Below are 72089 nucleotides of genomic sequence, written 5' to 3'. Positions count from 1 at the left end.
CATAAAGATAAAATATAAAAAATAAATTGTTATAACACATCATGTAAAAAAGGATGATGATACGGAAAAAATCAAATGCCAATAATATTATGGGTCACGATGCAAATGTTCCGGTTTCATCAAGTTCTTATAACATTAACAATATATAATTAGTTGGGACTATATATATATATCTTTTTATCAAAACTGATATCATGAACTGACCAGATAGACTGTAAACCAAAATGATGAAGTCACCAAAAGATAGTAGGTTTCAAGAGCAGGGATGCCGATGACTTACAATGAGGCCAGAACCCGGGTCGAATTGCCGTCAGGATCCTAGGGATCCAGGTAGCCAAAGTTCACACAGTGAATAAAGGTGGACACCTCCCAGTTTCCTGGCTACATTATTTACATTTCAATGATCTGCCAAGCTTGTGTCAGGTGTCTACTCTGTTCCAATCAACACTGTCCAAGAAGTGGGGCCACTTAGCAAAAAGAAACCATGGTTTAAGGTAAACCATTATGTGCGCAAGGAGAAATTAAGGGCATAATTTTGAGTGGGGCATATCCTCTATGAAGTGATTATTATGATACTGAAATTGTAATGGCCCTTGAGGCCTCTGGCTGTCTGGAACACTGGTCCCTTACAGAGTTCCTCTGTCCAAGATAATTTCGGAAGCAATTCCAAATAATTCTGGGAGTACCTTATCCCGTCCACGAACAAAGTCATGGTTACTGTTACCTGTTGGAGTCAACCAAACAAGGACTTTGTGGCCACTAGCTTCCGTAGATTCTATAGAGGTGCCAACCAGAGCAAAAGACTTTGCTTTAGGGGTTCTGTTAAGCCTCCACCACTCACATCACCTTAGTCCTCATCAAGTTGGAGTGGTCCCACCATTATTAATATGAGAACTAGCCAAGCAGGGATTTAACAGCTTTTGGCTCAGGTGATGCTCTGAGATAAAATCCTCTCCACTGGCCTCTCTTTCTAATGCATAGATCTCTGGTTATTCATCCTGGCTAATAATAGTCTTGTGAGATGCAAGGGAACATTTTCCCTCCCTACCTGATTTTTCTCTTAGGAAGAGGGTACAGCAATGGATTTAAAGACAGATGTTGTCATGTTTATATATTCAGTCTTTTATTTATCTCTCTTCATTGTGCTATTATCTTCTAGAACCATTATTATTTCACAACATAGGAAATGGAATGTTTCATAATTTCATATGCTGGATGGATCCACCCTATTTTGTATGATTTTTATCTGTTGATATCTTTCTCCGCCTTCCTTATTATAAATATTGAATGAAATGGTGAATATGAAAGTGCTTCAAATCCATCAAGTTACATAATCATAAATATTTATTATAAGAAGTTCCTGGGAAGATTGCATCTTCCTTTTTTCATATCTAATCACTCAAATTCTCTTCCTAATATTAAATTAAAATATGTCTTTTCCCTACTTTGTTGAGAAGCTATTGATAAAACTTCCCTTGGAAAATTGTGTGGGAATCCTCAGACAGGGCAAGTTCTAAGGAGCAGGATCCTCCACATTCCTAGAAATTCAAGAAAATATTTACATTTGGATCCTACTTCTTTATCTCAAATCATCCTATCAGTGTTCATGCTTCTGTCAATTGCTAACACAGTGGGCCAGAATAAATGTCTTATTATCCGTTTCTTTGAACCAGGTATGGAAAATCACTAACTTAGTCATTCAAGACCATCAGACATGCAGAGCCCAATAAAAAACCTGGAAAGGGAAAACACAAAATCTGATAATTCATAGTTATATTCAATTTCATTAGTAGTACGTGCGATCTTTACTATAATGTTAGCCAAAGCATAACACTCAATGCTGGCTGGCGTGTGTGAGGTTATCATCCACCACCTGTTGGAAAGTAAGTGTATTCAATTTTTTCATAAAGCACTTTACAAATGTGTGCCAAAGGCTTCTAAAATGTTCTCTTTTTTTGAACCGGTAATTACAGTTGAATAACTTTCTTTTAGGGAAAGCTACCCAAAACTCAGGCAAAGATTTATGATAGTGCATTATTTATATAGTAAAAATTTAAGAATGAAATAAAATCTTCAACAATAGAGGAATAATTAAAACAATCATGTTTAGTCCATGCAACGAGATAGTGTTCAAACATTAAAATTATGTTTACAGAACATTTCAATGAGATGTGAGAAATTATCTGGAATAATTGGCCTCCTTACCCCTAGTGGAAGCAATCTCCTGACCCCCTGGAGAAGTGATTTACACCTTTCCAGTAAAAGCAGCTCCCCCCCCACCCCCACCCCAGTGGTGGCAGCCTCTTTACACACACTGGGGAGAATTAACCATGCTTTACCTGAGGGAATGGTGATGGCCACCCGTTACCATGCAAGACAATGCAGATTTTCCATAGGGCCCACCTCCAGTAGTTCTTTTTGCTTCTGGACCATAACTAGATTGAGTTCATATCAGACCACTAAAGGTATGGTACAAAACGTACTCCACGAGGAGGTGTGTTACAATACAAAAGAACTACTTGTGTTTTCTAATTCATTCAGACAAAAATCCAGGGAACATGTGTGGAATTGCATATTAAGGGTATAGAATAGTGGTGGAAGGAACATAAAGTTCGAGGGGCACCTGGGTGGCTGGCTCGGTTAGTTAAGCATTCGACTTCGGCTTAGGTCATGATCTCACAGCTCATGAGTTGGAGCCCTTCGTCGGGCTCTGTGCTGACAGCTCCAAGCCTGGAGCCTGCTTCAGATTAGGTGTCTCCTTCTCTCTCTGTCCCTCCCCTGCTCACACTCTGTCTCTCTGTCTCTGTCTCTCTCTCAAAAATAAACATAAAAAACATGTAAAGTTCGATATGGCCAAATTTAGTGATACATGCTCACTAACTAGAGCTTCTGCATTTAATGTTGAAGTTCGAAAAGTTAGAAAGAGTTCTAACAGTTTATTTGATTTGTTAGCTGAAACATGGCCTGAGAGGTGATCCACAGTGAGCAAATTAGAAATGCTAGATCTGCTCTGGCTTAATGTAGAGAAAGGAATTCAAAGGCTTAGGGAAATAAGAATATTAAGACATATCATTTAAGGGCACTCACCTATGCTGAAAGAGTCTAGAACATACCTTTTACCACTAATGTAAAAAAATTAAGTTGTGAGGAGAGCCTCAGCATTCTTAAAAGGCCCTGTGATCACTCTTCTCTGCAGGTCAGACCTTACAATAGGAATTGCAGTTATTTAATAAAAAACCCAAATGCAACAGGAGTTATCGAATCTCAGGGTGCAGGCACCAAAGACAGCACTCAACTGTTAAACCAAGGTGTGCATGGTTACTGTATTGGAGAGTAGATTCAAAGCTGCAGTCACAATGGTCTGAAACACCCAGACCCATAAAGTTGGCTAGCTGATCATGGTGTTCTTAGATGTGAAATAAGATCTATATAAGCATACAAGTTCTAGGTCAAATAAATGAAAGCCTTACCTGAAAAACAAAACAGAGAGCCATGATACTCATTCAGTTCCAGACTTGAGCCAGCTTATAGACCAATAACTCCTTAAAAAAGGACCATGGCACACTACCAAAAATTTATAGTCTTCCTCCCAGTCTTCTCCAAAGGGACATATGGCTTTGTAGCAGGGTAACTGTGCATTAGAGAAAAGAAAACAATTAGACCTTTGGGAGACTTTTGGACACTAGCTCTGAACTGATACTAATTCCAGGAGACCCAGAAGGTCAATATGGTCCACTATTCAGAGAAGAGGCATATGAATGTCAGGTGATCAATGGAGTTTTAGCTAGTTCATCTCACAGTGGGCCCAGTGGGTTCCTGAATCCCACTGGAGATGGTTATTTCTCCAGTTCTGGAACGCATAATTCAAATGGACACACTCAGTAGCTGGCAGAACCTGCACATTGTTTCCCTGTAATTGGAAAGGCCAAGGGGAAGATATTAGAACTGCCTCTACATGAGAAAATAGTAGATCAAAAGCAATGCTGTAATGCTGATTGCAGTATCGAGGAATTTCAGAGATTAGTAACACCATAAAGAACCTGAAAAATACAGGGTTGGTGATTTTCAACACATAGCCACTCAACCTCCCAGTGAGGCCTGTGAGGACAGGCAAGACCTTGGAAATGACAGTGGATCATAGTAAACTTTACAAGGTAGTGACTCCAATTGCAGCTGTTGTGCCAGATGTGGTTTCACTGTTTGAGCAAAATACCACCTCTCTCAGTATTTGGTATGTTTTTATTAATTTGGCATATGTCTTTTTCTCCATTCCTGTTAATAAGTCTACCAAAAGTGGATAGACCTCTCTGAATGGGCAAAAATCATAAAGATATTTGAGTACTATGAGAATGTGCCCCATAGTGTGACCTCGGCTGAAGAGGATCTTAATCGTCAAGTGGATCGTGTGGCGCATTCTGTGGGTGCCAGTTGGCTTCTTTCCGCAGCTACTAGTGTCATCATCCAAAGGCTCTTGAACAAAGTGGAAGAGATGAAGGTTATGCCTGGGCTCGTCAACATGGACTTCCAATTATCAAGTCTGACCCGGCTATGCCCCTGCTGAGTGCTAATCTGTCACCAGGAGAGACCAACCTGAGTCCCTGATATGGCACCATTCCCTGCGTGGTCAGCCAGCTCTCTGGTGAAGGATTGATTAAACTGGACCACTGCCATCATAGAAAGGACAGCATTTTGTTTTACTGGAATAGACACTTACTCTCTGTTTGGATCTGCCTTCCCTGAAAGCAATGTTTCTGCCAAAATGACCATTTGTGGATTTCCAGAACACCTTATCTGCATTGTGATGTTCCACAAAGCATTACTTCTGATCAAGGAGCTCACTCCACACCAGGAGAATGGTGGCAAGAGGCCCAGGCTCATGTAATTCACTGATCTCATTATATTCCCCACCATCTTGGCTTGACAGAATGGTGGAATGGTGTAAGACTGAGTTAAAGTTAAAGTTGTTAATGGGTCCACCTACACTTGTCCCTCAAGAACAACATTTAATCACAAGAATTCCCATCCTTTCATTAGCTGAGGACAGACCTAACATGAATATTTAAGAGATCAGGCAACATAGAAAGGTATACCTTCTAAGAACTGCTAAATTTATCAATTCCCTTCATAAATCACTATTTACACCAGACATTCTACTTTCTGTGCTGTACTACTCAGAATAGCATTTAGCAATAAATTAGCCTTTGGTAGAAATCTCCTGTGGGCTTTACTTGTTTGAGCTTTTAATTAAATTGCTGAAAGCAAACAATAATTCGCATCATATTTTATGAGACTGTTCACTCCACAAAACAATGAATCTAACTCATGCTTTTAACTGAAAATCACCTCTCTCAACAAAAATGTTTTTGGCCCTCTCTCTCACAAAAAAATAGTACATTCTTTAACAAAACTCCATTATCACAATGAGGATAGAAAAGATGAATATTTTCTTGGAAAATATTGTAAAATAAAGTTTTGCTTTTACCTGAAACCAGGTCTCCATGTTCAATATCGCCAATGCCTTGAATTTTTTTCTTTCTCATTATTTGGCCTTTCCATTTGAATAATAAACAACACAATAATTCAGGGAAAAGTCTCTGAAAAAGTGACTTCAGAATTAAAATGTGAATACCCGTGTAAAACTATGCATGGTTTGGATTGAGCCGACTTAAAAAAATGACTAAAAGTATTACATAATACCAGACATGATCAAAGCATCAAATCTTAATTCGACATGTGAAATTCCTTCAGGATGTAAATCATGTATAGTGTTCAAACATATTAGCCCTTTGTTATTTTGCACTTTCTCTCAAATATTCATGTCAGGTTTGTTCTTAGGTAATGAGAAGATAGAAGTTCGTGTGACTAAATGTTATTTTTGAGGAACAAGTGTAGGTGGGTCCATTAATAGTAATAAGGCACAGAAAAAGCAGCCTACCTTTACCCCTGGTTAGTCCCCAAGGTGGTACTGAAAAATGTTACACAGTTCTTCCTATTTAAGCTATTTCTCACTGATAATATGTCAAGGATTGCTGGAAGTTCGTTATAAAAAAAAAAAAACACTTGAAAGCATTATTAATTTCCAATAAATCTGCAGAATAGAAAAGTGACATTGTGTGTAGTTACTCACTTATTCAACATTATCTACATCAGGCCTACATCAGGCAATAGTATGCATCAACACAATCTATAACAAAGTGACAGAGAAGTACCAAAAATATAGGCTTGAGAAAACTCAAAAAATTCTGAAACTGAAGTAAATTATGCAATATATTTAAGACAAAAATTTAATGAGACATAGGTGTATTAATGATATAGGTACCACTCAAAATAAATAACCATTGTTATTTCTTTTTTTAATACAATTTTATTTTTATTTTATTTAATTAGTTAATATATTTATTTTTGAGAAAGAGAGAGCACACGAGTGAGTGAGGTGCAGGGGGTGGGGAAGGGTTCAGAGCCCAGAGCAGGGCTCAAACTCACCCAGAGTGGGGCTTGAACTCACAGAACCACAAGATCATGACCTGAGCCAAAGTTGGATGCTTAACTGCCTGAGCCACCCAGGTGTCCCAACCATTGTTATTTCTTAAGCAACTAATAATATAATATATTTAAATATATATATAGCCTATTAAAAAAACAGCATCTTGAGAAAAACAAAATAGCACTAAGGGGTTTTAATTCATCCTCCTGATAGATCAAATATATCCAAATTTAGCAGTTGCCTAAATAATATACCCATATATACACAAACATGTGTGTATGTACATGCACATATATGTGTATATATAGTGATGTGCGTGTGTCTGTGTATGCGTATATATACCTATGTATATACATATTCAAACTTTACTCAAATAAATGTAATTGCTCAGTTGGGTATTTTTAAAAATTTTTCTACAGATATTTTTTGTTAGCTACTATGCCAGCAACTTGTAGGCTCTGAAAATGAAGTGTCGAAGAAGACAGATGAGTTCACTGCCCTCATGAAGCTTGAATTCCACTTGGGGCAAAATGATAGTAAGTAGATACGTACATAAATAAGATTAGGAGAATATGCTATTGCGGAAATAAATGCAAGAGATGATAAAACTGTGGAATCCTATGTCAATTGGGAAAGTGTTACCTATTCAAAAATAGTGCTGAGAAAATTTTCCATCTATTTAAACAAAAATTTGTCTGCCTCACATTGTATATGTTTCCTATGAAGTGCTAAGTATAAAAACAAAACTAGAAAAGTTTTAGAAGAAGTACAGAAAAATATTTCCATTGGCATGTTGAAAGGCTAAAAATTATAACATCTAAAAATATATATTTATTTGTCTAAATATATATTTATTTATACTGTCATGAACTTGTGATTTCTGAAGGAAAGCTATACTACAAACATTTTTTTTTCATCAGCAGACAAGGATAATATACTTGCTACATTTAAAAAGACAAATTTTTGGTGTACCTGGGTGGTTCAGTCCATTAAGGGGGCAACTTTGACTCAGGGCATGATCTCACAGTTCGTGAGTTGGAGCCCCTCCTCCAGCTCTCTGGTGTCAGTGCAGAACCCGCCTCGGATCCTCTGTCTCCCTCTCTCTCCGCCCTTACCCCACTTACTCTTTCTCTCAAGTATAAATAAACTTTAAAAAAAAAAGTCTTTCAGAAATAAAAATATAAATTTTAGTGTTGAGAATATATACAGAACTAGCCTGAAACAACAAGAAAAGGTAAAACAGAATATAAGAAAAATAGGCAAATGTTACGATGAACAACTCATGAAATAATAAATATAAATGGCAATACACATTTGAAATAATTTTCAAATGAAATTATAGTAATTTTATTATAAACATCACATAAAAACTTTAAGAAGAAAATTGTTGAGAAGATATGAGATGAAAAAGTGCTCACAGGCTTTGCAAAAAGGGCAGAGGAATTATCAGTCTTGGGACAGCAAAATGCAGTATCTGCATTAAGAATATCTTTTAAAGAAACTCACCTTGAGTTCTTTCACTGAAAGAAATAATAGTTTCCAATAGTTTCTTCCATTCTTTTGCCATTCCACTTGAGAAAAGGTGTCCCATCTTACAAAAATGGATTATGAGGCAGCCTCTTGGCCATACCCAAGTGAGAATATATATCTAGCAGAAGCATACTCTAGGGACAATATTGGCTTCCATTATTCAGAGCACAGTGACCTGACTTCTGAGCACACAAGAGGAGAAAGATAATTATCCCAAAGAAAATTGGTATCTTTTAGGAATGTGCCAAAAATAGCCCATGTTCATTGTGCCTTTCCTTTGTGCTGCCTTACATCCCCTTCCTTCTTACACTTATGATTTCCACAATGTTCTCATCCAAAAATAATGGAGCCATTTTTCACCAGGTTCTTTTCAAAATGAGACAAATCTTATATTGCTACTATAGAGAACTTTATGTCTAGAAGCTGTCCATTTCACTTGTACTTTTGACCCAATTCATTTTTCTGTGTTTTCTCCACTCTATGGGTTAAGTGGTGAGTGCTTGAATAACCACCAACACACTTTAGATACAGTAGAAAGAAAGAAAATTGAGGGACAAAGTTAATTAAAATATGTATAAATATAAATAAAAGAACAAGAAAGGAAATAGAAGTGCTTTGCTGTGCTAACTTTTGTCACATGTTAAGATGTCTGTAGCTTTTTAAATGATGTTCGTCCCTCAACACACATTGCATTATAGTCTTATCTTTGGCCACACCTATATTCATCATTTATTTACACACTCTCATTAGAATGGAGAATAATTTATTTGATGGATCATTAGCAGTATATCTGTTTTCAGGTGATGACTGGATTTGCTGCAACAAGGAGAACATATCTGGAATAGCAGTTTACCGCTCTACTAAGCTTATGTGAATCAAATATCATTCTATTAGATCCCCCGGTGTTCTGATCACAATCAATCAGGAGATTTGAATGACAATAGAGTCATAATTATGTTTAGTGCATCTTTCAAGGCACTAGCTAGAACACTGTTGTCTTATGTTAGAAACTCAGCTCTTTTTAACACCATCTTTCCTGTTTTAGGGTGTTTTTCCTCAGGAAATCTCTTATCTCGATGACTTACTCCTCTATTTAATTCAGAACTCTGCTTAAATGTTACTTTCTCAGAGTGGCTCCCTTGATCATGCTTTCAAACACTGTGTTTTCTTTTCTTTTTTTTAATGTTTACTTATTTTTGAAAGAGAGAGACAGAGTGTGAGCAGGGGAGGGGCAGAGAGAGAGGGAGACACAGAATCTGAAGCAGGCTCCAGGCTCCGAGCTGTCAACACAGAACCCAATGTGGGTCTTGAACTCACAAACCGCGAGATCATGACCCGAGCCGAAGTTGGACGCTTAACCGACTGAGCCACCCAGGCGCCCCCACTGTGTTTTCTATTATTGTTTATTCCATACTCTGCTCTTTTTCCTTTATAATGCTCAGTACTACCTGGCATCATATTGTACATTTATATTTTTTCTCTTTTTCTGTTTTTCCTATTAGAATGTAAGCTCAACAAGAATAAAAAAATTTCTCAAATTCGCAACTGAATTCAAATTGCCAAGAACATGACCTAGCACAGCTGTTTCCAAAATATGGTCCCCAGAACCAACAGTATCAGCATCAAATAAAAATGTACATTATTGGGCCTCACCCAGACCTACTAAATTAGAGACCCTAGTGGTGGGCTCAGCAATTTGTCCTTTAACAAGCCCACTAAGTGATTTTGAAGCACTCTCAAGTTTCAGACAATTAGTTTGAAACTCTGTTGTCATAGCAATGATCTGTGCTCAATAAATACTTTATTTTTAATGTCAATTTCACAAGTCAGGAATTCGTTGAAAGGATCTTCCCTGTTGCTGAAGTTATATATTTCAACTCCATCATCAGTAACTGGGAAAATAATCTCACATGAGTTTTGATCCTATTGGATATCACAAGATATAAATGAGAGCTAAAGTCAGTTTACTTTCCTGAATTCCTGCACTGGCAATGAAACCACAGTGGCACACTGATTGTCCCGGGATTAGTGTTTAGATCCAAGCCCAGCGGTTCTTAAAAGACTTGGCTTTTCTCCTTGCTCAGGACACATGAACATACAAGAATGGCCATAGGTATCGGAGAGAAAGATGAGAATATTGGCAATGTGCCTTTGTATTTTTATACGAATGTCCTTCTTCAGAATCACTCAACTTCTTCTTTAGTGGCTAACTGCATTTGTAGAACTGAATCAAGGATGGGAGCTGGTTTAAGAAATACAAGTCTATTCTGGCAGTTCAGCAAATTCCTCTTTTATCCAACTGTTGTTTTTTTTTTTTTAATTTGTATATTTTTTTACTTTTGTAGAATGTTAATAAGTTTTGCTCCTAGGAGTGCCCTGCTTATTAGCCATAACCAGAGCTTTCTTTATTTCTATGAGTTTTTAGTTCTCAAATAATACAAATTGATTAATTGATGCTGGTTAACTTAAACAAGTTTTCGATTGGAATGATATTTGGTTAATTTCAAAGTTAGCTGGAAAACTAGGGGAAAAATTCAGAAAGTAACTGGGTGTATGCTTTATATAGTTCCATTTTCTTTAATTAGCTTTTTATTAACTTTGAATAACATTCATTCAAAGTACCTAAGGAGAGAGTATCAGATTGCCTTACATTAAGAGAAAAGAATGCTGGACACATTCAATTATAGCACCACTGAGAGAGCAAGATAGGAAAGTGGCAGTTCCCCTGAAGAAATCCCCAGTTCAGGTAGGGAAACAAGAGAAATTTGATGCTCGGTAGCCAAGACAAACAGCAAATATTCACTAACCTTGTTTGTTAGTGTGGATCTCTGGCCCCTAAACCAAATAGTTGAGCATAAAAATAGTGCTGAAGAGTATGAGCCCAGAAACATCTTTTCTTCATGGTGCTTCTGGGCAGAAAGTTCTTTTATTCTTTTAAAAGAAAAGGAAAACAATACTGTGCTGTACGTGAGTGGCTTGTTTTTTTTTTTTTTTTTTTTTTTTTTTGTTTTTCCTTTCAAAGTTTCTCAGAATGCATTAATCTTTACCACTACTCTGGGAAAGAAGAACATATTATTATCCTCATTTTTCAAATGAGAAACACAAGACAGAAAGAGATTAAGTAAGTTGCCAAAGGCTAAAGAAGAAGTAAGCATCACATCTAGGTTAGGATTTGTGAATTTGAGCAACACTCCCCCGTGTACTTTTCCCTCAGTAAGAGAAGGGGGAGAGGTGGGTGGAGGAGGATGGTAAATTATGGAGCTTTTCTTGTGCAAATTATTGCCAACTTGTCATCAAAATTCTGATTTTGCTTCTTGAATACAATGGCAGTAGACGCGGCAAGAAGTGTTTCTGCCAAAGACACCTCAGAATTGTTGGCCCAATTTCCACTGGCAACTAGTGAAAAGCCCCCGGTCTTTTCTGCTGTGTCACAGGGGAGCAGCGCCCTCTTCTGTACAGACTTCCTGCGCAGACATTCTTTCAGGAAGATTTCAGGTTCTCCTTCTATGTGGAGCACCCCCCGACCCCCGCCACTTTTTTGTTTTTAATTTTTTTTTTCAACGTTTATTTATTTTTGGGACAGAGAGAGACAGAGCATGAACGGGGGAGGGGCAGAGAGAGGGAGACACAGAACTGGAAACAGGCTCCAGGCTCTGAGCCATCAGCCCAGAGCCCCACGCGGGGCTCGAACTCACGGACCGCGAGATCATGACCTGGCTGAAGTCGGACGCTCAACCGACTGCGCCACCCAGGCGCCCCTGTTTTTAAATATAGTCCAGCTGTTCTCAAGTACTGTGACACACATCACAGAGAGTTGGAAATTATCTTCCTCATCCTGGTAAATAATTTTGACACATTTCACTTTAACAGTAGTCTAATCCATGGGAGCTAATCGTAAATATGATTGACTGGATCTGGTTGCATCATATTTTGTTCATCAAGAAAGAGTTGTATGACATAGGGAGGCACAGTGTCTCACAAATTCTTGACTTAAAGTTAGGATAAAAATGAGAAACAGTAATTCCCTTACTGACCTCTTTTAAATTTTTTTTAAATTTTTTTTAACGTTTATTTATTTGAGAGACAGAGCATGAACAGGGGAGGGGCAGAGAGGGAGACACAGAATCGGAAGCAGGCTCCAGGCTCCGAGCCATCAGCCCAAAGCCCAAAGCCCAACGCCGGGCTCGAACTCGCGGACCGCGAGATCGTGACCTGAGCTAAAGTCAGACGCTTAACCGACTGAGCCACCCAGGCGCCCCATGACCTCTTATTTAGCTGTACTTTCTATGGTATTCCCATTCTATTTCTGCCTCTTGGTTTCCATGTTTTTTTTTTTTTTAATTTTTTTTTTCAACGTTTATTTATTTTTGGGACAGAGAGAGACAGAGCATGAACGGGGGAGGGGCAGAGAGAGAGGGAGACACAGAATCGGAAACAGGCTCCAGGCTCCGAGCCATCAGCCTAGAGCCTGACGCGGGGCTCGAACTCACGGACCGCGAGATCGTGACCTAGCTGAAATCGGACACTTAACCGACTGCGCCACCCAGGCGCCCCGGTTTCCATGTTTTTAATTTGACTAAGCAAAACTAAAGCTCTGGCAACCACTTTCTTAGATATGGATATTCAAGTCCAATATACTGTATATTGTCACAGCAAGTTAGTATTTATTTAACTATTTAATTATAAGTTATGTTGTAATCTTCTAAATGCAGTGAAAGAAATTTCAAAATATGAATGATACTAAAGAGAACAAATACAATAGCATCCAGATTAATTTCCCATTTTATCTTTGTCTTTAAAAATAGACATAGATAATAGAAATAGGTTGAACCTTGATGGGTAAGAAGGCATTTCTAGTCTTATTAGTTGATTCTTCCAGATGGTCTTGCACATTTTTCCTTCCTCATTTTTTAGAGGATTTACTCTGTTTTATGAAAATGTACTAGTACTTTATCTGCAGAGAATAGTTGCCAGTAATTTTCTCTCTGTTTATATATCATTTCCATGATTGACCAGCCATATGAAATTAGGAAAGCTACTCAGTCTCTCTAAACTGCAGTTTCCTGCTCTGTAGACTCGGGGTGATAATTATGACAATCTCATAATTAATTATGGATTAATGGAGATAATGCGTTAAAGCTCTTGCCAAATTTCTGGCACATAGCAGGTGCCCATTTCATGGCAACTGTTGCTATTAAATCTTATGATCATTCTACAAGTAGTATTATATTTATCATTTCAAAGATGGAGAGGTTTTAGAGAGCTGAAATGATTTTCTTAAGGTTGCAAATATGCTTAATCTGTGTCCCAGCCCACCATTTTATCGATTATGATAGTTTACTTTCTCTTGGAATTTATGGCCCTTTGATCTCCTTTGTTGTGCCTGGATCTAGGCTTCAGTTTCCTTATCCTTTTTCTAATTACCTTAATTGATAATTTTGGTTAGACTTCCTTTTCCAGCTCTGACCTCAAGACCCCTCCAAAATATGGGTCCATTTTTATCCTCCCACACTATCTAAACCCTGACTGTCTTGGCACCTGTCCCTCCTCTGCTGGGACTGCCCTGAGCTCTGTGAGACCAGGAGATACATACAGCTTGCTTTATGACAGCCATCACTTTCCTCTACCAGAAGAGGTTAAAGGATATTAACTATGGGCCAGTTGATTCCAGTGGTTCTCAAACTTTGGTCCACATTGTAACCAGTTGGATGACTTCATAGACACCAATTTCTGGCTTCTACCTACAGAAAATTCTATATGTTAGGATGGATCCCAAGATTTTGCATTTCTAAGTCCACAGATGATGCTGATACAGCTGGTCGGGGAATCATATTTTGAAAACTCTGGGTCTGTGTGTTTCTATAAAAGTCGTAATAGAACATGCATCTCAGAAACATTGGTTTTCTTTCCAAATTAAGAAATAGCTGAATTATTCATTAAACTAACTACGGTTTTCAGTGAGTGCCAATTATGATCAGCATTTGGAAGTATCAAGTACTTATTAATATTTACACTCATAGCAAGCTATGCAACTATTAATTTGAATGTCACTAGCATGATTAGAATACAGTTATTTAAACGTGAAGATAGAAATTGTCTTGTTTTAGGGGCGCCTGGGTGGCTCAGTCAGTTGAGTGTCTGGTGGCTTAGGCTCAGGTCATGATCTCACGGTTTGTGGGTTCGAGTCCCACGTCCGGCTCTGTGCTGACAGCTTAGAGCCTGGAGCCTGCTTCAGATTCTGTGTCTCCCTCTCTCTCTGCTCCACTCCTGTTCATGCTCTCTCTTTCTCCTTCAAAAATAGATAAAAACATTTGAAAAAAATAAAAATAAATAAAAAAAGAAATTTTCTTGTCTTAGAAAGCACCTTTGTATTGAGAAGTTCAGGATATTCTACACTTAGAATTTGCTTCCTCTGGTGTGGATATAAAAAATTAATTTATCTATAATATTTGCAAATCTCACATGGTTATGTTTGAAGGTTTATTTCAGAGAATGTTACTATGTGATCTTAGAATATTTATATTAGTTTGAATATACCCTCTTTTAATAAAGTTTCTGTTGGGAATAGGCCTATGAAGGAGTTATTTGTGTATAAAGACAACTTAATTTTCAAGCATATTTGGTAAATTCTATGCTTTGGCAATCAAGATTTTATGTTTGTGAGAATATATGTACATATTTTGAATATTATGCATTTTCTTGTTTTTCTTTTATGTTTGTTTATTTATTTTGGGAGAGAGAGAGAACAAACTGTGAGATCATGACCTAAGCCAAGATCAAGAGTCAGACACTTAACCAACTGCACCACCCAGGCGCCCCAGAATATTATCCATTTTCAAAGAAACACAATATAATGGAGTATTTTATCAGTAACACAGTGAATATAATTTAAACTTTTTGTCCTTTTCAGATCCTATGCTTTATTATGAACAGCCATTACAATTGTCCTAGTCACAAACAAAAGCATAGTTAATACAGATTGATAAATACTAAGATATTAAGTAAAATATCTTTGATTATCCATTGTTTTAATTTTTTCTGAATATTTATATCTCTCATTTCAGCATTTACCTAAATTCAGACCTCTGGGATTATAGGGGCCAAATGTTTTGCTCCCAAGCTACCATTAGCACCATATTAATATGCATGATCCAGATATTGAATAATGGATGTTATATTTGAGCTCATTTCATACTACAGTTTTTTCTCTGCATAATTCTTGAAAGGAGTGCTCTGACATTTTTCCACCAGATTAAATGTTTTGAACTTCTTTTTCCTATTTTTCTCTATTTGGTTCTAAAACATAAACTTATTTCTCCAATAATTTGTGTACAATATTGCATTGTTAAATTAGAGAAATGAAATGGGATTTAAATTTTAATTAAAGCAAACATATGAGCCAAATGTTATATAGCTTATTAAAGTAATATTTGTGAACTGATTGTGGGATATAGCAGTTAATTACTGCAGCTCACATTATATAAAAATCAAAGTCTAAGCTTTCCATATATTATAATAATGAATTATATTCACCCATTCACTCATTCACTTTCTCGTTCACTCAATAAGAGTTTGACTGTCTTCTATGAGACAAACATACAATGTAATTTCTCCTCTTAAGATTTATATCATAATCTAGGGAGTACCTCAGACTTATTATAAGACTCTTTAACTATGTCATATTTCTTTCTCAAAAGGTTTGTTTTTTTGCCAGACCTTAGGATCTGTGTTTTCATTCACTTATTTTTTCATTTATCCATGCAAATAAATTTCTGCTGAATACCAGCTTTCAGGAAGGCATTATTTTGGCTGAGATGAGAATAATGCATTTGTCAAGAAGGGACATGTAAATTGTGAAGCTATATATGAAAAAAATAGATCAAAAGCTACTTGAATTCACAGGAAGAAGGTGACTTGTGCTGGAATGTTCAGTAGTTAGGTGCAACCTAGATCTTGTTGTTTTCATGGTAGGAACCCCGTGGTATTTGGGTCTTTAAGACATTACTCCATTTGCAGGTGTTCAATTGATCCAGAGATGGGCAGTGCTTTAGAAAAATTGCCTGTGATTCCCAGTGCTCCCAGCACTGAAGTAGAATTGACTCCACAAATGAGGAAAGAAGGTCATAGAGATAAAATTTATAGCCTCCTAATTCTCATTCTGGTGATATTCTCACTAGTACCTGCTGCTCTTTCTTTAAGAGCATTTTCTGCATAGAAGACTTATATGGGTTGCTCAGGGAAATTAAGATCAAGCGAAGATCGTCTTGCTGTAACCCTGAATCCTGAAGAACTGCCTTTAAAATCTCTGTAGTCATACAGGATGGAGCTTTATTTATTAGCTTTGGTTGGAATTTAGTTACTGATATTTGAGCTTTCAGGTATCTTAGGTGAATTTATGACAGTTGGTTTTGTTCAGCTCTGTAATTTTTGTTTAATTTCAAAGGTAGCAATGACAGTGCTCTAGAATTACATCATTTATTTCTGAATATTCACTAAAAATATTTTTTCAGCACTATCCATGTTCCTAAATATAAAACTAAATGATAAGGAGCTGAGTAAATTCACCCTTGCACCAGTATTTTAAATTTCCTTATTTTGGAGAAAATAAGAAATATTATCTAAAGTAACATTAAAATGGAGTGGACTTATCTTCTCCATGCCATTTCCCCCTAGGGAATACTCTTGAGCTACTTCATATTAATATTAAATATAAAGGTTTAACTTAACCCTCTGGTAAACATGACTTACCTGCAGAATTTGAACAACTGCATATCCCAATTTAGAGCTATATGTAATGATTCTTTTCTTTTTTTTCTATTTGCCATGTCTTTTGGTTTAAATCTCACACAGTAGCAGGCATACTTTTCCAAAAATGTATTCACATTTTATAGGCAATCCAAACAATGAAGCTAGTTCAACTTCACTTCTTAAGGAATCAAAATATTCATATTTCTGATATATTTTGATCACCCACTGGACGCATGACTTATACTCACCTTAATTTTTTTTTCTGAGTAAACATTTAATTTCCTGGAAGAACTCCAAAGCTGTGATATAACGTGAACTGAGATAGTTTTGCTAATGTTTTGAATGCATCAGTTTGTCAATGAGCTATATACTCATTTTAATATGATTTTAATATGAATAAAATGTTAATTTATTGATTCCTTACTCAGTGAAGACTCACTATAATTTGTTGGATTTTATTTCATTATAAAATTTTTCAAATCTTTTTGAAAAAAGGTATATACACATTATAATCTTAGATTAATAAAATACTAGTCTTTTTCACCTTTTACAAATAATAAAGGGAGCCCATCAAAACTAGTGCATAATACCAAATGAATAAAATAAAATATCATTTTGGTGGAAAAACTTTTAAACTATGTAGAATAATAAGATCCCATTTTAATACAATGTCGCACAAAATAGGATGCAATAAATACTGTTATCTTTCACATCTTTTATTCTTATTTATTTTTTTTAAGTTTTAATTTAAATTCCAGGTCTATTTAAATTCCAGTTAGTTAGCATACAATGCTATATTAGTTTCAGGTGTACAATATAGTGATTCAACTTCCATACAACATCCGGTGCTCATCACAAGTGCATTCGTTAATCCCTATCACCTTTTTAACCAATTCCCCTACCCAACCCCACTCTGGTAACCATCAGTTTGTGGTCTATAGTTATACAGTATAGAGTCTGTGTCTTCGTTAGACTCACTTTCTTTTTTTTCCCTTGCTCCTTTGTTTTACTTCTTAAGTTCCACATATGAGTGAAATCATATGGTATTTACCTTTCCCTGACTTATTTCACTTAGCATTATACTCTCCAGCTCTATCCATGTTGTTGCAAATGGCAAGATTTCATTATTTTATGGCTGAATAATATTCCATTGTATATACATACCACATCTTCTTTATTCATTCATCTATCAGTGGACCCTCGGGGTGCTTTCACAGTTTAGCTATTGTAAATAATGCTGCAGTAAACATAGGGGTGCATGCATCCAATAAATTACTGTTTTGTGTTCTCTGGGTAAATACCCAGTAGTGCAATTCTTGCATCATAGGGTTTTTCTATTTTTAAATTTTTGAGGAACTTCCGTACTGTTTTCCACGGTGGCTGCACCAGTTTGTATTCCTACCAACCGTGCACAAGTGTTCTTTTTTCTCCACATCCTTGCCAACACTTCTTGTTTCTTGTGTTGTTAATTTTAGCCATTCTGACAGGTGTGACATGATATCTCATTGTAATTTTGATTTGTATTTCCCTGATGGTGAGTGATGTTGAACATCTTTTCATGTGTCTGTTGTACATCTGGATGTCTTTTGAGAAATGCCTGTTCATGTCTTCTATCCATTTTTATTTATTTAGATTACTTGATTTTTGGGTAAAGTTGTGTAAATCCTAAATACATATATATATATATATATATATATATATATATATATATATATAATCAGATATGTCATTTGTAAATATCCTTTCACATTTAGTAAGTTGCCTTTTAGTTTTCTTGATTACTCCCTTCATTGTGCAGCAACATTTTACTTTGATGTTGTGCCCAATAGTTTGTTTTTGCTTTTATGTCCCTTGCCTCCAGAAATACATCTGAAAAAAATGTTGCTACAGCTGATGTCAGAGAGATTACTGCCTGTGCTCTCCTCAAGGATTTTTAGTGTTGCAGGTCTCACATTTTGGTCTTTAATCCATTTTGAGTTTCTTTTTGTGTATGGTGAAAGAAGGCACTCCAGTTTCATTCTTTTGCATGTGGCCAACAAGTTTTCCCAACATCATTTGTTGAAGAAACTATCTTTTTCCCATTTATATTCATTCCTCCTTTGTGGAAGATTAATTAGCCATATAATTGTGACTTTATTTCTGGGTTTTAAGTTCTATTCCATTGATCAGTGTGTCTACTTTTTTTTAAATGTTTATTTATTTTTGAGAGAGAGAGAGAGAGAGACAGAGAAACGGAGAGAGAGACAGAGACAGAGAGTGAATAGGGGAGGGGCAGAGAGAGAGGAAGACACAGAATCTGAAGCAGGCTCCTGGCTCTGAACTGGCAGTACAGAGCCTGCATGGGGCTCAAACCCAGGAACCGCAAGATCATGACCTGAGCTGAAGTCAGATGCTTAACCAACTGACCCACTTAGGTGTCCCAATCTATGTGTCTATTTTTATGCCGGTACTACACTGTTTTGATTACTATCACTTTGTAATATAACTTTTTTTCTTTTCTTTTTTTTTTTTTTTTGTGGGGGCTTTGTAATATAACTTGAAATCTGGAGTTGTAACACTTCAGTTTTGTGTTGTTTTTGTTTTTCAAGATTTCTCTGGCTTTTCAAGGTCTTTTGACTTTGAATTTTTAGGATTGCTAGTTCTACTTCTGTGAAAAATGTTGTTGGAATTTTGAGAAAGATTGAATTAAATGTGTAGATTGCTTTGGACACTGTAGACGTTTTACGAGTATTTATTCTTTTAATCCATGAACCTGTAATGTCTTTCCATTTCTTTGCATTATCTTGAATTTCTTTCATCAGTGTTTATAGTTTTCAGAGTACAGGTCTTTCACCTCTTTGGTTAAGTTTATTCCCAAATATTTTATTGTTTTTGGTGCAACTTTAAATGAGATTGCTTTCTTAATTTCTCTTTCTGCTGCTTCATTGTTGGTGTATGGAAACTCAGTAGATTTCTATACATTGATTTTGCAACCTGTAATTTTATTGAATTTATCAGTTCTAGTAGGGTTTTTTGTTGTTGTTGTTGTTGTTGTTGCTGTTTTTTGTTTTTTTTTTTTATGAAGTCTTTAGGGTTTCTGTATATATTACCATGTTATCTGGATATAGTGAGATTTTTACTTCTTCTTTACCAATTTGTATGTCTGTTATTTCTTTACATTCTCTAATTACTGTGGCTAGGGCTCCAAGTACTATGTTCAATAAAAGTAGTGAGAGGGAACATCCTTGTCTTGTTCCTGATTTTAGGGGAAAAGTACTCAGTTTTTCATCCTTGATTATGATATTGGCTGTGGGTTTTCATATAAGGCTTTTACTTTGTTGAGATATGTTTCCTGTAGGCCCACTCTGCAAGGATGTTTACCATGAATGGATATTGTACTTTGTCTAATGCTTTTTTTCTGCATCTGTTGATGTGATTATATGTTTTTTATCCATTCTTCAAATGATGCGACATATCATGTTGATTGTTTTACAAATATTGATCCATGCTTACATCTTGGTCATAAATCCCACTTGATTGTGGTGTATGATTTTTTTAATACATTATTAGATCTTGTTTGCTAATATTTTACCAAGGTTTTTTGCATCTATATTCATGAGAGATATTGGCCTGTAGTTCTCTTTTTTTGTGTGGTGTCTATCTGGTTTTGGTAACAGAGTGATACTGGCCTCATAGAATGAATCTGGAAGTGTTCCTTCCTTTTGTAGCTTTTGAAATTATTTGAGAAGAATAGGTATTAACTCTTCTTTAAAGTTTGGTAGAATTCACTTGTGAAGCTGTCTGGTTCTGGATTTTTGGTTTTTTTGAGAGTTTTTTGATTAATGATTCAATTTCATTGCTGGTAATTGGTCTGTTCAAATTTTCGGCTTCTTCCTGCTTCAGTTTTGGTAGTTTATATTTTTCTAGGAATTTATCTATTTCTTCTAAGTTGTCCAATTTGTCGTATATTAGTTCTCATAATATTCTGTTACAATTGTTTTTATTTCTGTGCAAATACAATTGCTACCAAATTGCTACAAAAGCAAAATCGTTATTTACAAGGTTCTCAATTCCTGAACAGAGTAGATTTACTTTTGGAAGTGGGTGATGGAAGGATGGCATGGATGGGCCTTTTGGCTTTGAAAAAGTCTTTAGGCAAAAACTCTAGAGAGAAGGTGAGATTGATCCCTAGATATTGTTGTGGGGCCTGGAGTCAGGGGGAGATGGCTAGGGAAGAACCCAGGTATGGTTAAGAATGCTAGGGGCAGAGATATTGATATTTAAACTTAAAATGTTTGCTATTTTGCAAATTTTCTCATGGATCTCAACAGAATTTTGAAATTTTGGTATATTGAAAAATACATTTTTTTCTACTTTGAACAAATTAACCTTCACATATAGTTTAAAATAATTATCTATTATAGAAAAATTGAATATTAAAGTCTTTTTGCTACATCTCTGTTTTCTGATTCTCATTTCCGTGTGAATTCCTCATTATTTATATTATTATTAACATATTGGAACCACATTGACATTTTCCTTACTAAATTAGAAATAAATTGTCTCACATACAATTGAGTACAGGTATACCTAATACACACTAAAGACTGTAACCTGAAGACACTATACTTTGCTTAAAAATATGTGTCACTCAGTAAGTGTTTTTGTCAGCCAACAGAACAAGTAAAAAGACAGTCACAAGGGCGTCATTTGTATTGGAAATCTGGACATTCTACATCTGACAGCAAGTTCTTGCCAAGCAAATTCATAATGCAGAAGATTTGGCAGGTGACCTTATTTTGGAATGGATAACTAATGGCATTAAACCTTGGGATCATGTAACTGAATTGTCTTGTTCTAAGCCCATACCCATCAAACAACCTTCTGAATAAAATGTGGTTTTCCATATTGGTATACATGATCCCTGTGACAGAGAGACTCTATAAGTTGTAAATTAATAAATTGGATTCTGATGTTACTCACCAGACTCAGAGCTCAGTTAATGTGAACCATCTTTAAGGAATGCAGAAACTCCCTGGATGCAGGCTGATCAAGTAAATGCAACAACATGGTGTCTGACTGTGGATGCCTATATAGGAAGCCAATAGGACCATTCCAGGCTATATTCCTATATGTTCTTGGTAATTGCAGACCTTTCTTTTTCTCAAATTACAATATCTCTTTTGTCCTATCTGCTATCAGTCCATGTTTAATGAACGTTTTAGTAAAATAATCAACATATATAATCTTGAACTAGTAAAATCATATAGCATCATTCTTTTAGCCCTCTATTAATTTACCCTTTAATAATAATTACAATTATACTCATTCTTCTTTCTCTAAAATGAGATGATCACTATTTTAATTATTTTGTATAATTTTAAATGTTGAATACTTTGTTTTTTTATGAAGAAAATTCACAGAAGTCAATGAAACAAATATGCCTTAGATATATAGTTTATGAAAATTTATATTATCAATTTTATTTATGTAATTTTACTTGTTAAATAGTCATTCCTTCCATTGTTTTTAATGAAAAAATACTCCTTGGAAAGATGATTTATGATAACTAAGATATCCATTATTTAAATGAGGAGTGAAACGTCCTGCTTACATATTCAGAATTTTCTGAAAATAAATTTGTCTCATTGAAATAAAAAGTATACCCTAGAAATTTAATCTTTTAAGGTACATTTTTAGTACAATAAGTATATTTCCAAGTGTGCCGCTAAAGGAGTATGACAGAAAAATAAAAGTTTTATATATACAATACATTTAAAAGAAATGGAAAATTTTCACTTTGCTTCAGAAATAATTATAACTTTCTCCTCATATAGGAATGAACAAGCTATGTTGGGTGCTTCAACTCCTACATTCTTTTTGGGAAATACATTCAACATCTAGTGAGATGTCATTGTTCTGTATGAAATGTGAATATATTCTAATTTTCAATTCCCTATTGCATAACATAAGTGGTATGTATTCTTTGGAAGGAGAAGAGCTGAGTCTGCTGTCCTTGACAATTTTAGATTCTCTTCTCTATTTCACTTTTGGATGGTTGATCGACTCTTCCTTATATGTTGATATAAAGTCTTCTAATAAATCAGTGTCTTGGCTAGGCTTGTGGTTGGAATTCATATGGATAATTTCCACATGCAGCGGAAATGTCTCTTAAACCTGAACAAATCATAAGAAGGCAGTAAGTTACATTTCCTGACAACTGAAGATTTTTGGAAGTCTCATGCATCTCACATACCTGAAAACTTCCAAAGGTGTCAGCAGTCCTATAAATTGTGGAATCTTTTGGTAGAACTATGGTCTTTAAGAAATGTTGATCAGCTAATCTAATAAAGAAGACTCACAAGCTCTCTGACATTGCAAATTCTTCTCTTTATAGATGAGTTTTGTGTACATACTAATTTTAATGTTTGATAAAGTAAAAATTCTGACTTGAAGTTATATCAGTTTCTTCCCTCCTTCCCTCTTTCCTCTCTTCCTTTCCTTCCCTCATGCCTTCTTTCTGCGTAGTATATTTTAATAGAATTTGGATGGGTACCAAATTAATTGGTAGAATTAATTAATTACCAAATTAATTGGTAATTCTATTTAATAGAATTTGGATGGGTACCAGGACTCGACCTAATTTCCTCTATTTCCAATCTGAATTATGGGAATCACAGCTCTTGGATTGGAAAAAAAACATGGTGATGTAGGCAAATAGGCAGCATGAAGGAATGAGAGCTGGAATAAAATTATCCTTAAACTGAGATTACAGGCTGTAGTGGTGCATTCAAGGGATGAATACATCTTCTGAGATTACTGTTGGTCAAGTAGCATGGAAATGAGTGGCTCGAGAGCTTTATGTTCTAATCCATCAACAACATATATTATTAATATTCATGCAAAAACTATTTTTCAGAGTAGACAAAGTTTCCATTGAAGAGTGGCATTTATTTATTTATTTATTTATTTATAGAATCCCAAGCAGGTTCTGTGCTATCAGTGCAGAGCCTGATGCGGGGCTTGATCTCAAGAATCAGGAGCTCAATCTCATGAACTGTGAGATCATGACTTGAGCTGAAATCAAGAGTCTGGACTGAAACCAACTGAGCTACCCGGGTGCCCTGAAGAGTGACTTTCTAATTTTCTAGCAAATAATGAAGCATTTGTTGGGCATGGATGCACAGACAGAGAAAATCTCAGGGGACAGAGGCATGGGCGGGAATGAAATGTGATGTCTGGATATGATAACTCTAGAAAATCTAACATGTGGTTGGTGTTATAATTCCCAGCACCTGTCATATAAAATGATTTTATGATATCTGGCTGTCTGGCCAATTTTAAATCTAAAGTTTTGGCATCAGACAGACATAACCATAAGCTTTTCACATACCTGAGTACATAATAAAGAAAATGTTTCTAATAAAAACACTAAAGCCCAATTTTTCTTTCAGAAAGGATTACATCTGTTCCTTCAGTTTCCACCTCCAACACTTTAATTTATTCTTATCAACTGCAGCTTGAATGAATAATACTGATCTCCACACCTCCATTTTAAGTTATATCCAATTCATTTCCAACATTGCTTCCAGAATATTCTTTGCAAAATAATGCTTTTGTCCCGTTCACAAAAATAAAATAAAATTTTAGTGATTGACTATTAATACTCAGGATAAACTTAGATTCAAAAACTTCTGAAGGCAAACACCTACATACTATTCTAATCTCAATTTCTTAACCTCACATGCACAGTCTGCAATAGTTTAACTGGTCTCCCATTGATGTAAATAAATTTAAGGCCTCATCTCCACATGGTTGCTTATACCCTTCCCAATTCTGTAATTGTCTTCCATTTTGATTTACCTATTTAAATTTTATTCTTTTTCAAAATCTAGTTTAGAACAACACTTCACTGAATTTTTTTGTGAAATACCTAATTCAAAGGCCTCCCTTTCCCGTGTTCCCTCAGAATGTAGCTTTAAATTGCCTAAGCCCATCCTTTGCTTGCCAGTAGTCAAACATTTAATGTCTCATGCATGGTTTTATGTCAATCAAACTTTCATGTGTATATTTATTTTCTCCACATTAGTGAGGTGTTCCTAGAGTCCAGAGCTTTACATTAATTAAATGCTCAAATAGTTAATTGATTTATGTATTGACCAATGTGATTGTAGATACCATCAAGAGCCAGGATTTATTGAAAGAATCTTATACTCCACCAAAATTCTCAGTGCCAAAGTTGAAAGACATGCCTGGATTTGGCTGGAGACATTTTATATTATATAGAAAAGTGATGGATATTTGAAATTAATGTATTTATATAGTGTGATTCTGATTAGGAAGCTCAGAAGTTTTTTTTTTCTTTTTCTGAATTTGCTAAAGCAATTTTTAAGTTTCCAAGAATCAATAAATGCACAAGAAGGAAAATAATGAAATATAAATGAATTGCCTTATTGTAGTCAAGAAAAAAGCATAAATCCATAAATACACTGTAATCACATCAAATGGGATTGTCATGGGGAAGAAAAAATAGTTACGTGGAACAAAATGGAGAATAATAAAAATGTAAATCCCAGTGTATACATGAGATTTTAATAAATAGTGAAGATGATATTGTAATCAGGAAAGTATTGGTTATTAAATAAATTATGTCGGTATCTGTCTGGAAGAAACTAAATTTACTCCCTTTTCTTAAAACTAGAATGTAAAAATAAACATTCTTAAAACAAATGTTTAAAAAAAAAAAGAAATTTCCAGACGACATCTTAGAAGTCTACTTGTACTACTAAGAAAAGAAGGAAGCTGTTTATTAAAACTAAAAATTCAGAAACTTTAAAAAACTAATAAATATATTTGACCGTATATGTGTTAAAAAATATATATATTACCTGATATCACAAACTAAATTAAATTTTAAAGTATGGCATTGTCTATTAAAACACAAAAAATATTCAGCAATTCCATTCTTGATAATCTTTGCTACAGAAAGGAAAGTGCCAGTATACAAGACTATGGATATTTATTACAGTATTACTTAAATACCAAAACAAAGTGAATTCCTACTAATAGGTAAAGAGAGGAATGTATTTTGCTTCAAATCACATCTAGAAATACCAGAACGTTGTTAGGAAGAATTCATTTAAATTTTGGTGACTTAAAGGGATTCTCAGGGTGCTTGGGTGGCTCAGTTGGTTGAGCAACCAAATCTTGGTTTTGGCTCAGGTTAAGAGCTCATGGTTTGCGAGTTTCAGCCCCACATCAGGCTTAAGGCTGATAACGCGGGCCTGCTTGGGATTCTCTCTCACTCTCTTTGCCCCTCCTTCACTTGCTCTAGCACATTCACTCTTTCTTTCAAAAATTAATAAACCTAAAAACAAAAAAAAAGGGGATTCCCATGTTGTATACACAAGTGACAAGAACAAGATGATGTAACTGTGCATAATTTGATGTTTTTTTGTGTAAAAGTAATGACAAAACCTATGTATGTATTTGAATTATGTGTTTATGCCATATTTTATATTATATATAATTATACAAGTATATAGGAAATTATGAAAAAATAAATATCATCTTGGTAATATGAGATATTTGAATGTTTAAGTGTAATTTATTAGAGGAAGGAGAATGGTTGAGACAATAAGCAAAAGGGAAATGAAGATAAGGATATCATTTAAAAATACGACTGTTATGTATGATAAATCACATTCATACTTTTTTGTTCAATTACATATGTGGCTTTACAAATTATATATTTGGAACATATAATTATATATGTCACATACACAATTATATATGCAGAATATATATGTATATATGTATGTATAAGTGAGGATATGTCTATGGTGTGTGTATATGTGTATACATGTGTGTGTGTATGTACAGATATGAGTGATAAATAAATAAATAAGTAAATAAATAACTGCATTTTCTGAAACTAAACTGCACCAGTGGTTTTCAAATCTCTGTGTTTTTTTTTTTTTTAACGTTTATTTATTTTTGAGACAGAGAGAGACAGAGCATGAACGGGGGAGGGTCAGAGAGAGAGGGAGACACAGAATCTGAAACAGGCTCCAGGCTCTGAGCAGTCAGCACAGAGCCCAACGCGGGGCTCGAACTCACATACCGCGAGATCGTGACCTGAGCCGAAGTCGGACGCTTAACCGACTGAGCCCCCCAGGCGCCCCTCAAATCTCTGTTTTTTGTTTTGTCATTAGTATGTGTGTGTTTGATAGAAAAACTTTATGATTGGAAAACATGAAGTACTATTTTAGCAATGCATCTGATTCTCTGAGCACATATACAAAATATTCCACAACTTATATGTTTAATAAGAAATAAATTTCCTCTAAATAAAGTCATTCCTCTAAATAAAGTCATTTCCTCTAAATAAAGTCATTTCCTCTAAATAAAAACACTTTTTACAAATTGTGGCTTGATTATCTTACCTGCCAAAGCTAAACAGCCTCAACTCGGTGGTAGAACAGACATTCTACATACGTGCAGCTTTTAAGGGGTTCTAAGACAGTCCAGGAGAATAATCATGCTTGTTCAGTACATGATTTTTTTTTTTTTTTTACTAACCCTACTTTCAAAATTTTATTTCTATTAACATGAATTGTTCTTCATCATTTTTTTAAAAAATTAATGTTTACTTTTGAGAGAGAGAGAGAGAATGAGAGAGACTGAGAGCAGGGGAAGGGCAGAGAGAAAGGGAGACATGTAATCTGAAGCAGGCTCCAGGCTCCGAGCTGTCAGCACAGAGCCCAGTGCGGGGCCCGAACTCACAAACTGCAACATCATGACCTGAGTCAAAGACACTTAACTGACTGAACCACCCAGGCACCCCATGTTCTTCATCATTTTTAATGTTTTCAGCACTATAAATAATTATGTATAAATCAAATATTTCGATGTTTGAAATTGGGTTTATTAAAAATAGAGTCTGAATAATAGAAAAATTGTAAAATATCACATTTATTAACAAAATGCTTTTGGACTTTATTTACATGCTTAATGTGGAATTTGACTTCATTTCCTTGCATACAACTATCCAAATACCCTAGAATTTCCAATCTGTGATGAAGCGTCATGGCTCCTGGAAACTTGTGTTGAAGTTGCACTGGGCTCTATCTCCTTTGCCCTCCTACAAAATTATAGCTTCTAAATACTTAAACCCTTTTATTACATCTTGAATTTAGGGCTCATTAGTTTGGGCAGTCGTGTTTTTTAGACCCAAGGTCACTGTTTCAAAACTGCATTTTCAGCTGAATTTCAGGACAATTTTGAACCTGAAATTTACAAATATTTATTTAATGGGTATATGATTAAAACCCAGAAGGCCAGAAGTCTGGCTCAGGTCATGATCTCACAGTTTGTGGGTTCGAGCCCCACATCAGGCTCTGGGCTGACAGCTCGGAACCTGGAGCCTGCTTTGGATTCTGTGTGTGTCTCTCTCTGCCCCTCCCCCGTTCATGCTCTGTCTCTGTCTCAAAAATAAATAAACGTTAAAAAAAAAAAAAAAAAAGACACACCTGAGACCTTGTTGCCCTCTCTGTCTACCTCTGCAGTGTGAGAACATGGTGACAGGGTGGCTGGCCGGGGCCAGAGCCCTCCCCAGTGAGTGAAACTAGCCGGCACCTTCATCCTGAACTTCTCAATCTCCAGAACCATGAAAAATAAAGACTTGTGTTTCAGACATCCAGTCTATGGTATTTTGTTCTGGCAGCCCACGCTGACTAGAACATTCTCACTCGCCTTTCTTAAAGCGTTAGCCAATGAAATGAAGTAAGAAATTAAACAACAGAAAGAAATAAGTTAAAGAGTTTGGAAAGGAGAAGGCAACAGTGTGATTTACAAATGATATGCTTCAATGATTATACATCTGAAGAGAATCAGTACAAGAATTATTCGACAGATAAGGAAAATCAGTAACTTGGCTGATTGAAAGTCAAGACAAAAATTGCAATTGTAATTATATACAAAAATAGTTACAAAATAAAAGTATAAATGAATATCACCTCAATTGTATGACACCATTTATACTTAACAAAATAGTAAAAAAGTATATCTTTATTTTTATTTTTTTTATTTGAGAGAGAGAGAGAGAGAGAGAGAGTTCAGGGGAGAGGGGCAGAGGGAGAGAGAGGAAGAGAGAGAATCCCAAGTAGGCTCTATGTTGAGCTTGCAGCCCAGTGTGGGGCTCAATCTCACAACCCTGGGATTATGACCTGACCTGAAATTAAGAGTCAGAAACTCAACTGACTAAACCACCCAGGTGCCCCAAAAAGTATATCTTTAAAAATAAATATATGTGAACTGTCAGAAAAATTTTCCAAATTAATAATAATATCAATAATATATATTAATATAAATGTTAGTAACTAGAATTTATTCATCGGTCATTTCTATGTGGTAAATAAAGCCTGTTCTTAGCACTTACATGCCTTAATTTGTAATACCGACAACTCTGTGAGTAGGTATTATTTTCATCCTTATTTTACAGATGAGGAAATTGAGGCACACACATTTAATATAGCACATCTGAAGTCTCATACTTAGTGATATAAAACTAGTCCCTAATTATGTAGCACAAACATATTAACAGGAAGAATAGAGAATTCAGCCATTATTCTATGAAGGCATAGTTATTTAGAATATACAATTGTCTATGGGAACAAAAGACAATAAACCAGGAAGTTAACATGCCATTTATGAACAAAAGTATAAAATAATATCTATATGTCACTTCCTATATGCCATCCAACATATCTTGGACGAAATAAACTTTTAAAACAATGCTAGCAAACTGAAGCAAGCAACATATAAAAATAATTACAACAAATGAGATTACCCCAAGAACGCAACTTTTAACGAACACCTTTCAAAAAGAACTAAAGAAAACAAACCTCATCATTTAGAACAAGTTGAGCCTCTGTCTCATAGCACATGAAAGAAAGTCTTTTCCAAGTACAGCAGAACACACGCAATTTCAAGCAATTGCCACCAAAAACATCCTTCATGACCCATCGGAAGAATGAAGAGCAGCCTCAGGAAAGCTCTAAGATGCTGTGGAGAATACTTCTTGCCATTTGGGAAGCCGAAAACTGCTTTTACTCTTTAAAATATTTTTAAGCTTATTTATTTTGAGAGAGACGAAGCGAGCGAGGAGGGGCAGATAGAGAGAGGGGAAGAGAGAGAGAGAGACAGTCCCAAGCAGGCTCCTCACTATCAGTTCAGAGCCGGATGTGGGGCTTGAACTCACAAACCTTGAGATCATGACCTAAGCCGAAATCAAGACTCTGACACTTAACCGACGAACCACCCAGGCACCCTTAAAAGCACCCCTAAAGCTGCTTTTAAAAGTAGCTAAAGAATACGAAATGAAAATAAATAAACTTACTATACAGGAAAAACAATCAAAAGCTCTACAGGTACATGAAGCCCCTGGGTTGACACAGAAGATGTGTGATCAGACTACATTTTGGGGAGAAGGCAACATAGATGGTGGAAACTTGGAATTGGGTGTAACAAGATGCATCAGAGAATGGAGACGACTTCAAAGATGAACACAAAATTTTGAAGAAACAATAAAAACATTTTAAAAAATTTTAAAAAAAAAGTGGGGGGGGCACCTGGGTGGCTCCATCGGTTAAGCGTCCGACTTCAGCTCAGGTCATGATCTCACAGTTTGTGAGTTCAAGCCCCGCATCGGGCTATGTGCTGACAGCTCGGAGCCTGGAGCCTGCTTCCAATTCTGTGTGTGTGTTTCTTTCTGATCCTCCCCTGCTCGTGCTCTGTCTCTCTGTCTCCTTCAAAAATAAATAAAAACATTAAAAACATTTTTTTTTAATTTTTTTAAGAAACAGATGGAGGCACTTCAGTTAATATTTGTTTGAAAACCCTTGAAGAAGAAAGAAACTAATGGCACACTGTATTAACTGTAGAGGGTGCAATGAAGGCACTTAAGGATTGTGCAATAGTTTACCAAACTCAGAAAGCTTGAGTCTAGTCCTGCAGGAGAAGCCCCTACCCCAGTGCACACAATTAGAACGGAAGAGGCAATGGCTCTGGTAGAATCCTCTATGGGAACAAGTCTTTCCTTACTGCAACCAAGAAAAATCAATGGAATTTTCACCAAACATCCAATTTAGAGCAACTTTGCTGTATAATAAGAGAGGAAAATCTCTCTAAAGCTTGTGACAAAATCAACCATGTAGGTGGAGAGACGGGCATCTATAAAATACAACCAAAAATTGTTTTGAGAAATATTTAAAAAACCTTAGTGCTGTTGCTGTTAAGTGGTTATACGGTGGCTTGAATGAAACTTGATAGGATTATTATACTTAGATAATGTTTCATAGCTATAGATTATTTAAATTTTTTTTTTCAACGTTTTTTTATTTTTTTATTTTTGGGACAGAGAGAGACAGAGCATGAACGGGGGAGGGGCAGAGAGAGAGGGAGACACAGAGTCGGAAACAGGCTCCAGGCTCCGAGCCATCAGCCCAGAGCCTGACGCGGGGCTCGAACTCACGGACCGCGAGATCGTGACCTGGCTGAAGTCGGACGCTTAACCGACTGCGCCACCCAGGCGCCCCTAATAGCTATAGATTATTTAAATGGGACTCATAAATTAAGTCTTGCAATTTACTCTATTTTTAATTTTTTTAATGTTTATTTATTTTTTTTTTTTGAGAGAGAGACAGAGTGTGAGCAGAGGAGGGGCAGAGAGAGAGGGAGACACAGAATCTGAAGCAGGCTTCAGGCTCTGAGCTGTTAGCACAGAACATGACACGGGGCTCGAACTCACGGACAGTAAGTAAGCTCATAACCTGAGCTGAAGGAGGCCGATTAACCGACTGAGCCACCCAGGCACCCCAACAATTTACTCTATTTTTAAGTAACATAATTAATATATTTGTTATTGCCAATAAGTCCACTACAATAAATAAAAAACATAGCGAGAATTTAATTTTCTCTCTCTCTCTCCCCATATATACATATATATTGCTTCTGGCTTACTACTATTATTTAATATCTCACATTGAGACTTCATTGGATCATAAATTTTAGAGCAATGTTTTATAAAAGTGTATTATAAAAACGTGAATTTTATTAACAGCTTCCATCTTATTTGATTTTATATAGTAAAACAGTTTTGCCTTTTTGCTATTGCTATTTAATGATACCATTGATTGATCCAGAAACAACAATATTTTTCTCACTTCTGAAATAAATTTGATTTTTTTTATTCAGTTTGACTGACACACTTTTGATTATACAATTGCTAAAATGGAAACTCAATACAATTATAATTCTTAGGCTAGTGTTTATAAATGTAGTTTATTTGAAACTGGATTTCATGAGTAATTTGTTTCCTGTTTCCCTACATCTAGATGACATAGGATAATATTTTTGTTGTTATTTAACAAGGCCCCAGAACATCAACAGTAGTTTTACATGAGTAGTCTCACAATTGGAGACATTTAAAATTCAAAGTTTATTTCTGGTAACAAATTTACTCTAGTTTTAAGAATACGTTTATTTCACTAAATCTTAGTTTATTCAAAGATAGTGGACCAACAAATGGTGATGCCAAAGTTAGTTACTAAAGACGGGTGCCAAAGAAATATGCTTGTAGAGTAAATATTCAGGTTTATCTAACTTTCCAGCTAAAATTCTCATAGGTACAGGGGCACCTGGGTAGCTCAGTTGGTTGAACGTCCGACTTCAGCTCAGGTCATGATTTCACCATTCGTGAGTTCGAACCCTGCATCGGGCTCTGTGCTGACAGCTCTGGGCCTGGAGCCTGCTTCAGATTGTGTGTCTCCCTCTCTCTCTGCCCCTCCCCTGCTCACACTCTGTTTCTCTCTCAAAAATAAATAAAGATTTTTTTAAAAAATTTTAAAAATTCTCATAGGTACAAATGTGTGCTGTTTATGAACAAAGTTACCTATACTTTTAAAGGAAAGAGTTCTGAATCTGAAAACAAAGGTATATTGAGAAAGAAGATATAGCTATGTGCATATTTTCAAGATTTTCAAATTACTCACTTTAAATCTTTTTTTTTTTTTTTTTTTTTTTGCTACCAACACACTTTTGATCTGGTGCAGTATGACATCAGAGAGGATAAAGCAGCCATTTGGAAATATGTCCAGAGCATTCTCCTCTCCTCCTCCTTCTTCTTCCTCTTCCTCTTCCTCTTCTTCCTCTTCTTCCTCTTCTTCTTCTTCTTCTTCTTCTTAATGTTACTTGTCTATTTATTTTTGAGTGAAAGAGAAAGAGAGCATAGGTGTGCACAGGTGCACACAAACAAGTGGAGGAGGGGCAGAGAGAGAGAGAGAGAGAGAGAGAGAGAGAGAGAGACAGCATCTGAGGCAGGCTCCAGGCTCTGAGCTTTCAGTGCAGAGCCCCAACCCAGGGCTTGAACTCATGCGCCATGAGATCATGATCTGAGACAAAGTCAGACGCTTAACTGACTGAGCACCCAGGTGCCCATCATTCTCTTCTTCTCCTTCTCCTTCTTCCTCCTCCTCCTCCTCCTCTTCTTCTTCTTCTTCTTCTTCTTCTTCTTCTTCTTCATCGTTTATTCATTTCTAAGAGAGAGAGAGACAGAGCACAAACAGGGGAGGGGCAGAGAGAGAGGGAGACACAGAATCTGAAGCAGGCTCCAGGCTCCAAGCTGTCAGCACAGAGCCCGACCTGGGGCTCAAACCCACAAGCCTCGAGACCATGACCTGAGCCAAAGTCGGACAGTTAACGGACTGAGCCACCCAGGCACCCTTCATTCTGTTCTTCTTAATAAGGCCTCCTCCCAACGGAAACTTCTTACCAAAGTCTAACCAACTGGGGTTTTATAAAGGCCTAAAATAACAGGAGGAGAAAGAAACAGAAGAAACATTTGAAGAAATAGTAAGTGGGCATTTACCCAAATTAATGACAGACACCAAACCACAAATTCAGAAAGTTCTCATAACTCTGAGCAAGACAAATATAAAAACATTTACACTTAGGTATAGTATATTACAACCACAGAAAATCAAAGACAAAGAGAAAAATCTTGAACGAAGCCAGAGTGGGATAAATCACTTTATTTGTAGAGGGGCAAGGATAAGAAGAGATTTAAATTCTTAAAAGAAAAGAACCACTGTCAGAGTTTCCTAGGGCTGCTCTAGCAAAGTACTACAAACTGAGTGGCTAAAACCACAGAAATTTACTGTCACATAGTCCTGTAATATACAAGTCCCAAATCAAGCTGTCTGCAGGGCCATGCTCCCTCTTAGTCTCTTGGAATTCGTTCTTGCTTTGTATGACCAGCATTCATTGGCTTGCCGCTGAATCAGCTCCTTCTCTGCCTCATTCATCACATGGCCATTTCACATCCCCTTCCCTCTGCATATGGCTGCCTGAATTTCCCCCTTTTTATAAAGACACCAGTCATATGGACTCATCTTCATTTGGTTAACATGATTTAATTGAGCAGAACCATTTCTAACAAGACAATTAGGGAAATAAATGTCCCAGATTAACCACCCTTGCACTTATATATTTGCTTTTATATGCGCATCTTAGAATTGCAGAATTTCAGAAATGCAATGGCTATGTTGTTAATCATTTATGCTCTATGTTTTCATATTTTCTCAGAAATATTACTATCTTCTCTCTAGTCTCATGGATGATAATTATGTTTTGAGATAAAAAATGATTTAAAAATCACACATGTAAAACATTATAAAATGAAAAACAAGACTTATTTCAGCTACCCTTCTTCAAGGCAAATACTCAATAATGTCGGAGTATTGTACTAGAATTTTATGCACAAAAGAGTATAAGGCATATTATATGTGCAACGTATGTATATTACATATGCATATTACATGTATATAAGAACAATATACACTTATATTTTTATGAAGACATGAGAATATATGTTTCTTTTTCTCACTTAATATACCTCAAAAAGCTTTCCAGGTCAGTACTCATATGAGTTCATACTATGCTACCTCACATCCATAAGAGCATCATATTATAAATATTAAGGATTTTTTTTATTTCTTCATGTTTATATGTCTTTTTCGTTCTTTGTGCCCTGATATAAAAAGACATGTTTGCAGAGAAAAAAAACAAACAAACAATGATGTATATTTTACTATATACTGCTCAAGTATAAGAAATTTTTTATTTTTCTTGATTTTTCTTTTACTTATTGAAATATTAAATGTTTTTAAATTTATATTTTATTAATTTTTTATTTTAATTCCAGTATAGTTCACACACGGTGTTTTATTAGTTCTGGGTGCACAAGATAGTGATTCAACAATCCTATACGTTACTCAGTCCTCGTCATGATAAGTATACTCTTTTATCCCCGTCACCTATTTCGCCCCTTGTGCACTGTTGGTGGGAATGCAAACTGGTTCAGCTACTGTGGAAAACAGTATGGAGATTCCTCAGAAATGAAAACTAGAACTAGCCTACAATTCAGTAATCACACTACCGGATATTTATCCCCCCCAAAACAAAAACATGAATTCAGAGGGATACATGTACCCCTGTTTGTTGCAGCATTATTTACAATAGCCAGATTACGGGAACCAGTCCAAATGTCCATCGATAAGTGAATGGATAAAGAAGATGTGATAATGCACACGCACATGAATATCATTTAGTCATTGATTTTTAATTTCAAAAGTTGATAAGAATGACCACAACTAAGAAGGAAAAGAATCACGAATTTTTGAGCCCAGCTTCATCACTGTATTTCATTCTAAATGCTTACACAGTATGAATATGCCACACAAGTGAATATTCCTTTTGTTGTTTTTGTTAGTTTATTGTTTTTGATAAGCCCCTTATCACCCAGAAAGGAGAAAAAAAATATGTTGGCATTTGCAAAACATTTGCTTCGCCTTGGTGCAGCCATGATGTATTAGGCTAGATATCTTCACGTCTCCACAGCAATTTATTTCAAAAATCACTTTTTGACAAAATAGTGATTGTAATATATTACAATCTACATTCTATCTACATTGTAATGTAGATAAAAGAGATTTGGATTTAATGTCACGTTAGAGTTTACATTCACTAAAAAAGAAGTTGTCAGATGAAGAACTCTCTGGAGAATTCTGCTTTAAATCAATATTTTTAAAGCAGAATTGTTTTTTAAATCATTGAAGAAATGTCTGGATCTCAGCTTCATGATGAGAATACCTCCCTACAGAGTTACGTACTGTTATGATGTAAGTGAGGGTAGGTAATTTCTGAATTTACAAAGCAATAAAAATTGTACTCTGCTTTCATAAGCATCTTGCCCTGCAGCCTTCTTCTGACATCTACTGCAAGCAATGCCTTTCTGTTAATCCGTTCCAAATTCTCTTATTTTTTTTAAATTGTTTTAATGTTTATTTATTTTTGAGAGAGACAGAGACAGAATGTGAGTGGGTTGGGACAGAGAGAGAGGGAGACACAGAACCTGAAACAGGCTCCAGGCTCTGAGCTGTCAGCACAGAGCCCAACGCGGGGCTTGAACCCACGAACCGTGAGATCGTGACCTGAGCTGAAGTTGGATGCTCAACCGACTGAGCCACCCAAGAGCCCCAAATTATCTTATCTTCATTTTCTACTCCTCTTTCCTTCACTCCAGCTGACCATCTTTGAGCCAAAACAAGAAAGGATCCCATGGATTATCAGTAGCATCCCTTTAAGATGAATCATTGACTGTATACACTTTGTAAGTAATTATTCACATTACAACAATTGCTTCAATCAGACATTAGCACTTCCAGCTTTCTATATTTTAACTTTTTCTTTTTCTCTTTCACTGTTTCAAACCTAGTGCAATTTCAGGTATTAGGTAGGGAGATTTGAGTTGGCAGAGAGGAGAATCCTGCTACACGCATTCTCAACTACGCTACTTGTCCACTAGAAACATCATATGAGCCTTATAGGTAATTTTAAATATTATAGTAGTCACACTAAAACATAAGAAGTACAATGAATTTTAGGGGCTCCTGGGTGGCTCAGTTGGTTGAGCGTCCAACTTCGGCAAGGTCATGATCTCACAGTTTGTGGGTTCGAGCCCTGTGTCGGGGTCTGTGCTGACAGCTCAGAGCTTGGAACCTGCTTTGGAGTCTGTCTTCCTCTTTCTCTGTCTCTCCTCTGTTTGTGTTCTGTCTCTCTCTCTTTCAAAAATAAAGCATTAAAAATTGTTTTTTAAAGTACAATGAATTTTAATAGTGTTTTTTATTTAACTAATAATATCCAAAACATTATCATTTCAATATGTAATTAATGTAAAAAATATTGAGACATCGTGCATTCTTTTATTGAACTAAGTCTTTGAAAATGTGTGTTTCAGGCATATAACGCATCTCAACTCAGAACTAGCCCCATCTTGGTGTTCATGGCTACATGGGCTACCATACTTGCTAGTGGCTATCCTATTGTATAATTGAGGTCCAGGGGCTAACTCAAGGATAGGTGGAGCTGGTCGGGAAATCTAAAATCTGTTCTTCACAAAGAGCTCTCAGATCTCTAGAGCAAGTGTGGAAGCGGTTGTTGGTGTAGCAGGAGATGTATAAAATCGTCTCAAGCGATTTCGGCTGTGGAAGAATCTGTATCACTTCATCACCAGTCTTTGATGATGGGATCTGAGATTCATGTCTCTGATTTGTCAGCTTTTTCATCAGAAAAAAATTTCCTTCTTAGCACTTGATTTCTATTATTCCTTACGTATCTCTAATGTGACCCCCCAATACAATTTTCTCTTTAGCTAAATCAGAAACCCCAGAGACATATTTTATTAATTCTAACATATTTATTGACATTTCCATTAGGATTTTTAATGCTACAGGCTTAAAAAAAAATTAAATTCTAGAATGTGCCTCTGCAAATCTAGTTTTATTCTTCCTCTAAATAGGAAATTTCTGAAAAATATGTATGTTTCCATGAAGGGGATTCTTCATGATGATAGTTATTACTGCATAACAAATAAAAATGTCGAATGAATGGATGAAGTTCCCAAAATATGATGAAACCTCACAACCACAGTGCTTTCAGATCAAAGGCATTTTCAATCTTCTATAAGCACCTAGAGTTATCAGTAATCACAATGGGTAATGCAAGGTAAGTTTTAATACTTCAAGCACATTTCCATCTCTACACTTCATTTATTCCACAAATTAGTTTACTATAAATCCATCATCAGTAACAAATTTTATATAGCGTTTCATAAAAAAGTGATTTCTTTTATTGCTTTTCACATTTGGAGCACTTTTTTTTTCCCTCCACTTTTTCATACCCAAGTAAACATATAGGTCTTATCATGCCATTAAAATAGTACAAATTGTATAAAACCTGTCAGCATCAATAAGAACAGTTTGACGCTTTCCATTATGCCAAACACCGTGTGAGTGCCCTATGTCCTTAACATTTATAGATTTTTTTATTATAATCAGCATAAGAAAAACAGAAATATATTCCATCAAATAGAAGCAAATCAGCATGTTCAATGGTTTTAAAGTGACTTAGCTAGAAATTAATTTAACTGAAATCATCAGCCTATTGAGAAATAAGAATGACAGTTTATAAGCTTCTTCCTCCTGAATATAAATATCATTTGAAATGCAAATGCAAATCAACTGAATAAAAACAGTCTGGAATGGAGATTCAAGTGTTTCTTCTGTACACTAACCAATCTGTTTGAGTTGACACATATAATTCCATAAATCAATATCTTTCTAATTGTTATATCTTTTAGGGTAAAAAGACTCATAAAAACCTTTAAGACATTCTTCTGGAACTATGGAGTTATACATAATTTATCCTATTTTCTTCAGCTGTAGTGGAGTTGGTTGGCCATTTATTTTCTCATTAATTTAAGTGTATATAAAATGGAAAAAAAAATAAAAAGGCATAACTGCTTTATTAAAATTATTGGCTATTATGGAGTTTAGATTATGATTCTGAATCATACTTTTGTGTTTACAGAAACTAATACAAGAGGTGCTTTGTAATTTAAATATGTTTATGAAATCAGTTAAAGTATAGTTTATCTTTTAAAAATGTTACTGTTGGGACGCCTGGGTGGCTCAGTCGGTTAAGTGTCCATCTTCGGATCGGGTCATGATCTCGCGGTCCGTGAGTTCGAGCCCCGCGTCTGGCACTGTGCTGACAACTCAGAGCTCAGAACCTGGAGCCTGTTTTGGATTCTGTGTCTCCCTCTCTCTCTTACCCTCCCCCGTTCATGCTTGTCTCTCTGTCTCAAAAATAAATAAACATTAAAAAATATGTTTAAATGTTACTGTAGATGATGTTATTCATTTCAAACCAAACTATGATCCAGGCTGGTAATTCTCAACCATTGACAACTCAAATAATACCAGTTACTCATCAATGTACATGATGGAAATAGATTTTTTACCTGAAGGCATATTTGTGACAGCATTATTAATTAATATTATAAGATATCTTTCTCCACAGAGATAAATAACATTTTGGCACCAATGCTGGCAAGTAGATCACTTATCCAGAACAATTTTCCATTGGTATTCACAATTCTCATTATTTTAATAATATAATGAAAATATCAAATTTCCATTGCAGTGAAGAAGATAATTCACAGCTGCTGCTGAAATACAAATCAATGTTTCTTTCTGAAGATTGGAACACACTCATTCAGAGCTCTAGGACTGTATGTGTCTCCTTGACTCAGCAATTCCACTTCCGAAAATTTGTCTTCAGAAAATTACTAAGGACAGGCAAAGAGGGCTGCTATAACGATATAGGTAAAGACAAGCCCTTAACTAAATAATTTTTTTTTTAATTTTTTTTTTTCAACATTTATTTCTTTTTGGGACAGAGAGAGACAGAGCATGAACGGGGGAGGGGCAGAGAGAGAGGGAGACACAGAATCGGAAACAGGCTCCAGGCTCTGAGCCGTCAGCCCAGAGCCCGACGCGGGGCTCGAACTCACGGACTGCGAGATCGTGACCTGGCTGAAGTCGGACGCTCAACCGACTGCGCCACCCAGGCGCCCCTATAATTTTACAAATATAAAATTGCAACTGGGGTAAATCTCATGAAGAAAAACCATGTATGCCTGTGATGGTAAAAATGACCTAGGTAGGGAGACCAAAGAAGAATCTTCCTCTAGGTAAACACCAATCTGAACTTAGAACATGAGAATAAGTTAATAAACAAGGGGCATATGGGACACGTGCAACAGAGGTGTAACAGACACTGAGGCATATGGGACACGTGCAACAGAGGTGTAACAGACACTGAGGAAGAGGTGTGAAAAGTATAAGTAATTGAAAGTAGTTCAATGATATGAGAGTAAATGGGATAACATGAAGTTATGGTAAAGGAGGGGTCTTGAGATGGAGGTCGAGGCTGAGTGTTTTAGCACCTAATTGAAATTAGCTTTAAATGGTGGGAAGATAGCATTAGGCACTGAGATAGTAACATATTTCTCTGGCTCTGGTGAAAGCTTAGAACGGAGATGTTCACAAACCCAATCAGAAACTATTGTATTTGACTCCATGAGGATGATGGTGGCTTGGACTTGAATAGAGGTAGATGGAGCGGCCAGTTAACAGATTTCTACATATATCAAATAGGAAAAATTCACATAGGAATGAGGAAGCAGAATTGTCCAAGTTGATTCCTGAACTTACGGTTTATGGACAAAGTTTTCTGAAGAGTTGCTAGGAAGAAATGAATGGAGATCATGAGTTTTCCTTTGAACATAGGACTTTTGGAGTCTATGAGATATTTACAAAATATGTAAAGAAGGCAGCTGGATATATAGATTGTGAGTTCAGAAAAGAGATTAGTGCTAAAGACATGATTTCTTCATTTTTTTTTAAGATAATGAATGGACTCTTGGGGATGAGTTAGATAATCTGAGGGGAGTATGTAGGGCAGAGAGTATGAGAGGGGAAGTGGTACAGTGCAAATCTCAAAGGAATTTCAAAATTTAATGTAAAAGTAGAGGACAATAATCCTAGAAAGATGACAAGGAGCAGTCAGGGAAGCAAAAGGAAATTTGAAGAGCACTATATCAGAAAAACAAGACAAAAATATTTTTTTTCAAGAAAGGAGGAGACATGTCTGAAAGAAGAAGGGTAAAAAAAAAAATATATATATATATATATATATTCCATATATATATTCCATATATATATTCCATATATATATTCCATATATATATTCCATATATATATTCCATATATATATTCCATATATATATTCCATATATATATTCCATATATATATTCCATATATATATTCCATATATATATTCCATATATATATGGAATTTAATTAAGTAATTGGATAGATTGACCATGAAAGCCTACAGAGGGAAGGCTGGTGATAGTCATTTATAACATCAAAAACTAAAAATAACAAGGATGTATAGAAAGAAGGAAATAAAACAATATTAATGACAAAGCAATGTTCAAAATATATTAAAAGACTAAGAGTTCTTAAAAGGATCTGTGGGTTTAACATGAGCCTGCTTGGGATTCTCTCCCTCCCTCTTTCTGTCCCTCTCTTGCTCACTCACATTCTCTCTCTCTGTCTCAAAATATAAAATAAATAAACTTTAAAAAAATAAAATAAATAAAATGTACTATGTATAGAAATAAGATAAATACTTACAGGTTATTCAGAAGAAAGGTTTCCAAATATTTAAATTATTTAAATCATCTCTCAAGGGGAAAAAAAAAAAAGAAAGACCTCAAATCCAAGTTAGCAAACAAAATTATATACACACACACACACACACACACACACACACACACACGTATATGCTTTTTTTTTAAGTTCATTTATTTATTTTGAGAGAAAGAGAGAGAAAGCATGTATGAACAGGGAAGGGGCAGAGAAAGAGTGAAAGGGAGAGAGAGAGAATCCTGAGCAGACTCCACACTGCCAGCGTGGAGCCTGACATGGGGATTCACAAACTCAAAAACCCTGAAATCTTGACCTGAACTGAAACCAAGAGTTGGACGCTTAATCAACTGAGCCACCCTGGCACCCATATATATATATATATATATATATATATATTTTAATTACATACGTATTATTTTACTAATATGTTATGATCTCTAAAACATAGATAAGGATAGAAGTTTTAAAAGGTAAATCACACAACAATTTAACATAAATATTGTAGTTATGAATCAAAAAACCATTTTTTGTCTGTTATAATTATTATTATCATTATTAACACTATTTCTCTGTTTGATTTATTTCACTTAGGACAAGGGCTTAAATTACATCCCTGTTACCCCAAATGGCAGGATTTTCTTTATTAGAGCTGATAATATTCCATTGTATAGGGGCGCCTGGGTGGCTCAGTTGGTTAAGCGTCTGACCAGATTTTGGCTCAGGTCATGATCTCACGGTTTGTGAGGTCGAGACACACACTGGGATATGCGCTGGCATTACGTGGATTTCTCTCTCTCCCTCTCTCTCTCTCCCTCAAAAGAACAAATAAACATTAAAAAATATATATTCTAGGGGCGCCTGGGTGGCGCAGTCGGTTAAGCGTCCGACTTCAGCCAGGTCACGATCTCGCGGTCCGTGAGTTCGAGCCCCGCGTCAGGCTCTGGGCTGATGGCTCAGAGCCTGGAGCCTGTTTCCGATTCTGTGTCTCCCTCTCTCTCTGCCCCTCCCCCGTTCATGCTCTGTCTCTCTCTGTCCCAAAAAAAATAAATAAACGTTGAAAAAAAAAAAGTTTAAAAAAATATATATATATATTCTATTGTGTATACATATACTACATATTCTCTTGCTTCTTTTTAGTTTACTTACTTTTATTTTTTATTTTTATTTTATTAAAGTATAGTTGACACACAATGTTATGTTATTTCAGGCGAACAACATAGTGATTTGACAAGTCTGTAACGATGCTCTGTTCATCCCAAGTGTAGCTACCATCTGCCACCATTCAACGCTATTACAAGAACATTGACTATGTTTCCTGTGCTATAGCTTTTATCCCTGTGAATTTTTCATTCTATAACTGGAAGCCTATATCTCCTACTCCCCTTTCCTCATAATGAATTTAATGGTTTTAGTGAAAGCAATGATCTAAGATTAGGTTCCTAGTCCACTTTAATACTTAATTGTTATCTCTATCGTAGCTAAACATATAATCTCTAAGGAATCAATAAATATATTATTCAATATCCACTTTGATAAAGGCTCATTATTAATGGAATATAATAAATTCATATGTCAAAATATGCCATTTCTGATATATTGTTACTGTATATAATGTAATTGGCTGACAAAAATGCTCACTCAAGAGTAGAAATGAAAGTACCTACTAGCCATCTTCTTGTTTTAATTCTGGAGCTTGCTTTATGAATGCCATTTTATTTATTTATTTATTTATTGTATATTTACTTTTGAGAGAGAAAGAGGCAGAGCATGAGTGGGGGAGCAGAAAGTGAGGGAGATACAGAATCTGAAGCAGGCTCCAGGTTCTGAGCCATCAGCACAGAGCCTGATGTGAGGCTTGAACTCACAAGTGGTGAGATCATGACCTGAGTAGAAGTCAGGAGCTTAATGGACTGAGCCACTCAGGAGTCCCTATGAATGCTACTTTAGATTTACCATTTCTTCATAGGTAATATTTTAAAATTATCCACTTTCTGAGGATCAGTATAATTGAAAATAGATAATTTAGGGGCATCTGGGTGGCTCATTCGGTTAAGCACCTGGCTCTTGATTTTGGCTCACGTTATGATCTCATGGTTTATGGGATCAAACCCCAGGTCGGGTCCTGCGGTAACAGTACAGAGCCTGCTTGGGATAATCTCTCTCCCTCTTTCTCTGCCCCTATCTCCCAATCTCTCTCTCAAAAATAAACAAACATTAAAAATTAGATAACTTGGGGTGCCTGGGTGGCTCAGTTGGTTGAGCATCCATCTCTTGGTTTTGTTTCAGGTCATGTTCTCACAGTTTTGGGGGTTTGAGCCCCACATCTGGCTCTGTGCTAATGGCACAGAGACTCCCTGGGATTCTCTCTCTCCCTCTCTCTCTGCCTCTCCCCCACTCGTGTCTTCTCTGTCTCTCTCAAAATAAATAAATTAACTTTAAAAATTCAAAATAAACTTTAATGTTTATTTATTTTTGAGAGAGAGACAGAGACAGAGAGACAGAGTGTGAGCAGGTAAGTGTTAGAGACAGAGGGAGACGCAGAATCCAAAGCAAAACTCGGGCTCCGAGCTGTCAGCACAGAGCCCAACCCGGGGCTTGAAGTCATGAACCCTGAAATCATGACCTGAGCCAAAGTCGGACACTTAACTGACTGAGCCACCCAGGTGCCCCCCAAAATGTTTAAAAGTAAATAACAATACAGGCGTTTTCTTTTACTGCCCAAAGTAAACAATACGCTGTAAAGGGACTACTGCCTACACACTTTTGGAACTTTCCTTTTCCCCTTGTGTCTTCTGCGCTGTGGTGTGTGCTTAGCTGATGCAGGAATTCTGTTCAATTTATTGCATGTGTTAACATTGCTTTTGCTTGTTTAGATAAAATAACAATATAAACAGATGTTTTGGTATTTTCTTTCTGTACCCCATTGGATTATTTTGCACATTCCACTTTGCAGAAAAATAATTTAAGCTACCACAAGATCACATAAATGTATTATAATAAAAAAGCATACAGTAATAACAGTGCTTAGGGAAGAAAGTATTCTGATCAACACCGGGTTTTGTCATTTCTATAGCTAAAAATCTCTCCACACTTTCCACGACCTCTTCCTTTTTGCTTAACCTCCAAAATGTGTGAGGATCTGATAATTAGCTCTCTGTATTGGTATATGAATTAGGTCTAACATGTAACAAATTCTTCCAAGGTAAGATGCAATGTCCATCAAGATTTTGATTTATTTACCTGTTTGCTTTATTTACTGGATTAATTTGTTTTATTTACGAACTAGTTTATTTGTGTAGCATTATCCAAAAAAGGCTAACAGAACCAGAATGTGAATTCTGGCCTATTTTCTAACTCTATACTGATATTATTAAACTGCATGGTAAAAATACATTGACCAATTCAAGCACACACCCACACACCCACCCACACTCACCCATACACACATAGCACATTTTCTAGACTTCATTAAAAATAACAAACACATGGGGAGATTAAGAAAAAAATGGGAATAAATTCCCCCATTTATTTTTGAGTTTTCAGAATCATGTAACTCTAGGTTATTAGGGCAGAAATGTGTTCTTTTCTGGTCAGTTATTTATTAGTGATTTTCAAATACATTTAGTCCATTAAGCACTTTAGTAGGTCTTAAAGCATCTTGAAATATTTTTTTCTCCTTTTAAAATTGCTACCCTCGCAAAATAAACCTGCATCTACTTAGAATTAATTGAAGGGAATCTTATTTCTCTGAGATTCTGCCAGTATAGTGCTATCATGCTAACATTAAGTTTAATAAGTAGATTATGAATTAATATCAGAAGCAAAAATATGAGACGTGAAAGTTGTTGAGCATATTCGATAAATGCAAGGGCTCTCCAGTCAGACTGCTTGGGTTCAAATCCTGACTGCGCCATTAAATAGCTGCATGACTGTGGATAAATTATTCAATTTCCTGCATTTTAGTTTCCTTGTGAGTATATTCCTCTCAGAATTGTTGAAAAAAAGATAAAGTTAATATATGGGAAAATGACATTAATTTCTCACACAAAGAACTTAATAAATTTTAAATGTTGTTATGATTATGCTGAGCTCCATACAAAATAATTTAAATGACTACTATGCTTGATCTTTTAAACTATGTTTTCACGAGTTGAAAGCATTCATGCCCTTTCTAAAGAAGACCAGTGCACATATTGTCTCCCGGGGAAATTGGTCTCCATTTATGCTCTCTGTTGACAAAGAACGCTCAAAATAGTTACTCTGAGGAATTCAGGATTACAAAATGTTTTTGAGTTACTGTTTCCAGTTAGTAGTTCAATACCCATAGCTTACTGGGAGATTCCTGGCATTTATGTGAAGGTCGAACCAACGAGGAATAATATTTATTATTACACTACATAAAAGTTTAAAACGTTTCTGAAAATTCTTGTAAAAACTTTGTTCATTATATAAAGGAAAAGCCACATTTTAGCCAATCTTTTAATGAGATTTAGAAACATGTTTACTGAAAGAATAGTATTAATCCAGTACCAAATGGAGATATATTTTTTTTAAATGTTATATCACCACGGTCAAACAATATATATGGGAACTAATGCGAAAATCACAGTTCTTTGGAAATTCATACACTCATCTAAGTTCCATTTTTTTTTTAATTTTTGAGAGAAAAACATAGAAAGTTGGGGGGAGGGGCAGAAAGAGAGGAGAACAGAGGGTCTGAAAGCAGGCTCTGGAGGGACAGCAGAGAGCTCAATGAGGCCACAAACTCACAAATCATGAGATCATGACCTAAGCCAACATCAGATGTCCAACCTATTGAGCCATGCAGGCACCCCATTCTTTTATTTTTTTAATATTATTGACACTGTATTAGTAAAACTCAGTTTAAATCCTTCAAAATCAAGCTTTCTAATGTTTCAAGTTACTCAAAATGACCACGACAAACCATAATTCAATTAACTATGTTATTTGAGATGTTAAAAGGGCAAAATTTAACTAAATTCAGCATCTTCTTTTCTGCACCCACTTAGAATGTTAATCACCTAGTATATTGGGTGATCTTTTCAAAAATGTACGTGTATACTATATTGCATCAATCATAGAATATCTATCTATCCATCCATCTACTTACCCATACATATGCCAGTAAAGTTCTTTGATGATTGAAGATCTTTTTCAGCTTTTCTTTCAGTATTACTAAATAAATCCTGCTTGAAATACTTTATCAAAAGATAATGCCTTCTTAGGTTTGCGTAATACTTTAAAGTTTAGAAAGACTGTTCGTAATTACATACAAAAACATACTTTGATCATTTTGTCTCCCCTCAAACCTATGATATAATGTGGAAGACATAACGTAACAACCTTATAAGTCAAACACTTGTAAAATCCCTCCCTTTTCACTAAAGAAGGAATTCAGGACTTGCCATTAGCCAATAGAAATGGCCAAGGTGATGGGATGTCACTCCCTTGATTAGGTTCCATTGCAAGGCAACTACAATGAGATATCACACACACACAATTGTATTATGTTCTATAGGACTCCATCTTTGCACACTGGAGTGAAACATTCCACTGTTCACCTTAAAAATAATACTTTCAGATAATCCGTGGAGAAGGTTAGGTGGCAGGAGACAGTGGGCAACCTCTGGGACCTCAGAGTAGCCTCCAGTTGACAGCCAGTAAGAAGGAGGTGTCCTCAGTCATATAACCACAAGGAAATAGATTCTTCCAAACAACCTGACTGAGCTTGGAAACAGATTCTTGCCCAGTGAGCCTCCAGATGAGAATGTAAACCAACTGACACCTTGGCTGCAGCCTGGTAAAACCGTGAGGAAAAAAAACTCTGCTTAGTCTTCTAGACTTCTGGACTAAACAAGCTGTAAAATCAATGGGTACTACTGACTGGTTGAAAAATTAATCCATTAACTTTGTGGCAATTGGTTAGGCAATAACAGAAGCTAAGACAGTTAGATATAGTCATGTTCATCTTTATATCAGTGTGAGAATAAAAGTATAGAGAATTCAAGCACTTTGCCCAAGATGTTATTGCTAGTGAGTTCCAGAGCCAGTTCTTTGACCCAGTTTTAATTTCTTCTTCTTCTCCCCTTTCTATACTTTGCAAGTATAGGTATCATTTGCTGAATGTTACCTGGATGCTAGAAAATTACTTACCATCTATAGTCATTATCCTTACAAAAACCCTATGAGGAACTTCTTTCTTATTACCACCTTATCACACATGAGAATGTTTGTATGATTGCCTCCCACTTACAGATGAGAGGTTACTTAACTTTCTAAAAGCACCGAACAAGAATTAAATTTTAACTCCAAAACTCATGCTATTAAGCATTCTTTATGATTCCAGTGCTTCCTTTATCACCCCACTGTTGCCTAGAATATTGCAGATACAGTAACTACAGACGTAATACTCGTAAGGGCAAATCTAGGCTGATGTCGCCATATTCCTTGATTTTTTAGGCCAATCAAATAAACATGGGAGTTATCTCTTAATATTTCAAGCCTCTCTTAGAGGATTAAGTGTTTCTGATAATGAAAAAGATCCGATTTATAATTATTATTTATTAAAATTAAAATATAGTTTATCTGAAATTATAAGTATAAGGAAACAGACTGCTCTCAAATACCAGTTTTTATACTTAATCCCATAAACATAACATCATTAAAGCAGATACAGCAAGCAAAACCTTTTCTTTCTTGAGAAGTAGTCTTCTATATGAGAAAAAAAAAAAAAAAAGGCTGGGGAGTGTGTGTATAAAAACTCTAGCCACAACAAAGCCATTTCTTCTTTTCAAACTCTTGAACTAGTGTCCCAAAGAGAACTGGAAAAGACAGACTTTTATGTTGTTCTGGTTTTAGAGAAAAATAATAGTAAAATATTTTAAAGTAATATTAGGGAGACAATAAAAAGAAACAGTTTATTCAGCCACAGCATGTGGGGATAAAAGCAATTAAAAAGGAGATTCAAACAGAGAATACACCATTTTCCTTCTATACTAAAGTTGGAATATACTGACCTAGTTAGCTTCTTAAACAGCACAAAGACTACGTCTACACTAGATCATTTTGAGGCATCAAATAGTCACTGGACGCAGGAATAAAACTGTGCCATAGTTTCTATTGTAATCTGAATCATGATGCAATAGATTGCAATGATGCAACCCACCATTTGATAAGCTGAGCCCAGAAACCATACCTGAAATGCTTTTTCCATTCTGTTTCCATTTGCTTCATGGATGAAGAGACAAGATATGATATTTGAAGACATGCAGTTAAGGTCAGGTAGCCAAAGGATGGTAAGAATAGATTTGAAATCCAGGGTCTCTCACAGTTTGCTCTTTGGTATGTTAATGCTACTTACACAGCATCCATAAATTATGACCCCAAACAAATAATATTATTACTGATTTTGTCAAACAAAAGACCAAACTATTTGCAAAAAGAAAAGGTAACAGCATTTTGCCCAAAGGAAAATAACTTAGCAAATTTATAATGTCAAGAAGTCAGTAAGATAATTTGCTAACATTAGAAAAATTTTATGGATAATGCCATGTCCTCATGCAAGATAAAGGTACAATAATCATATCTCATGTACAAAGTACAAGATGACCTAGTGCTTAAGAACGTGAATAAAAATGCTTTCCAACTTTTCTTTTTTTAAAAAAAAAATATTTTGAGAGAAAGAGAGAGCCCACACATGTACGCAGGGGAGGGGCAGAGAGAGAGAGTGAGGGAGAGAATCCCAAGCATGCTCTGGGCTTGATCTCAAGAACCAGGAGATCGTGACCTGAGCCAAAACCAACAGTCAGACGCTTAACCAACTGAACTACCCTGGCACCCCAAAATGCTTTCCAACTTTCTTTAAAACCCTTGAATATGGTAAGACACAGAGAAATAAGGGATAACATTTGTTTAAATAAAATAAAGGGATGAGAATTCAGAGTACTTATAGACACAGTTCCTCTGTGTGTGAAACAAACTACAAATTTCAACACATCTCAAACTTTAAAGTGTAAATTAAGTTACAATAAATAAAAGAAAAAGCAAGTATTGCTAATAATAGTCTTCATAATGATACATTTAAGAATTGAAAATATGTGAAGATACATTTCTATTTTTATTTTATAGGAATTTCTATTATTTCATGTTCATGTATATTCACAATACCAATGTCAAAACATGAGACAAAAATAAATGTACATAAAAATAACAAAAATATATTTATACGTTTTTATATTTCATTTACTTATATTTTCTGTTTACAAAGAGCTACAAACACACCATAGAAAATTTCACAACATAGAGACAGTACAAAAGAAGACAAACTTTTCATTAATTATATCAAGTGAAACATTATCATCAAACTTTGGAAAGTTTTTCATAATATTTTACTCATATTTATACACATAGGAAAGCATATATATATATATATATATATACACACATATATATATATATAGCATATATATGTATACATATTTATACTTTATTATGAAACATATATATATATACTTCAATGAATGTTATATGAACAATATATTTAATATATCTTGAATTTAAACACATTTGTTATGTTTTTGATGTTTAAACTATTTGTTTAGGGCTGCCTGGGTGCCTCAGTCAGTTGAGCATCCAACTCTTGATTTCAGCTCAGGTCGTGATTCAAGGGTCATGGGATTGAGCCCTGTGTGGGACTCCATGCTGAGCTTGGAGCCTGTTTAAGATTCTCTCTCTTCCTCTCTCTCTGCTCCTCCTGTATTCTCTATCTCCCTCTCAAGTAAGTAAATAAATATGTTTACACTTAATAAATTTATTAAAATTTCAATTAAATAAAGTTATCACATTTATTAGTTTCATTTAATTTAAATGTATAAATTAAATTTAACATTTTAATTAAACATATTAATATGTATAACATGGATACATGCATACATAATATAGTATAACAGGTAAAATATAAATATACTATAAGTAGGTAAAACACTTCTAGGTATATAATCACAACAACTTACTACAGAATACTGAAGAATTATCTGCACTCCTATGTTTATTGCAGCATTATTGAAAATAGGCCAGATATGAACACAACTAATTGTCCATCAATGGATAGATGGATAAGAAAGATTTCATATGCAAACACACCCACCCACACCCACACACACACACACACACACACACACATATAATGAGATATTATCCATTCATGAGAAGAATGAAATCCTTCCATTTGCAACCAAATGGATGGTCCATAAGGACATTTTGCTAAGTGAGATAAGTCAGACAGAAAGATAAATACTGCATGATCTCACTTATTTGTGGAATGTAATAAAGTTGAACTTGCAGTGGCTGGGGTGGGGAAAATGGGGACATGTTATTCAAAGAGTACAAATTTTCAGTTAGAAGATGAATAAGTTTTAGGGATCTAATGCACAGCATTGTACTTATAGATAACAATACTGTAGTATATACTTAAAAGTTGCTAATGGAGTAAACCTTAAATGTTCTCACCACACAAAAAAAAGGTAATTATTTGAGGTGACAGAGATAATCTTAGCTAACACTAAGATAGTAATCATATGGCAATATATAAGTGTATCAAATTAATACACTACACACATTAAAGTTGCATAACATTATATGACAATTTTATCCCAATAAAGTTGGGGAAAACAATTAAAATTTAATTTACGTTTTTAATGATAGTTTTACAATATGATATATCTTCTTTCAAACTTGGACTGAGATCACGTTAAACAAAAATAACATTTAACCATCTATAGAGCCAACACTGTTAGGATTTTGAAGAACTATCTCACCTATAAATATCTCAGAGAAGGGTTTAGGTGTCTATAGGAAAATATACAAGTGGAGGCAAAATGTCATGCTTTTTAAAAGTGTTTTAATACTTTGAGAAGAATCATAGACACACTCTTATTTCTTTCCTTCTCTCTGTTATGCTGGCATTTGAAAAGCTGTATTTAGTTAAAAATTCATTAACTCATTCTGCTACAAGATAAACCATAATTGTCCTAACTGTTATTGGCAGAAGAAAAAACAGAGTCTATCTCAATGTTCAATTAGGATTGCGCACAGAGGTGTAACTTTATCAATGTTGACATTTGCACAAGATCTGCATATTTAAAATGTGATCATACTCTACTAAAACGAGTACTGTTGCTGTGGACACAATATAACATACTTTAATGATCGCATTAATATTGACATATTATCCTAGGTCAAGATAAAGCAGTAAAATGGTCATTTAAATTAAATCACTCACAGTATTGATTTTATTGCCATTTCTACAGATATGAAAGGATGCTTTAATTTTAGAACCCGAAATGACAGGCCATTTTAATTCTATCAGATTCAAGGAGTCTGAGGGCGCTCTGTGTGGGTGTTCAAAGTCTAAAAATATTAAAACATTGAATTTCTTCCTGAATTTCATCAACCTGATTTTTTTAAACTAGAAAGAAATGTTCCCAAAATAGGTTTCTAAACTCTCTTTTGCTTGCTTTTCCCACTGACTTCTCTGTTGATTCTGCCTTACAAAAAGATGCAATGTATATAATATCTGCTTAGAAGTGAATATATATATATATCCACGTGGATAAGAGCTTTCTCCATATTTCTTTTAAAAAGAAAAAAATCATCTACTGCCAGATGTGGTAAATAATATTGAATATTCCAAGAATTTAAAAAAGATCAATTATTGAAGGAGTGTAAAGATGCCAAACTACATACATCAAAATTTCTTATGATTTATTTAAAAATTCAACATTTTTTTTTAATTCAGGACTTATCTCCTGAGTGCCTGCCATGGAACAAACTGGGAATTCAAAGTTAAATAAAACTGGATTTATTCCCTTGAGAAGCACAACTATCTTATACTGTCTTCTTGGCAACACGAAATTATTGTCAAAAATTTTGGATTTTGGAGTGTCTTATTATCTTAATGTTCATGAGACCTCTCTTAAAACATTAATAACTTATGTTTTAAAAATGATAATTGCCTTATTTTTTTTATTACTGGCACTGTTTTTGAAATTTGGGAAATGTGAAGAAAAACAAACAAAAAACAAATAAAACACTAGTCGCTAGCTTCCAGGGTTATAACCTATTCAGAGACATAGTTATATAAACATTTAACTATAAAGAAAAGCTAATGCAAATTGATGTCCATTTTGGAGAACTTTTTTCTCCCTCTTTCTCAGTTCCAGAGGTATACTGAAAAGTCTTCAAAGATTAAGGAAGAGTGACTTGAGGAATTTCAATTGCCAATCAATTAATTTTGTTTCTAATTAACCAACATGGAAATAAAATAATGTAAAATCAAAGTGAATGTCATCTCGATTGGGGGCAACCTTCTTTTTCTTTAAGAAGATTGTTTTGGTTTGGGTTACGTTTTTAAGTACAAATTAATTGTCAACAAGGTCTTGTGAAATTCTAATTTGTATTTGTTGCTTCTTCCAATCTAGAAAGGCCTAACCTCGAGTAATTTCTATAAGATTTTGGATCTTTTATAATCTCAGAGCATGAGAAGCTGGAAGGGAACAGAACTCACTTTTCCAATTCAATTTTTTACTGAGATGATTTGAAATTACAATATGCTTCCTAGGCAACCAGTACTGACCAGATACAAAATGGTGGTAGCCAAGTCAAAATTGGCTTTGGTGATGATCCCAAGAAGAGGAAGGAGAGAATAATAGAACTGAATGGAAGGGAACCAGACATCTATGTAATAATCCCATCATTAATTCAGAAAATGTGCCAATCTTTTTAAGCCTGAAGCTCAGGATTCTCCAAATCCATATAATAAGGCGGCAAAGCTGTGACTAGTTTTTTTTGGGTTTCCTTTCCAGGGAAAAGCCAGCAGATTAAAGTTACTACTAATTCCTCAACTCTGTCTGTGACGACAGTCCAAAATCTTCTGAGATTCATAAGAAATTTATTAGGAGATTAGATGGCCCTGTCCCCATTTTGTCACACTTGCCTTTGCATTCATTCATTGGTTCATTCATTTGTAACAGTTGTTACTTTGAAAAAAATAAAACAGTGTCTCTGCCCTTATGGAGTTTCCATTTTGCAGAGGACAGCAAGCAGACAAGATGATTTCAGATAGGAGCAAATGCCATGAAAAGAATAAAGCAAGAAGCTGTTTTACAGTGGAAAGAAGGCCTTTTGCCTGAGCAGTGAAGTGTACAGCAGAGATTGGCAGAGCAAGTGCAAATTTTTGAATATGCTTTATAAAAATACATGACTCCCTGAAAAGTCTCTCTAAGACTCAGCATTTTCCAAGAATGGTACTTACGTATATTTTGATGATCTGTTAAAGTCATAAATGCATGCTTTTTATGGCTTTAATTACTGAGTAAATTTCCTAATGTTGTAAAATCCTGTATAGCTGACGGGAAGAAATCCTCATAATAGTTTGATGGTCTTCAGACAATACACAAAATAGCTATTAATGAGTTCTGTGCAAAATGCATTGCCTGATAACTTGCTTGCTTGAGGCAATTGACATGGAAATGAAATTATTAGCTGAACTGGGCTTTAATCCTGGCCTTGGCCCTAGCTAGATGAATGTGAAGTAACTACTCTGGACCTTGGTTAATTATTTGTGAAACAAGAGGATTGCTAAAAGGGAACCCTCACTACTCAATCTTGTGTTAGAAACTGGTTAAATAAGAAAAACAGAGACACAGTGGTGCTTTCCCTGTCTCTGTTCAGACTGGGAATGCAAAAGAGCATCAGCTTGTGAGGTAGTGGGAATTTTGGCCTTTCTTTTCAGAAGAGAGGAATCCTCAAAAGCTCCCCATCTTCCACCCTGGTTTGCTGATCAGACTGTGTGGAGATAAAGAGTGGTCTCATTCAAGAAGAGTATGAGGATTTCTAAATAACAGAGACGTTAATCGTGCTTTCCAGTGCTATATATTCGAAATGTTTATTCCACTTTATTGCATAAATATTATGTATGAATTATTTATTTCATCAAAACTATTCTCTGGCTTTAGGGAAAGGAACACTGAGTAATGATTATCTTCTGAGCTGATTCTCAAGTCCAGCTTAAGTATCTTTATAACTCCAAATCTATCTGAATATTTTACCCTACAGTTGAAACCTGATGGTTGATACTATTTGGCCAGTAAAAACATACATGACCCTGTAAGAATGTGGTTTTGCAGAATGGCATCTTTGGGGCATTTTTTGATGAAAACAGAGAGTGAGAGGGAAGAGATGATTGGTGTGCTCGGATGAACTAAACTGTATGCTCTAAAGGAGGCGTGGGAGTCGTAGCATCGGTAGCAGACCAAATGTGCCTGTGGTCTGATGTAGGTCATGGTTGTAAGCTCTGGCTTATTACTGTATTCCTTGTTTTCATTGTCCCTTTCATTTCATTTCATTCATTGTTTTCAGCGTCCCTCTTCTTATTCATCTTATCTTGTAACGCATCTTTATGAACTCTCTATCTTGCATGCTCGAGATTTCTCTTCTCATTTTGCTTGATATCTAAAGAAAACTATTATTCCTAACAACTTTGGTTCTCATCCTTTTTTGTTAGTGAAAACCCACTTATACCAATTGCAAAAGCAGAACTGGGTAGTTTTACGTCCTGGGATCTGTTCTTGTGGGTTTAACATATGTGTGATATACTTAAATCAAAGGGTACAAAGTGGTTGACATCAGATATTGATTTTCTCTTCCCTTTTAGATTTTGTTTTAATTCATTAAAGTCTTTATTTATTAAATTGTTATTAAATAATTTATTTATTTTGAGAGAGGGAGAGGGCAAGCAGGGGAGAGAAGCAGAGGGAGAGGGAGAGACCCATGAGAAGGCTCAACACTCAGCACAGAGCCCCACGTGGGGCTCGTTCCCATGACACTGGAATCATGACTTGAGCCGAAATCAAGAACTGGATGCTTACCCGATTGAGCCATCTGTGTGCCCCAATTTTCTCTTCACATTTAATCAGTGACACTCTGCTGGAGTTGTTTGATACATATGTCAGAAGGTCCCGAAGTAAAATGTATCATAGTTTGACTCTTAAGTATATAGTAGTATTTATTATTTCATTTTTTAGTTCGGTCTTAGACGTTCTACTTGACACTTTCGAAATTTCAAATTAAATAGTCTGGGTTCATCAAAACTCCAGGTAATAAAAAGATTAAAAACAAGACTAATGGATCACTTGAGTTTTAGGTGTCATAATGAACTTTCCAATTTAATGACATTGGCACATGATTTGCATATAAGAAGTCATCACCTATTTTTTCTTTCCCCTCTTGCTTCCAGATTCAAAACCTTTATGACTCTTGGCCAAACACTAACCCTCATCTAGTTCGAAGGAAATTGTCTCTCACAAGACCATTTTGTGTTCTGGATGTTTGCAAAACGAAGGGAACAATTGCAGATCTTGGAAGGAGGTAAGGTTACTGCAGCTGTAACATCTTCCACATCAAGAATTCACTCAGCACATAACACTCCATGTAGGTAGGTACCTGTACCCAAAATACACAGTTTTTTCTCTCCTCAAGGGGAGCTGTAATTTTCTTATACAGATAATAGCACATTTACAACAACATATTGGAAGATTATTTAATATATTTAGGTATTCCAGGTAAGGTTTTTCAGAAATAGTTTTGACTTGTTTGTGGGGATTCCTGTTTATTTTTTAAACCCTGAAAAGACTTATGCAAAACCAGTAAATCTATTTTTCAGGGCAAAAGAATTTGTAGGAAGGCTATTTTAGTGTCTCTCAAATAACTTTCTTTCCTTTCAAAACATAAGCATATATTTTAACATAAAATTAGCAGTAATTGTCAGAATTCACAATGGGGTATCTATTACACGCTTGTTTTGTACTCAATTACATTTAAGTGCATTCGATAGCACCATAATGATTATGCTAAATGTAGGTAAGCACTTTCCTGAGGCAATTTTTGCAGTATATTATATGTTTACATTATTTTCCTTCCTATTAGACTTACAGCCACAACTAACACTCAGTAACTACAGGCTACCTCTTAAGGAAATTGGGAACTCTCAATTATTTTTACATCTTAAAAGCCAGAAATTGGCTCTTCTCTTTTCTGAAGCGTGAATTTTATTTTGCAGTGTATAAACTGTGTAGAAGCTATTTTTACTTCCTGCATTAGCTTTGATGAATATCTGTCATTTTTCTCAAATTATGTTGAACTTACAGTCACAAAACCACCTGATTAGCAACCTGCCCGAGTACATGATAAGGGAGCAAAAGCAGCAGTATCTAGATGGGAAATTTATTCCAATTTGCTGCTTGCTGCTCAGCTGATTGAAACTTTCGAATGGAAAAAGTTGCTTTATTGATGACAATAGATTTGGACAGCGACCTTTGAAATCAATGAAATCTGCCCTTTACCTCCTGGGTTTTTAGACTCAACATGGGTTCCTTCTCAGCCCCTCCCAATCCTTCGTTAGACTCATGGAAAAAGTTACCCTCAGCACTCTAAGTTTAGTGATAAGAGTAATGGAAAATCAGAGTAACAAACTCCAAAACACTTCTGGCTGAGTTGAGACATGTATTTTCACCTAAATCTCAATTATATCTTCTAACACTGGGGTCATACATATTCTCTACCTCTGCTACCTCATAATCAAAGAGATCTTCAGGTCATGGTACAAACATTTCTAGTTTATTTGCCAACAGATAAACAAATAAATTTTAAAAACCCTCTTTAATTAGTTGATAACAAAATATTTCTCAGGGCAAAAAGATATGAAAGGACACGTGTCGAATATATAGATAAATGGCAACTGTACAGAGAAAGTAGCTGGTGTGTGCACATGTATTTCCAGATATTTAAGTTAGTATAGAAATAAAAGTAACTCCAATTAGTTATAAGAAGAAATTATAAACTTATCTTTCAGTGATCCTTTCATATTTGGCAAACATTCCTTGATAAGAATAAAAATATTATCAGCTAGGAATGATTTAGTCATAATGTTTAAATGCAAGAGGCTAAATTATTTAAAAATGAGGAGGGAATGTGAATTCAAAATGTACCTACAGGAAAGGGAAGTAGCTACCCTTATGTAAACAAAGATGGTCTGAATGCAAAAATTCCAACAACTTCCCTATCTCCCCAGCACCACCGGTCTCCCTCTTCTCTTGCTTTCTCACTCTTTCTCAAATCACCAACTCAGACCTTCTGGTCTTTTGGGGGGTTGTTTGTTTTTTTACTGAAGCTAATATATGTCAAGTGCCCACTGTGTATTGAATGGGTATTTGTCACTGTATTGCATTCTCAAAACAAACTTGCAAGGTATTAATTCTAGCCAATAGTGTAGATATCACTACAGTAACACTTCACTAGCATTATCTAATGGAATCTTCACAAAGGTACTATGACATAAATATTAGTATTTATGAAAATTAGTATTTTTGAAAATGATTGATTATAGACTAAATATATTTTCCAAGGACATCCAACTAAAGCCTTATGTTATAAAACTCACTGATTGGAGTGCCTGGGTAGCTCAGCCAGTTAAGCGTCTGACTTCAGCTCGGGTCATGATCTCACAGTTTGTGGGTTCAAGCCCTGTGTTGGGCTTTGTGCTGACAGCGTAGGCCTGGAGCCTGCTTTGGATTCTGGGTCTCCTCCTCTCTCTGCCCCTCCCATGCTCATTCTCTCTCTCTCTCTCTCTCTCTCTCTCTCTCTCTCTCTCTCAATAATAAATAAACATTAAAAAAAATTAAAACTCACTGTTCATTCTATAATCTGCCTAATGACCCTATAAAGGAATTTGTATTTTTAAAGAAAACTGTTTATTCATTTTATTTTGTCCTTACTTTAGGTTTCAAACTCAGAGAAGTAACCAGAATATTTAACAAGAAAGAAGATGATACATATTAAAATGTTCCCAATTTGAGGTTGATTGTTGCTAATTTGACATGGTGTGATAGAAATCAGAGTTATACAATCATGGGAAATGTAAAGGGCTTCCTGGTGGAAAGATAGACTCATGAGACAAGTTACAACCACTTTCACATGATTAGACTGGAAAGTATATTCCATTTGGTTTCAGTCAAAGGAAAAATCTGTAAATTGACTCAAGGTCTCCTCTAACCCTATAGTTATACAAATAAGATGTACGGATCCAAGAAGTTCCTTATTATATTGTGCATCTCATAATTAATTCAACAAAGCTGGTGAATTCATAAATTCGTACCATGGAAATCCTTGTAGAATTGAAAAATTTAGACATGAAATAAAGAAACCTATGTCAATTGCAAAGCCTATCTCAAATTCATCATTATTTTATTTTCTATATATTAATTCACAAGATTACAAATATAAAATAAGTTATTGACCATTGTCCTTTGTGCCATCTTTATAGTTTTTTTGTCTCTAGTAACTCAAACTCATGTTTCTTTAACACCTACTGTGTTAGGTTTCTAGGGCAGCCAGAACAAAGCACCACAAACTTGGTAACTTAATCAGCATAAATTTATTTCCTCCCGGTTTGAAGGCTAGAAGTGCAACATCAAAATGTCGGTGGGTTTGGTTTTCTCTGTGGGTCTTTCTCATTGGCATGTAGACAGCTATCTTCCCCCTGTGTCTTCATATGGTCTTCCTCTGTGTTGTCTGTGTCTAATCTCCTCTTCTTATAAGGACATCATTTACTTGAGTCAAGCCCATTCATATGACGTCATTTTACCTTAATGACCTCTGTAAAGACCTTATCTCCAAATACAGTCTGAGACTCTGGGGATTAGGATTTCAACGTAGAAATTTGGAACGGGAAGGAATTCAACCCATAACACCTAGCATATTTATTTATTTTCTTACTATCGTTGAAGAATATTTCACATAAAATTTCAAGGGGAGTGATCATAACAAAGTTACTTGCACTGGTTTCCTATGTGTACTAACAGAGCACATATAGTTTCTACTAATGTTCTGGATGAAATCAGAGAGGTGGTGCAAGTTGCTCCATTCTCTTTGAAATGCTTGGCTCTAGTGTAGAAGTGTCAGATATATTCTTATTTACTAACATGTACTATATCTGTACATTTTAATGGAGTTAATTGTGGAGAAAATAGGAGGTTTCTTAGTGGGTTTTTTTCTGAATAAAGTTATATAAAAGAAAGTCACTCAAATAATTTCTTATAATTTTAAGCATTAAGAGTAAAGTTCTCACAAATGAGCATTTACACAAGCAACAGTGTTTTTAAATGCGGGTGCTAAAATAGGACCCTTAAATAAGTTTGTGAAGTGGAAAATATGCACTTACTAATGTCTGAATTGTGAAAAACACACCTTTGAGTGCTGAATGGTTAACTATGTTCACAAACAGCCTCTGTGACAGGCAAGCGCCAGTTTTCATGTGCAATCACCTATCTGAATGTGCAGTACTTAATCATGTGTCAGCATTCGGTGGTGACAATTTCTGTCCTCTCCTTCCCCTGTTCTCTCTCTCTCTTGTACCCTTGTACATGCTCACACTCTACCTCTCTCTCTGTGTGTATGGCCATGAGAAAATGTCGTGTACATTTTCTATCTGTCTTCTGAGTAATTCAAATGGATGTTATCAAAGTTAAGCTGCAAATTATTTACAGTTAATAGAGATTTCACCTTAAGAAAAATTTGCTAACACATCTGACTTGAGCATTCTTTACTCACTAGGGGAATTTTGGTTCCAGTCAACTGATGTGAATTTAAAAGATCACTTATCAAGGGTGAACGTAACTTCTGTAGAGATTATCTGAACAGCACCAACATGAATTATAAACATGTATCTGGACCATCATAGTTACTAACAGGTTGTTTCTTTAATGTGATTCTGTAGGGTAGAGGCATCTCCAGGGAGAATAGAATAGGAGAAATTGAGAAATGACCTTTGAGTTTTGTCTCGTATATGTGTATCTTAACCTAATTTTTCCTATCAAGAATGTTTTCATAAATGACTTATCTAGTAATAAATGTGAATAAGTAAAACAATATCACTACCTGTATACAACCCTGCTATAAAGGTTGGAGGCAATATATGTTAAAACTCAAAACATAGTACTTGGCACCTAGGAGACAAATAGTTGCTAAAATTACTATTATTATCACCATTTCCAATTTTACATAATATTTCCCTTAATGTAATTAAGATCCAATCCATTTTACAGATTATTATTTTTAAAAGTTTGTGCTTTATGAACAAAGCAAACTAAAGGTATGCATTTATCTCTTTGTCCTTTAAAAATCACATTAAAGTGATGGCAGTAGCAGAGAATAAACCCAAAGGACAAAGGGTTGTCTTTTTATTATTTTACCATATTTTTTTTTTTATGGAATATCAGGCAGGAATGGCAATCAATGCTCTGTAAAGTTTAACCAAAAACACAAAGGTTTTAAGGTCACTTTTAAAGTTATACCAAACCCCATTAAATAGCATACATTAAAGTTAGAAAAAGGAAAAGTAAGAATGCATACAACCATCTTCTAAACAATTGCCTTTGTAACTATAAATTTAGCAATAGATTTTCAAAGGGCTAAAGTATGGAAAAAGGGAAGTCATTCAGGAAATCTACAAGGCCCCACAAGATAAAGACTAATTGACAAGAAGCATTACAAATGTTGTGGATACCGTTTCTGGGGTACAAATTCTCCCACAGAACTCATGAAGAACATTATGAATAATGGAAAGAAATATTCTGAAAAGTATCCTTAAACAAATATATTAATTAATTTCACAAAAAGAAATTTCAATATGGAACTTCAATATAGAAATTTCATATGGAAATTTCAATATGGCTTAACATTCAATAGAGATAGTTCTTTAGATGGGAGTAAGATATGGCCTTTGGTGTCAACCTGGCTTTAAAATGTAATAAACTTTTCTCCTAAGCAATTTTCCAAGGATTCAGTTTTTTTGATTTACAGATAAATGCTCTTACGTTTTCCCAAGAGCACAAGACTATGTCAGGTATCTGATCTGTAGCAACTTTCAGCTTCAGTATGATATATTCCTGGTGTTAGCCATCTTCCCACAAATCCTCAAGACCCTCTTGTGTCTGGATACCTAGACCAGTGTCCATAGTGAGAGGCCCTTGGTGGCTTTCTAGCCAATTGACTTCAGTCAGAAATATCCTAGTCAGCCCAGGGAGTTTTAATTATATTGGGGCGCCTGGGTGGCGCAGTCGGTTAAGCGTCTGACTTCAGCCAGGTCACGATCTCACGGTCTGTGAGTTCGAGCCCCGCGTCAGGCTCTGGGCTGATGGCTCAGAGCCTGGAGCCTGTTTCCGATTCTGTGTCTCCCTCTCTCTCTGCCCCTCCCCTGTTCATGCTCTGTCTCTCTCTGTCTCAAAAATAAATAAACGTTGAAAAAAAAAATTAAAAAAAAATTATATTGAATCACCAAAGGGAAGATACCAGGAATTCAACTGTTTCTGCTTTTGGAGCTTGTTACCATATGCAAATGTCCCCACTTTCTTCCTAATAACTAGCCCTAAATGACGATGAATTAGGGTAGAATTCTTTGTCAAGAGTGAGCTCTTATAAGGAAATTTTGAATTCGTATACTTTCTCCAATAGCTAGACTGACTCTCTTGTAGTAGTGAGTCTTGATTTGGGCTGGGAATTTGTTCTTTTTACCCTTAAATATGCTTCTAAGCCTTTAATCTCCAGTAGGGAAGACTATCTTCTGGAAGTACAGGTAAGACCTTCTACGTCCACAAACACTGCAGAGAACGCAGCAGATAGATTATAATATAATATAATATAATATAATATAATATAATATAATATAATATATATAATATGGAATCACCAGTTAAAATGGAAAAAAATCCCATTGACCTCAAAATATTCTTTACGTTTTGCGAATAGACATCTAAACAGTAGTCTTTCACATTCAGAAATATATATATCTCTACATAGTTATATTTCATTTAGATTTCTCATCTTTCCAGTCAAATTTTGTAATATTTCCTGTGGAAGAACTTCACACTACTTTTTAAGCTTGATTGTTTGTATTTTATGTTTCTGTGGTTATTATAGTATCGTTCTCCATTTTATTTTTATCTTTAACATACTAATTTTTTCTATAAAGAGATATAAGTTTTACCTTTACTGAATCCTCTCTTTTCTTCTAAAATTTTCAGTTATTTCCCTCGGACATTTGGGGTACACTATCATATTATCATGCTCAGACATTTCTGGATGTTCATTTATTGTCCAAGAAGCTATCTTTAAGCAAAAGGGTTTATATAACCGTAAACAAATTAATAACCAGGGATGCATTTTACTGAGAAGTGGATCTTTGAAAGTTGGAGGGCCCAATAGACAGTTGATTAGGTTGTTAAAAATATATTCCCACATGTTTCTTAGTATGAGATCTTAGATGTCACAATGAGTTTGCCTCCTTATCTATTATGTTCTTAGATCTTGGCATTACCATCATAACATATTATTTGCAGTTAGCCCTTTAAATACACAAATGAGTCATAGTGCGATTTCAAAAAATGTCTTTGGGAAGTTTGGATATCTTTTTGAGGACTCAGAGAAACTAGCATTTTAAAACTGCTATTGAGTTACTCCTTCAAAGTATTGTAATGATGTTTTATCTTCCATTTCAGCAGCCTCCAATCTTGTGACATTTGTAAACACGTTATATGAGATTGTAAAGGTACTAAAGCTATCAGACAAAACCATTTTGATTTCATTTTTATATACTGATGAATTGCATATGTCTGTTTCTTTCCTGATTCCCTTAATGCAAAACACATTAAATAGTTGAAAAAGTACCACATGCTAAATGCCAAATGTAAAGTCATTTCTTTTCTGAAGTGATTTCTGTTTACAAGTTATGCTTCTGTCTATTAAAATTCATAATGTGAGTGTAATCCTTTCCTTATGAGATTTTTTCCCCCTACCTTATCTCAACTTTTATTACAGTACATGTAGACAAAGTGTTGGTGTCTACAGTCAGTGTATTGTGCCTACTTTAGCTTTAGAGCCCTCTCATTACTATGCTTAATTTGAATTTCTTTTGTCTCGTTAGAAAGCCATCTGTCAGTAAATTATAGTTTGGTAGCCCTACGTGATTCATGAGACTACGAATTACATGCGAAAAATGGGGCTTGTTGAAACCTGCAGGTAGTTGAAAGGGTTTTTTAAAAAATGAAGATTTTTTAATGCTGAAAGTGAGAATTTGGTAAAAATAATTAATGGAAAGATTTTACTAATTTCAAAATTGGGGTTTTTGTGAGCTGCGTTTGAAAATCCAGGACAGGTGTATACAAACTGTTCCGCTCATTTTTGTCCTTGATGAATAAGAAATTGTTATGATGACATTTATTATTTTATGAACTCATTAAAGAAAGATGTGTGAAGAATAGTTAAGAAGCTCTTTAAGAGTCTAATAACTGAATACTTTTCTTAATGTTTAGCTGAACTTATATGCACATTTTATACTAGGTAAACAATTATGTATATATAAACGTTAATCTCTGAACCCTTATTTATTTATTTATTTATTTATTTATTTATTATAAATGACATATTTTTAAAGTTTATGTATTTATTTATTTTGAGTGAGGGAGAGCAGGGTAGGGGCAGAGAGAGAAGGAGAGAGAGAATCGCACTCAGGTTCCATTGCTTTCATCAAGGAGCCCAGTGTTGATCCCACGAACTGAGGGTTGACCTGAGCCTAAATCAAGAGTCGTCCAATTAACCGACTGAGCTGCCCACTTTTCTAGCTGCTGGATGTAAAAGATTTACTAGTATAAAAAATTACTCAAGAGACTCAATTTCATATAAAACTTCCTTCTCAGAGTTAAGACTGTCCACATTCTCACCAGCAAGCACTGATTGCATGTACAGAATCCCTGGACCAAAGACAAACAGGATGAGTAGAAGGTGGGTCCAGATTGCTTTACAAATGCCCAGATCCCTTCCAAGCTGCTACCATCACAGGAGGTAAATTTGGTGAAAAACTGGCCACAAAGGGTGGGGGTCATAGAAAGATTAAGGCATATAATTATGGGGTGTAATGTAACAGATATTGTACTGGATCAGGGATCCTGAGTTCTGAGCCCACCTCTCTCATGAACTATGAACCTTAAGCAAAAGGTAACTCATCTCTCTCTCTCTCTCTCTCTTTTATATGTAAAATGAGAATATAATTTTACAAAAAATTAAAATGCTTCATAAACTATAACGTACTATATAAACAGTAGGAGTGATAAAAAAAAAAAAAAATTACAAACTCCCTTAACCAGTCCAGGAGCTGTAAACTGGGGTGAGAATTCAAAGCTAATATCATTACCTGGTTTAACAGCTTACTCTGCCTATACCATCCAGGCTCTCTCATAATACTTTGGTTATTTTACCTCTTGACCAATTCCTTTATAATTTCATTGTCTTTGGGTTTATTTTGCTCCTTTTTATCATTTTGCAGCCAGTTCACTGAGGAACTACACTTTCCAGTCCTTCTTCTCATTATTACCGATATCATCGCTATTATGATTTTAATAATTATTTGTACATGTCTAGTATTTTGTGAATGATAGAATTGGTTTGTATTATTGTGGTTGTCTTTTTCTTTTCTTATTTTTTAATCTACTTTGAGGACTCTACGGACCTTTTTGCCAGTTTGTCATATTATAGATATGACAGTTTCACACTGAAGGCCATACCATTGCCCTGCCCTTTGGTCTAATTATGTCAGTTGCATATAGTTGTGATGCTTTCAGTGACAGTCACAGCGAGCAAGGGAAAATACAGAATGAAGTGTGAATGGGAGTAATCAGAAAACCAAGCAACATTTGCTGCTGCAGAAAAAATAGCAAAATTCTGAGGAAAATGTGGAGATTATGGGTGAGATGCCAAATGGTAATGTTTGTTATCACCTATATTTGGTCCCTGTAGCATTTGATATTGGCATTATTTTAATCACCTTGTACTTACAAATCCATTATGACCTAATCAATTACAGGTTTTGAAAAGTCAAATGCATAGATTTAAGGAAAATTCTGACTGATTCACTTCATTCTTTATTCTGACTATCAAAATACCACTTTTTCACCCAAAAGAAAGTTGTAGTATGTATTAATTTGATTTATAGCCAGATAAAGGGATAATTAACACTAGGAACAAAATAGGAAATTATTTAAATCTATAAGGAATGTTACAAATTACATTAATTTGCATTGCTTGTAACTTATAATTTGGTAGAAATATTTTGAAATAGTTTTTAAATGTAAAAATGCACTTAAAATGAATTAAAGGCATGCCTGGCTGGCTCACTTCATAAAGCATGCAACTCTTGATCTTGAGGTCATGAGTTCAAGCTCCCCAATGGGGGTAGAATTTACTTAATTAAAAATAAATTAAAAATATAAGCATAACTTCTGATTTCCATTTTTTTGTATATAAGGAGCTTGGAAGTTGCCACTCCATCCTAACAAGTGAAAAGCTGAACAGACTGAAAAATCAACTCTACTTGGCTCCATAAGAGAAGGAAGGACATGGGCCAACCCTTTGACCCCAAGATCAGAGACAAGCTGGCAAATATAGGGCCCTGTTGCTTACTAGGACAGAGACTTCAGAGCTGAAAACTGTGGGAACCAGTACTGAGGTAGAGAAATTCAAACCGTGTTTGACTAATTACTAGAGAGTCAGGTCTGACAATTTTGAGTGTTAGAAACTCCTGGGGCACCCAGCCATGGGGGACAACAACATGGTGAGATTTACCTCCAGGAGCTCAACCAGACTCTCAAAGTAAACATCAGAGAAAAATCTTCACTTACTTCCTGCAGGAGAAAGGGTAAAGAAAACATTCGAAATACCCTAAAACACTCTATTCTTTTTTTTTAAATGTTTATTCATTTTTGAGAGAGAGAGAGAGAGAGAGAGGCAGAGAGCATGAGTGGGGGAGGGGCAGGAGGGAAGGAGATACAGAATCTGAAGCAGGCTCCAGGCTCTGAGCTGTCAGCACAGAGCCTGACAACGGCTCGCACTCACAAACTATGAGATCATGACCTGAGCTGAAGTTGGACACTTAACTGACTGAGCCACCCAGGTGCCACAAAACACTATTCTAAACAAGGCATGATCATAACAATAATCACTAACATTTGCTGTTATTTATTACATACCAGGCGCTGCTAAGTGTTTTTCATTCAGTATTTTATTATAGAGGTGAAGAAACTGAGACCAAAAAAAAAAAAAAAAAAAAGAATTAGAACACAAATCAGTGAAATAATTAAAAAAAAAACAAAACAGGAAATTGATTCAGAAAATCAATGAAACCAGAAGTTAATTCTTTGAAAAAAATCAATGAAAATGATATGCCTCTAGTTAAGCTAAGAAAAGAAGAGAGGAAACAAATTACTTACATTAGAAGTGAAAGAAGGGACATCACTAAAGACCTACAAAAACTAAGAGGATAATAAAGAAATACTATGACCAACACTGTGGACACAAATTTGATAGCTTAGATGAAATAAACACATTTCTTGAGAGATACAATTTTACAACAATAATAAATCAAACAACCCAATTAAATATGGGCTAAAGATCTTAACAGACACCTTGTAACAAGATGCTCTTCATCATATGTCATCAGAGAAATGCACGTTGAACCAACAAATAGATGGCCCTACTTCCCCATTGCTGGGAAGCGTGCAGGTGACGAATCGGTCGAGCATCAAATAACCAAAAAAAGGTCATAATATAAGTCTTACCAAGTTACCTAGAGCAGAGTCAGGATGTCCTGTCAAATGTTAGAAAATACACAATAAAAATTTTTTTGACAAGTTGAATGGAGGCATCTGAGAAATTGGTCCAATATCAGGAATTTGACTGTGTTGGTATTCTGTACCTTCCAATTTTTATATATATTCTGATACATATACCTTTTAATTTGGAAATATATATATTTCAGGGGATGGGTTATATCAGGCCCAAATGAGGCAGACTATGGTTACGTTCAGAATAACTTAAGTCTGAAACTTAATAGAAACATGATTAGAGAAGTTTACACATACACACTCCTCACTCCAACATTGTCATCCGCCACTGTGGCTGCTAATGAAACTCAGGATGCTTCACATTTCTTGGACAGTGTTGCTGTTCTCTCTGATTCTGAGTCATCTGAACTGCCTTGTTGTTATATATTTTAGATAATAAATCCTATATCATTTCACCATGAAGTTTGTGTAGGATATGTCCTTAAATTTTAATTAATATTTGTCAACAATGTGGTCGAGATGTACATCTCTTTTCTGAATAATTTGAAATGGCAGATCTTCTAAAAATGGTACCTTGTGCACAACTCGTAAGTAGCTCCTTGGCAATCAATGACTGGATATCCTCACATAGTACCGATGGGTATTTGAAGATATAGGAAACAAGAGGAAACTGTTATCCTAACACTAAATCAGCAAAGCTTCCTGACCCTGTTAATAAGAACGGGACACTATGTAACTAAATCAGAGATTAACATTGGACTAAGGAATGAATGTTGAGAAAGCTAAGGCTTCTGATCACGCCAGCCTGCTTGCTTACTGCCAATACAAATCCCAAGTTTGTCTTCATTCTGGTTCCCTAGAGATAATCAAACTCATGGAAGGAATAATTACTGAGACTCGGTTGGTGCTGAGAAATAACACTGTCACAATCTGTGATGAGACCATATGCTAAAGATTAGTTTTTCCACCCACTGCTCAAAAATAATCATATTATTTTTAGGAACTTAAAAGTAGGATAGGAAATGAAAAGTATTCTGAAATAAAGGGGCCTCTTGCTCAACCCTGAATGAAGGATAAAGTACCTTTTTCCATTTATAGCCTGTCTTCAAGTATGCTTCAGGTTAGCATAGCTACTAGAAGAAAAATGTAATTGTTGTAACAACACTGATCTGACTCTTAGGAGATGGCATTATGTTATAGAAAGAGCTCTAGTAGAATTTCCTGGGCCTAGATCTAGCAAAATGATGGCCAATTTTGAGGGAGGGAATAGAAAATGATGAGCATGACATATGAGACATATGATAAACAAGATGTTCTACATTGCAATGCTATATTGTGAAGAAAGAGAAATGAGAATGGAACAAAGATGAATAAAATTATGTATTAACCCTTTGCACTGTACTCAATAGATAAGCTCTATTGTGTTAGTATAGAAATTTTATTCTATAATCAACATGGCCAGTCTTTAACTGGTGATGCCTATATCCTCAGATAATGTCTACACCATTAAAGGCAAGATGAATGGACTGGTAAGCACTTACTAAACATTTATTGAATGAATCTATGAGTCAATGAAACAATTAGCCACATGTGTAGTATCTCTTATTTGCAGAAAAAAAATGATTTCTAGGGGTGCATGGGTGGCTCATTTGGTTAAGTATCTGAATCTTGATTTTGGCTCAGGTCATGGTTGTGAGATCAAGCCCTGTGTTGGACTCTGTGCTGAGCACAGAGCCTGCTTGGGATTCTCTCTCTCTCTCTCTCTCTCTCTCTCTCTCTTTCTCTTTTTCTCTCTGCCTCTCCCCCACTTTTGTGTGCTCTCCCTCTCTCTCAAAATAAATAAAATGTCTAAAAATTTATGCTGCCACAAAAGAGAAAATATTTGACATACTAAATAAACTTACTCATGTGTCCATAGTTTATATCTTCCATGTATTCTCTAGAATACACTGAGACAAGCGGATCATATGGCATGTCCTTGTGGCATCGTTGATCTTCAGAAAGTCTCCAAACATATTCGGGTTCAATTTCCTTCTTCTCTTTAATGAACGAGAGCATAAGATCTTCTCTCAGAATTTTTCCTGCTCTGAAAGTCTACCATTCTCAAATGGTAGCACATGATTTAGATCTTGGCCCTGCTTGGGGCGCCTGGGTGGCTCAGTCGGTTAAGCGGCCGACTTCGGCTCAGGTCATGATCTCGCGGTCCGTGAGTTCGAGCCCTGCGTCGGGCTCTGTGCTGACAGCTCGGAGCCTGGAGCCTGTTTCAGATTCTGTGTCTCCCTCTCTCTGACCCTCCCCTGTTCATGCTCTGTCTCTCTCTGTCTCAAAAATAAATAAACGTTAAAAAAAAAAAATTAAAAAAAAAAAAAAAAAAAAAGTAGATCCTGGCCCTGCTTGACTTTGGCTTCTTACAGGAAATTGATTGATGAGACCTAACTGACCTTTCCCCATATCACCTGTGTGTAACAGGAATTGGTCTCTATTGATTGAAGTCACCAGTGGATACCTGTTTGCTCCTACTCCATTGCTTTTGAAATGATAAAAACAAAACGAAACAACAAAAATCCCTCTTGATATTGAGGACAAGTAACAGCCAGCTCTTTAATCTTTATTAGGGCTGTCGAATATGGTTGCACAGTATTTGCCCTGCAGGAAAATTCTTGACCTAGGGGACATAAGAGAGCAAAGTGCCAACCACCTTCTCTTTGCCTAATTTGTACAAAGGTGACATTGATTTGATTTATTCATACTTACATGGTTGGCATGACTTGAGTGACCAATAAACTATACTCTGTATATAACACAGAGTCTTTCCCATACATACCAAGGCAGAACTTTGAGACATGTGTTCCACTCCACTTCTATTAAAGGCATTCTCAAATAATAACTGTTCTTTCATTGAAAAGATTTCTCGCAGGTGGCACTATCAGAAAAATAAATATTTCTATTGTTACTATTCTCTTACTACAGATACCTTCCATAAACTGATTTAGTTTGTATGTCTCTTACAGTTTCTATATTTAAGTTTGTGTGCATGTGGGTTTTTAGTATGTGAGTACTCATAAGCACTTCAGTGTATAATAAAGTTTCTCCAATCAAAGCGGATAGGAGGATGGCAAGGGTAGTGTAGAAGGAGAGTCAGATCTATTTTCTAATTCCACCAAATCAAGCATATAATTTCATCACTGCATAAGTGAATATCATCTGGATTTCTGTGTACTTCCCATATATCGCCTTCTCCTAGTTTTGAGAAAATAAGTATTTATTACGTACTTAACAACTTCCTTGCAGAAGTGGGCAAGGTCAGTGTAGCATGACCTGTTGATAAGAAGCTTTCAATCCAAAGTAAATAGAACTATATAAAAGCATAAAAACCATCAATTGTATTGCAGTTCAACCTCACCTTTTACAGAAAATGAAACTTGGCGGAGAGTGGTCAGTCGCTGCATCCGAAATCATGTTAATGTGACATGTTGGTCGCAGAGAAAATGCATTTTAACAGCAATAGGCTTCCTCTCAGTACTTGTCCTAAGTCAGTCTAGCGTAGTGGGGAAGATCATGACCTCTGGATTTCAGACGCTTAGGTCTGAATCTTGGCTTCATCATGTTACACTGAGGAATTCAATCCACTTCTTAGTGCCTCTGTTTTATCTTCTGTAAACTGAGGAAGTTAGTAACACTTCCTTTCATATGGATTCAGTGAGTTAAAGGTCTGAAGTGCTTAGACATAATGATAATGATGATGATGATGGGAGGAAACAAGCGCCTTTAGTGGTAATGATGATGGTGACTTTTCTTTTCATGATTTTGAAATAAGGGGGTGTTCCTTTCCCGGGAAGCTGCACCTCCAGTATTGCCTCCCATGCGGTAATCCACTGCTTTAAAATAAATCATTAGGAACCAGAAAGGATTACAAACCATGTTAATCTGATGAATCCCAAAATTATGAATCAAAGTTCAATGAACTGAAATTCACTGTTGTAAATGAAGTAGAAAAATAACAAAATATTTCTAATGGTATCTCTCTGAACCACTTGACTAAAACCAGTCATTGAGATTTAATGGAAACAGGTAAAGGTCCTTCCCGCACATACCATGGTAGAATGTCGTCGGAGAAATAAGGACTCACAAAGAACCGCTACTGCATTTTTTTTTTTTTTCAGAGTTAGATTGCACTTCAATAAGATGAAATCTTAAGGAATTGGAATAATTATAATAACAGAGAGCAAAAATAAACCTTAGTCTGATTGAGATTTTTAATTTGCCTCTTTTGGTAATTAGCTTTCTTATATCCTTTGTTCCAATTGGCAGATTTTTAAAAATATCTATTATTTATTTTTGAGAAAGAGAGAGAGCACAAGCAGGGGAGAGGCAGAGAGAGGGGGAGGTAGAGGATCCGAAGCAGGATCCGCACTGTCAGCACAGAGCCTGATGTGGGCCTTGAACTCACGAACCATGTGATCAGAATCTGAGCACGAGTCAGATGCTCAACCGACCGAGCCCCCCAGGAGCCCATCAATTTGCAGAATTTTAACGGTGATAGTTTGAACCATGAAGGAAAAATAAAGTGGTTACCAAAAAAAATGGTTTAATTAACAGATTTTACACAAGTTAGCTATCTTTGATTATTCTGAACTCATATTTTGCAGGAAATTATTACAATACACTAAACACATTTCATGACCATAATATTTTGCTCAATAAGCAACAAGGAATAATTAATTGTGATCACGTTAATTGATAACCACATAAAATAACTCTAAAAATGTTTGGAGGAGCTTTACAGAAAAGTAAGTGACTATGCTACGGCAAAAGCAAATTGCAAACTTATCTTACCAAGCTACATGACTTTTCATGTTTACTTTCATAGATTTATTTTCTGTCCACATTTTAGAGGAATTTGAAAAATGCTTGCTTATTTCTTC

This window comes from Puma concolor, chromosome D2, assembly GCF_028749965.1.
Source record: "Puma concolor isolate L17-30 chromosome D2, mPumCon1.1.hap2, whole genome shotgun sequence".
Taxonomy (NCBI): Eukaryota; Metazoa; Chordata; class Mammalia; order Carnivora; family Felidae; genus Puma; species Puma concolor.
This window is presented reverse-complemented; position numbering follows the sequence as displayed.